The sequence below is a fragment of the Chenopodium quinoa genome, unplaced genomic scaffold, assembly GCF_001683475.1.
Source record: "Chenopodium quinoa cultivar QQ74 unplaced genomic scaffold, ASM168347v1, whole genome shotgun sequence".
Lineage (NCBI taxonomy): Eukaryota > Viridiplantae > Streptophyta > Magnoliopsida > Caryophyllales > Amaranthaceae > Chenopodium > Chenopodium quinoa.
Window position 1 is genome coordinate 342,658 of NW_018743691.1, and position 72,089 is coordinate 414,746.

A 72,089-nucleotide genomic window follows, 5' to 3' on the forward strand; every position below is an offset into this window, starting at 1 on the left:
CCCGAACCACGCCAACTCAAAGTAATGTTAATAATAATCAGTGGCTGAATCTTTCGGTATTAGGTTCGGGTTCAGGTTCGGGTTCAGGTGTAGGTTCGGAGCAACAGAATAATGCTAAACAACAGGTTAGGAGAAGTAGGAGGGGACCCAGGTCAAGGAGTTCTCAATATAGAGGTGTCACGTTTTACCGGAGAACCGGCAGATGGGAGTCACATATTTGGTAATAAAATTATTTTAGTTATTTTAAATTATTATTTTAATTATTTTTTGTAAGATTATTATATAATTTGAATTATTTTTGTGTATTTTAAAATGGGTTGTCTGACTTGTTTTTTTCTGGTGCGGTAATTATTTTTTTGTTACAGGGATTGTGGGAAACAAGTGTATTTGGGTAAGTTTAATGATCTATGATTATATAAATTTAATTTTTTTTTTAAGAATTATATAATTTTAATTGACATTAAATTTGTTTTGGTTAATGTTTTTCTAATTTATTTTCTTGGAATTTGCATGGCATTTTTCAGGTGGATTTGACACTGCTCATGCTGCTGCTAGGTACTTAATCTATGAATTTTAATCTAAGCCTTAAAGATTGCATATATCAAAACCGTTAAAATTTCGAATATTTAAGCCTTTAGGATTGGGTACATCAAAATCGTGGTATCCAGGCCTTTAGGATTGCATATATCAAAACCGTATGATACTTAACGTTTTTTTTATCGAATTTCAGGGCATATGATAGGGCAGCAATTAAATTCAGAGGAGTTGATGCTGATATAAATTTTACCATTGCTGATTATGAAGATGATATGAAACAGGTAAAGTTTCAAACCAAATTAATTAAACACAACCTTAATTATTAAATATAGCTGTTTAATTAGTGATAGTTTCATGATTGATCATCATTGATAATTAATACACCATATGATTATGGACTTGTGATTAACAGCAGATGAAAAACTTAAGCAAGGAAGAATTTGTGCACATCCTTCGGCGCCAAAGCACCGGCTTCTCCCGGGGAAGTTCGAGGTATAGAGGCGTGACACTTCACAAATGTGGCCGGTGGGAAGCTAGAATGGGACAATTCCTTGGCAAGAAGTAAGGCACATAAATTTTGGCATACAATATATGCTCCTAATTGTATTTTAACTCTTTGATTGTCATGTATTGCATTGGTTTAGATTAAAATTAGCGCGTTTTTTGCATGTTAATTCGTAGTTAGACAGCCCAAGGTAGTGGTACTACTAGTAGACTAGTGTTAATAGTAGTAAGAGGGTATAATTATCACAATAATAATGTGATAAGGGTATATAAGAGGAAGATAATTGAGGAACCTAGTGTTTATCAGTGGGCGCGGTTATGCTTGGTTGCAGGTATATATATCTTGGCTTATTCGACAGCGAAGTAGAAGCCGCGAGGTCCTTTTATGACCATAAATTTTACAAAACTCCTTGAAACTCTGATTTTTCGAGTTTTGTGTGTGTTTGATCGATTAACACGCAATGCCCTATGGTGGTGCAGGGCTTATGATAAGGCTGCTATACAATGTAATGGAAGGGAAGCGGTCACAAATTTTGATCCTAGCTCGTATGATGGCCAGATACCGATAATGCAAGCTAACAACGAGGGTATATATCTTTTTAAAGTTATTATGTTCGTTTAGTAATACATGATCAATTTGGTTTTGATTCCAAAGGGATCAAGATTTTGTTTACTTTTGGTGTTTGATCGAGTGGAATCAATGTTTGCTTTTGGCAGGTGATGGGCAAAATCTTGACCTGAATCTTGGAATATCGATCACCATAGACGGTCCTAAAGGAAACAACGATAAGGGTCCTGGAGAATCACATACTCATCATCCACCTCTTCACCTTGCCAACGGAAAATGGCCTGTGGTAAGAAATCGAATATCTAACTGATGTTTCAGAGGATTAGAAATATCCCTTTGAGACAATTCAGTTCTGGATTCTTTGAATACTCCACTATGTTTGAATTCAATGTTATTAATGGAATTAATCGCGTTATCTTGACAGAATGGGGGTTACTTTACTCCTGGTGCACCTCCGCTTTATGGTCAGCCATTGCCATCGAGACAATCTACTAATATGTTGTCTGGTTTACCACCAGGTCGGTCTGCAATCTATGAGGTACATCTAGTTTGTTTATTCATTGATTCGATTGTTAGCTTATACTTTATGTTTTGGCCTATATCGACTGTATGTACTATAAGAACATACATGCAAGAGAAGCTGTTATTGTTCAAATTTAATCAAACAAACATAAAATAAACTTGCACACAATAGGGGGAAGTTCAATTAAACTTTTGTTAATCTGCCTTAATTTGGAGTTCAGTGCTGGCCTAATAGGTAGTATGCAGATGTAACTCTGCAAAGGACGTGAAAATCTACCTTGTATTTGTATATAAAGTTTAGTATGACCTTTGAACACTTCAAATGTAGAGATAATTTCTATGCAATTGTTAATGCGCGTTGAGAATTTTACTTTTCACGAGGTTCATGCCTAAGATTTTGTTCATTGGCTTCCCATTTTAGAACTTTGATCACGACCTTTCTTGGACTTATTTTACAGTTTAAATTTCTTGGTAAACTTCAAGCTATTATCATCACTAACTTGAATTGAAAACAATTTTAGCAGGACCGCGTTGGTAATCAACAAAAGCTAGAGGCAATGGCAGCCTCGGCAAGATTACCAAACTGGGCATGGTACATGCAAAACCAAGGTCAAGGAGGAAGTGGAGGTGGAGTTGGTGGTACTGCAAACCAAGTCCAACAGTTTTCAACTGCAGCATCATCAGGATTCTCATCATTTTCTACCACCACCACCACTTCTTCGGCCAGTTATCCTTTTGCCAACTTACAGAACGACTTTCACAACAATAATAATAATCAGGGTCGCGGTAGATGACACAAGGCCACCGCCTTTGACAGGTTTTTTCCAATGCCACTTCATCAAAATTTCTCAGATGAAATGGCATGGGTAGCAAGGCTATGGAAGCTGAACATAATATATATAAATACGTATGAATACTTATATTGATAGTTACATATAGAAGTTCGATTTAAAAATTTTTCCAAGTGTATATCACAAGTTTGTGACGCGCATAATTTGTGCATATAAATTTGCTGCATGAGCAAGACTAATATGTATCTATGATACATTTGCAAATTGATGAATCATGAAATTACAATCAACTAAGAGCTTAATTGTTCAGCCCCTCTTTTCCCTTTTTTTCCTCCATATTTGTGATTCCATATTCTTTATAAAGTTGAAGGTGATTGAGCACAGAATTTGCATGATTCTTGTGAATTGCGATATTTCCAAAGTAGTAATTTTTGTGACAAAGTAACTTTGCTTCTGAATGTTGTCATCTAATATTGGTGGCTTAGGCTTTCAATGACATTGTATTGTCACGCAAGCTGCAAGATTTTGTTGTAAGAAGATTAGATTCTTTTTGCCAGTCACATAGAGATAGTATTTGAATTCATAAGACTTTGCATTCAAAAAGTGTACAGTTCAGGAATTATTACAGTCTAATGTAGATATTAAGAGCTTTTTGTTGTGTGTAAAGATTGAAGTGTTTAAAGTTTTTTATCTATACGAGATTTGATCGCAAGTTTTGGATGGACGGTTTGATTAAGGACACTACTAAGCAATAAAATCTTTGGCGTATACGTAGCTTATTCTGAAAATTGGTTTAGGTAAATTTAATCAATAAAATGGAATGGATTATGCGTAAACAATATTATTGAAATTAGTTTAACAATCTCTGTCCTAAAACTCAACCAACCTACCTTTTTCTATCCTTGATCCCTCCAGTTAGTTACTTTTGCAAATTCAAAATATATATATATATATGTGAAGTATAAGGTAACTATTTTTAGTTTTTTACCGAGTTGAAATATAATTACTTAACTACAATAGCCTTTTACTATTTTATCTTGATGGAGATGCAATCCATAAAATGGTAGTATTATTTGTTAATTATGCCTCAACTTACTAACTAAGGTTAGGGAATCTACAAAAGATACTCTTGTCAAGGCGGGGGAGCAATATACTTGAAATGGCAATGGTGTGTTGGGTTTAAGGGGGGTATAGGAATAGGGAGAGAAGGGAAATGAAGAAAGGAACAATTAATTAATAAGTTCAATTAAAGATAATGTTAATAAGAGCTAGTATACCAAAGATCAATTATAACTAATGAAGTAATAAAGTTGAGTTTAGATAACTAAAAATCGGATGAATATAACAACACATTATTATTAATACTTCGTATAAGATTATAAGAAGTACATTATTGTAAAAAATATTTTCCATATATTAACTAAGATAGTCAGATAGATCATATGATAGTATCTAGGGAAATTAATATTGGATGTATATGTCTAGTAAAAATTTAAGATAGAATTATATTAAGTGTTGATATTTGAATTGCCCTTAAAAAAAAGGGAAAAAAAAAAACCGATATTTGAATAGTATTGTATAAAAATACGAGTACGTTAAGGTGTTTTACTTAATTTCGAAAAAAAAATATTATTTTAAAGTGTTTAAGAAGGTTGTTTCTTACGCGATTCCATCTTGTATTGTATAAATAGTGTATTAATAATCAATAATATAATACGTAATAAAAAGTTAAGTCATTAAGCCCTTCCTCAAAACTTGTCACACTCCCTTATTATTCAAAACTTGTCACACTTCCCTTATTATTAAACATAAATTTAAATAGAATAAATGAAAGTAATTTAGAAAAAATAAGTTTTTTTGACGAGAGCTCACAATTGATTATCTATCATCTTGTTTGCTATAGTGAAGCAATGTGTGCCGACTTGACAAGTAGTCTTAAATGTACTTAACTGTACTTAACTAATGATAATAATAATACAGTATACACTTATTAGTTATTACACTAATATACTCACATAATGCAGCTATATGCCCAACCAACAATTTTCTGTGGTGTTAGATTTCTCTACAGTTGGCTCCTTGTCCACGCCCTCTGTGATGGAAAATGTTTTCATTATCACCACATGATTTATTATTGATGGAAAATGCTTTCATTATTTTTTTTAAAAAAATCCCAAGTGTGCTCCATCTTGCTCCAATAAATATCTTTTGTATTGTTCATGTAACCGTTGTTGAGAAAAAAAAAAACACATTTAAGTTTATTATCATTGATTAATTCTGAAAAAATAATTAATACAATATAGTTTAATTTACAGACGTTAAGTATGTACTATATGTTTTAGAAAATCCAAAATAAAAAGGTGATCCAAAACAATAATATACCAAAAGGAGTTCCTAAAAAAAATTATAAAAAAAAAAAAAAAAAGTAACAAACCATAAAAAAAAAAAGAAAAAGAAAAAAAAAAACCATGGACATAAGTGGAATTAAAATAAGATGATTATAGGATTCCACAATTTCTCTTCCTTGGTCAAATTAGAATTAAATAGGTTCCACCCTAGCTTCCAACCCAATTTTTCCTTAGTTACTTGAACAATTTTGGCTCAATACTCATTATAAATATAATTAATACAAGGTTTCTATATAATACACCTATAATAGACACATACAATAGTGTAATGGTACTAACAAGTTGTGATTTCAATCGACTTGTTGTCTAACCATGTGAATTTCAATTAACTTTGGATTCTACGTAAAAGATGAAATCTACTATCACCCTTGTAAAACTATTATATTTAATATCTCACTAGTGAAATGTTTATAATCCTCATTAAGGTCGGTCCATTCACAAACCAATTAAAACGTGTATATAATAAAAATAAAAAAAAATTCTTTCATGTATCAGATAATGAGAGTTCAGGTTCTGCACCAGCCACCGGCCATCGCTAGAGTAGATTATAGTGGTCATCATCATATATAAATTTAAGTGGCTACAAGCTAATGAGAAACATTTCCATTTCATAAACATTATGAAAATTTCCAAAAAGATCAATAAAAGGACAGATAATGACAAAATCAAATTCATGATGAAAAGGAGATGCATGAAACACATGCTAGTAGGATGTCACTCTCATGTTACTATTTTGAGAGCTTTTCTTGCATGTTACACAAATTATATTACTCTTTTGTGAGTTGTGAGTAGCACTGTCAAAAACCGAACCGAACCGGTGAAACCGAACCGATTCAAACTGATCCGAATGAGAACCGAACCGATTAAAAACCGATTTTTTGAAACCGAAAACCGACCCGAACCGCATTTTAGTAAACCCGAAACCGAACCGATCCGAGTAATGTTAAACCGTTTTAGAACCGAACCAAATCTAAACCGAACTGGAAAGGAAACCGAACCGAAAATAAACCGAACCGTTTCTAACCCGAAACCGTTTAAACTGGCATAAAAACCGTTATAAACCGAACCGTTTACAAACCGAACCGTTTACAAACCGAACCGTTTATAAACCGGACCGTTTATAAACCGAACTGTTTATGAACCGAATCCTTATAAATCGAACCGTTTACAAACTACTTACTACTAGGAGTGGTTATTGGGTGGGTCAGTGTGGGTCGATGCAGATCATTTACGAAGTGAGTCGGTTGCAGGTCAAGATGAATATTTAGCGGGACATAAATAATAACCAATAACTCGAGATAAAAAAAGGAACAACATATCAATATGTAATGTGACTAAAACTATTAATACTTGTTCTATGAGATTAAAACATTTTAGCAATGAAGCAACACAATATATATTAAGCATCACTAGTTCACTACAATACAACATCCATGTCTTCTTAATTAGATGCAAAACTTTCATCTATCACTTCTTTACCAATTTCAAGGACGTCTTCTTCAATATCACAATCATAACCACGTAACCAATTTTGTGTGGTCACCAACGCCTCAACATTCTTAGGCAAAAGCGCACTCCTATACTTGTTTAAAATACGACCACCCATGCTAAAAGAAGACTCTGAGGCTACCGATGTAATAGGAATGGCCAAAACATCCCTAGCCATAACAGCTAATATGGGGTACACACTACTTTGAGATTCCCAATACTTAAGAACATCGTACTTCTGCCCTTCATAAATTGGTTGTCGAGGAGTACACAAATAAGAATCAATCTCCATCGATGGCCGATTTGATGTGTCATCCTCCTCATCATCATCATTATCAACATACTAGAAAAGTTCAAACAAAATGCTTTTATTAAATAATAAAATTAAAACATAAAATTATTAATTTTGTAAACCACAATAATCAGAAATTGATTACCTTGAATATATCATCATCCAAGTGACTATTTGAATTTTCGATAACAGCTGGGATGGAGGGTGGAGCATTTGTACTTGATGTAAAACCGGAAGACAAAGAAGAATAAAAGTTATACAACTCCAAAAGAGCATCTTTAATCACCTTCGCCTTTTCAACACATGCCTCAACAACATAAAGCACTTTTAACATCTTCATCACTCGAACAAGCTTATAACGAGGATCAAGAACAATAGCAATTGATAGGATCAAACTATATTCATCCCAATAGCCCTCAAACTTTTCAAGCATAACTTTTGCCATGGGTGCAAGTTTAGGATCTATATGGGCTTTACTTATTGTGTGCTCAATTTTTAAAACACTAGCAAAATACAAATTTGCAGTAGGATATTCTGAACCAGAAAATAACACAGTGATTTCATGAAATGGCTTTAGGAAATTACATATTTTAGTAAGGGTATCCCATTCATCATTCGAAAGTTTGAATTCATAACCTATAAACCTATCAATAACCAATTTCAAGGCTTCCTTTGCTTCCAAAGCTTTTCGAATCATCGTATATGTGGCATTCCAACGAGTCACAACATCAAGACGTAACTTTCCATTAAACACACAGTTAACCTCATGAAGAGCATGCTCAAATTGAGTGAGTCTAGAATCTGAAGAATCAATATATTTACAAACCTCACGCAATTTTTGAACACTACTATCAACTTCTTTTAAACCTCTTTGAACAATAATGTTCAAGACATGAGCTGAACATCGAATATGAAAAAATTTACCATTACAAGGAAGAGGAGAAGTCAACATTAAATCTTTCTTCAAAAGGTTAACCATAACATCCATGGATCGAGCATTATCAACAGTCATTGCAAAAGCTTTACCCTGAAGGTTCCACTCCCCAATAAGTTTTAACACAAATTTTTCTACCTCAACACCAGTATGAGGAGGACCACAATATCTAAAATTCAGAATTTTAGACCTAAGACACCAATTTTTATCAACATAATGTGCCGTTAAAGTAAGATAACCTCGATTAGTACATGCTGTCCACAAGTCACAAGTGAAGCTAACTCTACCTTCAATTCCCGAAAAAGATTGCAACAACAAAGACTTAAACTTATCATGCTCATCAATACAATGTTTCAAAATAGTGTTTCTACACACATGATTCACGTTGGGGTTCAAATTCGTAAAAACTTCCCTAAGGCCATGATGCTCCACAATACTTAAAGGATAGGAATGCAAAATTATAGCTCTAGCAAGCAATTGTAAATGACGTGTTTGATTAAACAGGAGCTCAACACCACTTTCATGATTTCCAGGATGGTGTGGATTTTTATTCATGCATGTCTTAGTATGAGCTTTACAAGTTGAAGTACCAGCATTACCTGGAGTTTTATATTCATTACCGCAAACATTGCATCGAGCATATTTTATCGGAGCAAGACCAACCATCTTATCAAAAAAGGTGTAATACCTCCAAACATCTGATGTTCGTCCACGCTTACTACCACTAGTGGTACGTTGAGTAGAATCTTGATTCTGAACAGTAGAATCTTGATTCTTTACAGTAGAATCCTCATCAAAACCAATAAACTCTTGCTCCATTGCTGAAAAAACAAAAACACAACAGTATAAATCAAGTGAAAAAAAAAGGCAAATTAAGGGAAAATAAAAAAAAATAGGCAAATTAACACAGCAGCTCCGGACCTGCTTGCTTCAAGCAAAGCACACCAGCAACCTAGCCCAGCAACAGACAGACAACACAACCCAGCTAACACAAGACGACAGCAAAACCACAGCTGCAATACCCTAGAAAACCAGCAGCAACCAACCCCAGCACCCAGCCTGCAGCAAAGACATCAACTAGGACAGCACAAACCATGGCCAGAAAGACTCTGCTCTGAACAGGGCAGAAAACACCCAGCAGATCCTACAATCTAGCCTTGTACATCTAGCAGATCTGGCCAGACATTAGAACAGCAGCAGCACAGGACAGACCCTAGCTAGTACTACATGTTCTAAGCTGAGGTAGTCCATCTACAATTCAGTCCTAAAATATACTAAACACTATTAGACAACTCCTATCTGAATGCACTTGCACTTTTGCAACAAAACAAAACCCAAACTTAAATCAAAAAATCCTGCTAGCATTCAGCATTAACCCACATAAACAGAAACACTAATGAGAGAACAATGCAGCTGATAGAACAAAGGATAGCATTCAGTATATTTGAAGACTAATAGAGCATTATAGACAAAGCCATACATTTTAAATGCTCAACAAACAGCAAACAGTCACAAAGGCAGACCAGCAACAACACAGCAGCCTGAAAAAAACCAAGCACAATTAATAACACGAAAAGAAACCACGAGCATGAATAAGGTAACCAAATCAACTCAATTGTTGCTCATGGTACTACAACCACAACCCTGATCAGAACTGAGCATAGCCAAAGCTGGTAAGGCCAGAACACCTCACAAATAGATATAACAAAAAATGAACAACAAGAACAATAAAATTAAAAAATCAGAAATTAAATGAACAACAAGAACAATAAAATTAAAAATTACATGAACAACATCAAAAAATCAGAGATTATATGAACAAATCAGAAATTATATGAAATTATATGAACAAATCAGAAGTAAAAATCAAAAAATAAAGACATGCAAATCCTGCAAACAACGAATCAGCAACATAAAACCGAAATGAAAACAAAAAAATTAACATAAAATTACCTTTGAGCAGTGACGGCTTGAAGGAGAGGAAGATTTGAAGATGGAGAACTGGAGAATGAAAAAAAAAAACGAGAATGGATAGATCGAAAAAAAAATCGAAAAAAACGAAACGAAAACAAAAACAATTAACTAAAATTTACCTTTGAGCTATTGAAGGCTAAGAGTTCAGAGCTTGAGAGTTGAGAACTTGAGAGTGAGTGAGGATTCAACGCTTCGATTTGAGGATGAAGAAGAAGAACGGTGAATGCTGTGGAATGAAGAGGATGAATGAAGAGGATGAATGAAGAACCTAATTGCCTTTCAGTCTTTCACAGTTTCACGTTTCACTTTTTTTTTTTTTTTTTCTCTTTTGCATAATATATGAACCACATGTTTATTTAATTATTAAAGAATCAAAATATCTAAATTCTAAATCTAAAATGTGTTTTTCCTTTTGGTTTTTGGAGGGAAATTTCCCACCATATTTTGTTGAAATTGTCAACCAAAATAATGAAATTAATTTTCCACTTTGTAAAAATCAAAATTTTTAATTTTATTTTAATAACATAAACAAACTTTTATACAATTAATTAATTACATGACTTAAAAAAAAAAACTAATTACATTTCTCGGATCCCGATAAAACGATATTCACCTTCATAATATCAGCTTTTAGTAATTTTTTTTAACACACACATTAAAATATTAAGTTCTTTAAATTATAAAATGTGAATCGGTTAGCGTGTAATTTCTAGGCGTTGCGATTAATAAAAAATCGAAAATTGTTCAATAAATAATGATGTCATATCTTAGAGAGTTAGAAGTACTACGGATTTGTTATATGGTTATATTTATATCAGTTTAGCTGTACCTATAAGCAATACACTTGTAATCGTGTAAACTTATAAATGATATAGTTGACTAGTAGATTAGTACATAAATACAAATTACTTAATTAGATATGAGTTATGTCTACATGAGTGATTGACTAATATGACTATATGAGCAATTGTCAATTTAGCATAGCTGCATAACAGATTAGCAGCGTACTAGACTATCATACTCGGTAATATACTAATACCATTTCAGTATTTGATCTACTAGACTCAAGTTAAAAGTTACTCTTTCTGATTAACTTGTTAGTCTAATTAAGTAATTACTAATTACTAATTAGTGACTTAAGCCTTAAGGGTAAACCAGTAAAGGATATACAAAAATATAATAATCTTATGTTTCTCATCCCTTTATACTAATAATATCTAACTATGAGAATATGAGATGGTTATATGTTATGTATCTGTATAATCGATTGAAGGAATCAACATTACCTTCTTCTTCATTAATGTTTTCTTTCATTATACAAATCAAACTACTCTGTAATATCTTCATGTATAACTTTATGCAAATATATAATGATAAACGAGTCTTTTATCAGTCTTGTTGACTAATTAAGTATCGAATACCAAATTGCAAATTTCGATGTCACAACAACTCATCAAATCATGATTATGACACTATTAACTAAATGATCAAATCAGAAGCAGATAATAATCTGATAGTAAAACAATAATACATTAATGCACTAAACTTTTATAATCTACTTCATAATAAACTAGTAAGATCAGTATAGCTAAACTTAAATCATAACATGATATGTATTTATAAAATTAATGAGAATTTGCATATAATATGATGCCTCAATATGAAGTGATGAAGTCTCGGCTTGATATAAAACTTGTTAACTAGCAAAAAGTTAGAAAGTAGTACAAAATTTTTTGAAATCAAAAACAGACTCGAACCGTAATTTAGTAAATCTGAAATAAAACCGATCTAAATAATGTTAAATCGTAGAAGAACCAAACCCGTGAACGAACCGAACCAGTTATAACCGAACTAAAATAAAACTAAACCAAAAAACAACCGAACCGTTTCCAACCTGAAACTGTTTGAACCGGGATAATAACCATTTACACCGAACCGTTAACAAACCGCAACCCGTCTGCACCGAACCGTTTACTACCTGGAATTTTTATAACCCGCACCGTTTACAAACCGAACCGAATTTAAACCGGGTTAAAAACCATTTACACCGAACCGTTAACAAACCGCAACCCGTCTGCACCGAACCGTTTACAACCCGAACCAAATTTAAACCGGGTTAAAAACCGTTTACACCGAACCGTTAACAAACCGCAACCCGTTTGCACCGAACCGTTTACTACCCGGACCGTTTACAACCCGGACTGTTTACAACCCGAACCGAATTTAAACCGGGTTAAAAACCGTTTACACCGAACCGTTAACAAACCGCAACCCGTTTGCACCGAATCGTTTACTAACCGAACCGTTTATAACCCGAACCGAATTTAAACCGTTCAAGAATAAACCGAAACCGAACCGAACCGATAATTATTTAAACCGAACCGAAACCGACCCGTAAGACATTTGAACCGATTTCAAACCGACCCGATTTCAAACCGAACCGATTTCAAACCGAACCGATTTCAAACCGAACCGAAACCGAACTGTCAAACCGTTTTGACAGTGCTAGTTGTGAGTCTTGTCTTCTTAATTTAACCTAAAAGGGGCCAAGCTTGTAATAAAGGAATTTGAGAATTAATATGAGATTGGGCCATCCAACAAAGGAGAGCCCACCCCTACTCATTTACGAAGCCCAAGAGTTAAGCATAAGATAGTGCTATTAAACGCAAGATTTAAAAATTTTATGGCACACAATTAAAGTGAACCCTACAATTTTTTTTTTCAAGCTGTAATTCATTTGAGAAATAGTTTGTCTACCTTGTGGAGTTGTGGTTGGCCGCACACAAAATGACTGGTGTGATTGTGTGCCATGTCACCACTTATAAAATAATGAAATTATTATACTATAGAAAAATAAGGAAAAAAAAATCCAATATACATCATTTAATGTTAGTTGTCACTTTTAATGTGACATTTTCCTACTGAACCCATATATATGCTTAAAAATGTTTTTGGAAATGTTTATGAATCTCAAGAATCAATATGAATGGAAGAAACTATAGATATACTAATGAATATGAAAACTAGAATCTTTATTGAAACTTGACTTAATGAAACTATTCATCTTACATAAATACGGAAAAACCAATCAAGGTGATATTAGTTCGGACCCGTTCTTTTGAACTTCAGAGCCTAGTAGAATAACTGTTCGTTTTTGAAATTATTATTTTTTGTTTCAAAAAAGAACAGTTATTATTATTATTTACTTATTTATTTATTTTTTGACGGTAAGCAAGGCAATATTATTAATTAAAGCATGATTAAAATAGACACTAGAATTTCCCTCAAAAAAAAAAAAAAAAACACTAGAACATACTTTATGATTTATATAGCATTTTGGGCCAAATTGTTAAGGAGTGGGCTTAACAATCACGGAGAAGGACTAAAATCAAAACGGACTAAGATAAAACAATTTAACAAATTGGGCTAAGAATATGCTATAAATATGGGCCAGTCTATCCTAAAGGGAATAAGGCTATCCTAAAGGAAATAAGACTAGGATATTGAACTAAAAGATCTTTAAAGATCTTTCTTCAACTTGATCTCTAGCTCGGAATAATTAAGCACCACGTATATTTCAATTTGGAATATTTGTCAAAAAGACCCTTTTAAAAGCATCTTTTTATGAAAAAAACACTTTAAATTTTTTTTGAATAAAAAAAATTTATCACCATGTTCATTTTTTTGGCGAGAGGAAACCAATTTCCCTAATTACCCTCTAATTAATCCCTCCCCCTCCGGACCCGTTGTCCAGATTTGGTGGGTGAAGGGATCTGGGCGGCGGGTCCGGTGGGTGAGGGGGTTGCTTCCAAGGGAGGTGGAAAAGGAGGAAGAAAGGGAAGGGCCAAAAGGGTGGTTGGGGTGTTTTTTTTTTTAAATGTATAAATTAAATCTAATTATTAAGTAATTGGGTAGGTTAGAGGTTAATTAGAAGAAATGAGAGAAAATTAGAGTCTAATTTAAGTTAATTAGAGGATAATTATAGAAATGGGTTTCCTCATGCAAAAAAAATGAACGTGCTGGTTTTTTTTAAAACCAAAAAGCTTTTAAAAGGGTGTTTTTTTTTTTCGCAAAATGGTATTTTTAAAAGTTTTTTTAAAAAAAAAAAATTTCCTTTCAATATTGGATTTTTTTTTTGAAGCCAAGTGAAGGTTAGTCTATAGAATCTTCACTTTAATCTAGGCTTTAGAAAAGATAAGCGTAAAGTACTAACTCAAGACAAAGAAAAAAACTTTAATGTGTACAATGAGGGAGGCATACCTTTGTTTAGTCACAATAGAGGTGATAAAAAATCGGGCCCAAGCTGGGCCTTAACACAATTTCTCGTGTCCAAACCCGTAAAAAGGTAGCGGGTTTATCGGGCTAAAGAGGACTTACAAACCGGGTTCGAGCTTTTTTAATTTAAAAGTGTTTTTATGCTTGTCCAAACCTAATTATTTATGGCTAGATTCTAGTCTAGGCATCTTACCCTACACCCCTTCCCCCAAATACTCAATTTCACTACATAAACAATAAATAAATAAATAAATAAATAAATAAAATAAAAAATAAATCAAACCATTATTCTCATTTCACTTTCTTTCTCCTTATCCATTTTTCGTATTTTCTCTCTCTACACCCATTTTTTGCATTGTCAAATCCGAATATTTCTACGAAGTTGTGACAAATTATCAAATTTTTTTTTCAATTACTACAGAATTCAACAAATCAAGGTCAATATTCAAAGGAGTAAGTTATTTTGTTCATATTTAGTTCGAAAAGGAGTATAAACCCTAGTTTTAATAAATTTTTGTTGCAATTGTGTTACAGGAACAACATCGAAGTATAAAACATGGAAAAGAGTATTAATTATTGCATATTAATAATTTTTACTAATTTTCGTTTAAATATTAGTAAGCTGAACAAATACATTTTGATTTTTGGGTATGAAGAGTGTTTTTTTTTTTTTTTTTTTTTTTTTTTTTTTTTTTTTTTTTTTTTGCAGTACGAGGGAAATAGTTTTAGAGAAGAACATCAAAGGATCTGGAGAAAAGTAAGCACTAATTAAATTAGTTCGTAGTTTTTTTTTTTTTTTTTTTTTTGTTTTTTTTAATGAATGTTCATTTTCGTTTTGAAAATGTTCATTTATAAATAAGTATACAGTCATTCACATGTTAATTGATGATTAATATAATTGTTCATTTGTGTATTACTACATAGTCATTTGTATTAATGTTCGGAAAATTATTTTGATGAGTGTTCATTTGTATTTTGGCAGATGTATGTTCAATCAAATAAAAGTATATGATTTTCACATATATTAATATACGATTATTAGAATATTGATAAATATTTATATTTTGGCCATCCTCTTCAAACATTTCATGCTCGGTTCAATTTTGAGTTTCAATATATGTCTTTTTCATATGGATATATGGTAAATCACATATTGATAGCTTTGATAGTTATACACATATATATTTCATGTTCATTGATTGATATCTTTCATAGGCATTTATAAACCTACTGTGGGGAATATTTCAAGCCATCCCACACTTGAGCCCCACTGTGATCATACACTTAAGCATGGTGGCGTCCAAAGAGAGGGAAGGTAGAGTAAAAGAGTCGCCAACAAGTTTTAAGAACTTGTAAACCGTTCACAGGGTGAAGGTTACACCCCTTAACGATCCAGGAGATCGTTAACTCCAATAGGTCTGGAACCAAGACTGGAAGTTTGGGGATGAAGGTACAAATCCAACCTAAAAGAGACTGAACTTGCCCTAATAATAGGCATCTACTTTATTCTTCTCCTATTCATGTGCGCTTTCTGACTAACATACAATCAGTAGGTTAACCCTAAACCTGTTTATCTATGTTGGTTGGATATTAATGCAAAAATAAAACTATTATTGGCGATCACTTGAATTATAATCATATTATCCCTAAACAAGATTATTAATTATCTTATTAAGCGTGATTACAAGTACAAATTCCCTTTAAACATGCATAAAAGGCGTGATCAAGCATTAACAAGAATGAATCATCAAGCAACATAATAACAATAATCATAATAATAATCATAATCATGTTAAAGCATAATAATAGCAAGATCCTAGGCATGATATTAACAAGATTAATAACAAACCCTAGCATGTCACTAAACAATAAAGAATCAAACCTTTAGCCTTAACATGATACTAACATGATATTAGGAAAGACATAGGAAGCATTCTTTGAATCATACATGATATTAGAAATATTAATTATTACCCTAAACATGATACTAGGAAGCAATAAAACATCCTAACATGATACTAGGAATCAAAATAACAATCTAAGCATGATTTCTATATCATAATATCAATTAAACAATTAAATCACTTACTTCGATGCCTCGTATATCTTTCTAATAACAAAATACACACGTCGTAGTAACTTCAAGGAAAAGTAATAAAAATCAAACAATTAAATTAAATAATTGAAATAGAGATTAGGGACCAAACCCTCATAAATTATCAAACCTTTCACGTCTAGGGTGAAGGCAACTTTGATTTGGCTAGGTGTAATGTATGAGGAATTTTGTGAAAGGGAAGGTTTAGAAAAAGAAAAGAGAGATAGAGAAAGCTTCTAGCTTTTTAGAGAGAGAAAGAGAAAGAAGATTGATTGTGAATGTAGATGCCTTGAAAACAGGGAGATACGACCCCTATTTATAAGAAAAATAGCACGGGATCGAAGAAAATCATATTTGGAATAAAACTTCTCCTGTCGCATACGACAAGAGTCAGCACCAAACGACGAACTCGTCGCCAGGCGACGAAGGTCAGCGCGTGGCGACGACTATGTCGTCTTGCGCTGGTCCAAAAGTCAACACGCTTTTTCACGCGTAATTACCTTCAGCACCGGTTGCATGTGATTATGCGTCCGAGCAGTTTTTGAAATCAGATTTAATATTTTTATTCTAAATAAAACATTCTTTTAAAATAATAGGATTAATAGGCCCTCCTCTAGATCATCGGGCCACCTTTGAAAATCGTTGGGCCTAATCCAATTTAATCCACAACTTCCTCATAAGTCATCGGAATTGGGCCTATAATATATCATTGGAAAGCTGTTTTCGAGTCCAATCCAACTACACTATTATTGGACTTTTATTATGGACCAAACCAAATTAGACTGGCTATTTTCATAAACAGGAGTAAGAAAAAAAATATTTTATAGAAAACAGAATGAGAAATATTTTAATAAAAACATCCTCATCATTAGACTTTCCACACTTTCACCTCATTCGATAATCAAATGACGCGAAAGGTATTCATCACCGGGTTTGGTTTTGGGGAGACACATTTGGGTGCCTATACCTACCAATACATGTTCATTTATATATTAATAGATGTTCATTTTCATATTGAATTAAAGATGTCCATTAGTTATTAATAGCTATGCATTTCCATATCAATGGATGATCATTTGTACACTATTTTATGTTCATTTATATATTAAAATATGTTCATTTTCGTATTGATCATTTCAATTATTATACTATTCATATTATATGAAAATTGATTCATTTCAACACTTATTCATGCTCAAATCTAACTAAAAATTCATTTATTTTTGTCTATTAGTTTAACAAAGAATCGTGGATGTAGTGAGTTACACCACACAATAGCAAGAAAAAAAATAAGGAAGACGACAAAAATAAGGAAATCAAGAAGGCATGGATTTACGCAACACGGACCAATAACACGAGCTTGAATTTTTCGATTTTGGATTGAGAATTCATTGTGTATAATAATATGTGTGGAATTGTGTTGTATATTTATACATTCAATAAATTAATTTTTGGTGATATACAATTTCTATTTGATTTTAATAAGAAGGAAATAATTTTTTCCCCCCAAAGTACTATTACAAACCACATCCTTCAAAAGCAAAATATATATATATATATATATATATATATATATATATATATATATATATATATATATGTATGTATGTATATGTTATGAAAATATTGTGTGGATATCCATTATCCTCTTTGTATGTTTCCGGATTATTCTAGATCTAGGGTTTATTGTTATCTAAGCAAACCCTACTTATTATATTTTGTGTATATATACCCCTAATATATGGAATAATATAGACAGATCAATTCTCTCTCAATCTCTCATCTTTCCCCCTTATTTCACAACACGTTATCAGCATCAAAGCTCTAAATGATTAATAGTTCTTTTGATTCATATACATATACATAATTGCTTTTTGATTTGATTGACAGTTCATCGTATGCAAGAAAGTTATTTGGGTTTAGCAATATATTGTACTTCCTTCTTGATCTTTGTCTCGTCGATTGAGTGTCGTCTCAAGCAAAAATATATGATAAAACAAAATCAACCCTACCCGGCTAAGGAGACGAGTTTAATAGCAACTTTACGGGTATCCTTATATTATTTTCTCCATATTTTATTGAATTTGTCAGATTATTGTCTTTCTTAAAATAAACTAATTATAGGGTATTAAACTAGTCATGTGATTGATTAATTAATTTATATGCTCTGTTTTTTATGAATGAAATATGAAGCTCATTAGATATGGGATATTGCTATTGATTTGTTTCAGCTAAGTTGTCATATTTGAATATGTCTAATATTGTTTTGTTTCGGCTAATTTGTCTTATTTGAATATCTATAATTTTTTAGAATGATATTAGCTGATGGTTTCATCATCAATCTCCGTCAAATTACGTGATGATCTAATGTATACATGTTGCTTTCAATTGTATCTGGTTTACCACCATCATAGAGTGTTCAAGTGTATTAGTTATGAACTGTTTTAATAGTTTTAGATTATATTTTTTTGGATTTAGATAAGTTTCAATAAAATACATAAGATGTTAATTAAATCCTTCTTAAAGTTTGAACATTAGATATATGTTATAGGATTTAATGAAGACTCAAATACTTTTATACTATCATAAACCTGCGAGTTTTTCCCTCATCACTTCTTTAGTTCCCTTTGAAGTCGAGTGAGTATCAAGAAAGTGTGATTTTGAGAAAATAATGATTGTTAATCCATGTGATAAACTATGTTACAAAGTATTAGAATTGCATTTGGTTGAATGAATTATTCCATTGGTTTAGGTTGACTACAAGAATAATCTTAGTTTTACCTTGTATAAGTTTCGTTACTTCTAATTGTTTACTTTGTATTTGGTTTTGTATAAAGTATAGCAAACAAATTATGCTATTATTATTGTTTTTATTTCGTGATTATGCCTACTCATTGGCTCATTGCTATCAAACTTAATTAGCTTTATCACACGATTTTGTTATGTTTATGTGATATGTTTATTATTAATAATCTAAGATTATCTATTATTCATCATCATGATAATCTATTATAAATATATTTATCTAAACTAGATCCTAAGTCTTTATTTATAATATTTTTCTCATGGTATGTTTATATCTTATACTACGTATTGTAGATGACATGTGTATTTACATAGGTTTAAATGTTTAATGCTAAAGAAATTTAAAATATTTTTGATTTATTATGGAGTATTGTTACGATATAATTTCCTAAATTATATCTCAAAATTAGAGGATATACTTCACCCTATTAGGAGATATTGATAAATATTGTGTACGTAATCCCAAGTGATAATTAGATGGAATATATGTAAACTAGGAGTAGATTGATTATGCACACGTAATCCTTGGCTTGAATCAAGGACACGGTTATGGAGTATTGTTATCACTTGTATATTTAGACAGTGAAGTGGAATAAAAGAAAAAAGGCAGAGAAAATATTGTGGAAAATTTCTTAACTGGTATACATAATATTTAGTTATATAATATGCCTAAGCTAACTGCTCAAGAAGTCTTAATTTGATCAAATTATGTGATTATGATGAGTATGGATTAAACATCATGGATAAAAATCATGGATTATTTTTATAGTAATGTATTGAAGTCTTTAACGATGATTGTAATATTATTTGTGCTTTTACGGGTGATATTACTTACACTTGAATGACGCTATATTATAATTTATTGACCTCATGAATAATAGGTTCTACAAATATTTACAGTCATAATCAAGAACTAATAGATATGATGAGTATGATTTGGTTTGTTTTTATGATATGTAGCATTATATTGTTACTAATTACCCTTATGAGTGAGATTGCTAATATTTATTACATGATGTTTGATGAGTAATGTGTGATCAATATCAATAGTATTTGATTGTATATGTCTACATAAAATTAGATTATTGGAATGATGAATTTATTTGAACATGTAATTTTTGTATATACAATGGATCTGAAGTAACCTAAATTTATGAAAGCAAGGGTCAAAGACCTTCAAGAATATTATGAAAACATAAATGGCTAATATAGTTTCTAAAGTATGTTGACTAGATTATCCATCATGTTAAAATATATAATTAAGGAGTAGATGAATCTTTCTTTTGGTTGAATATTTTAATAGCAAACTCTATGTGAGATCAAATTGATGAATGATAGCTAACTAAACTCACTAGCTCATTCCCAGAAGTGAATGAGAAATTGCATGATTGAAAGAAAACTAATAAGCATGTTTGCGTAATGTTTATTTAATTCATTATATTATTCGTGAAAAAAATTCATAAGAATATCTATTGGAACAAGAAATAGTGTTATGAGTTCAAGAAATTAATCATGACAGTATAAGCAACTTACTTACAAAATTTATTATGCCCATATATACTTATAAGAGATTAATATAATTGGGCAAGAGTTACGGGTTGACTTTATAAGAGTAATTATGCTTAATACATGCATTGATAAAAGAATTTATGCCTTAAAATTTGGATGAGATTTATTGTTGGATTCACTTTATTCCCCATATACAAGGATTAGGGGAGATTGTATTCATTCCATTATTTTATGTAATCCTTGCACGTAAATAATAAAATATATTGATGGTCAGTTTGATATATACATTAACTTTAAAAAAAAAAATCAAAGATTTATTAAATAGAAGTGGCCACATGTTAATTAAATATTTTGTAATGATACCATCCTGAAGATGGATATGAATATATGTCATTGACTATATACCAGCTATTAATGCTCCAATGAACCTAAAGAACGCCAGAAGCATGATAGCCCAATGGGTTCCAAAGATAAGAAACTTCAAATAGGAAAAGGAGCAATTATTGACAATAATTTGACGAGGTGATGCATTTAATTTGAATAGATCTCTAGAAGAGATTATATTTATTAATGATATGTACCATAATTATATAAAATACTCCAGAAAAGTATGAAATGTCCAACAAGGTTAGCATGTATCAAGATTATACTCCAGCGTATGAGTAATTATTGGATTATGATTGTCTTGCCTATCGTATAAAGAAACACATGTTGGTGTTATAATATCACATCATATTCATGGCCATGCATAATGTAAGTTTAACAAAGTGATCACTAGTGTTGGAAAACTGACCAGAGTTCAAATTTAGAGAAGTGATTGGATGTGATAATTAAATTAGGCCATCCGGGTTTAATAATTACCCGTTATGGAAACCTGAAGTTTCATTTGATATTGTGCTGACACGCTCTCTCAATGTTAGATATATGAAATGAATTGAATGGCAAGACATAACATTGAGATTGAGCTATATTTGGATTGTGATTCATAATAATTTCTATTGATGAAAATTTAAAGATTTAATAGGTTTTGATTTCTTATAAAATAATAATAATAATAATATTAAAAATAAATAAATAAATAAATAAAAAAGAGTAATGGGTGACCAGAAGTTTACCAAAATAACTTATATATTGCTGTAAACTATCAGGGGACCAGAAGCTCACTAAATACATTATTTAAAGCTTTAAAGATCCAGAAGATCACCACCTAGTTGAATTACAAGCAAGTGATCTATGCTTGTATAACAATTCTTTTGATTGGCGCTATTATATGTCAGCACATAAGAAATTAGAAAAGAATGAAAAACGTACAACTGCATAACACATGTCTCCCCATAGACATTGTTTTCAGAAGATATTATGAAAAGGGTAATATATAATAAATACACATGCAATGTAAAATTAATGAAGAAATGATTCTTCATTGAAGTTGTTCTCCAGAAGAGATGAAACTTGTTTAACACAATTCTTTTGAGAAATTAATATTGATTGTGATCTTCCTAATGAAGTGAATTTTATTAATGCAAATTTTTCTACTAAGTTGGTATATAATAAGACGCCCCTATAAATGAGATATTTTACCAACTTAGGGGGAGAAGAAGAATTAGCAAAAGTTGGAAAAATTAATTAAAAAAATATAATCCCTATAATGGTAGTTTGAAAAGTTATATGCCAACTTTTGTATATATATATATTATCAAGATATGTTGCACATCTATGATTTGATTTGTATTCAGTTATGACTCATGTTGCATAGCGTTGAAGATACATTTTGGTCATATTAATTATGTGTATACATTGAGATAGAATCTTGTCAATTATACTTGAATCACTACACCTGAAGTGTAGATTGTATGATCGGTTCCAAAAAAAAAATAATGATATGTCTAATAAATATGATATTTGGCAAGATAGTGCAGTTGACACTAATAGTGTAATAGTATATAAATACCATAGTGTATGAAATACCCTAAAAGTGGTATAAATATCTGAATTATTATAATAGATGGCCTATGATGTAAGAAAAGTTATGATGGTACCAATGAGAAATGTATTCAGATATCATAGTAAAATAGCATGCCGAATGTAAGTTAAAGGAATTTTATGATACCGGTACACAATGGAACCGATGAATCATATGCATATGCATAATGGAATGGACTAGTGAATAAAGGATCTGAAATATATGTACATTTTGATGTCGACATAATGAAATGATCATAAGTTTATCATGGACCCGAAGTCCAATGAAATATGGATTTTTAAATCCACACTGTACAGTGTCTTGCGTCATTTTGAGTCTTATATTCATGTACATGTGAGTCATAAGTTAATGGTTTATTGCATATGTATGAAGTTGTTAGATGTATTACTCACTGTATATTTTGTTTAATATGTTAATATGTTATCATGTTTTCTATATCTCATATTGTATGCATCAGTTTCTTACCATGACTGTCGTTTATGTGAATGTTCATTCAAAGTATAGTAAGACATATTTACAACTTTAATGAAAATTAGAAAGAGATATTTATATTCCAATGGGCTTATAATTGTAATGAAATTATTGATGACACTGATTTAATTGCATGTTATGAATCATGTAAGATGAGTTCCTGAAGAACTTATATTCTTGAATATTGCAATTACTAACAAACTCTTGAAAATCCAATGTAACTACATCATTGACATCTCAACCTGAAGTTGAGCATATGAGAGTTAATGAGATTTACTATTTGTATTTGTAAGAGAGCTATCGTGTCAATTATGAAACATCTAAAGAGTATCAATGGAATACTTATGCGTGAGAATGTTTTCTTATGGTCCAGAAGAACCATGATTAACGTATATAATTACATGTGTTATATTATAATTCATATGAGATTGAAAAATGACATTAATAATATCAAGTTTTTCATCAAATTATTATTAATGAATGTTTGATCAAATAATGATCATCAATAACGACTTTCAGAAGAAGTCATAACCGCATAAGTTTAACCTTTAAATCAACTGTTAAACAGAGATTTGAAATATTGATATTAGAGATAAACACATGTATGGTGAAATGAAGACACTTCACATGTTAACGTGAAGACTTGAAGATGCAATTTCAATTTAGGAGGATCGAAGATCATATCAATGAGTGATATTTTACTGCATATGAGAAGATATACAACATATTGGATTCATTGTTGCGGCACTAGAAGATCTCAAGTTATGTATTCATCAGGGAGAGAAAATACGCGCTGCACTCTTTTTCCCTTGACCATGGTTTTGTCCCACATTGGGTTTTCTTGGTAAGGTTTTTAATGAGGCAGCATCTCGAGCGTATTACGAAGAATGTTGTACTCTTTTTCCTTAATTAAGTTTCTAACCCATTGGGTTTTTCCTATTAAGGTTTTAACGAGGCACAATCTTCGATAATGGACATCCAAAGGGGAGTGTTATGAAAATATTGTGTGGATATCCATTATCCTCTTTGTATGTTTCCGGATTATTCTAGATCTAGGGTTTATTGTTATCTAAGCAAACCCTACTTATTATATTCTGTGTATATATACCCCTAGTATATGGAATAATATAGACAGATCAATTCTCTCTCAATCTCTCATCTTTCCCCTTTATTTCACAACAATATATATATATATATATATATATATATATATATATATATAATAGAAAAACAACATGTTCATAACACAAAAAACTAAATATTCATAAAAACTTGTATTTGTGGTTGAGCTTTTACAATTGTTGGCTTTGAACCATCATTCGCTAACTATATTAGAATATACATGTTCATAATCACACTTGAATGATCAATAGAAAACTGTACAAATTAAAAGCTAAGGGCTTGTTTGGCATCATTTTTGGTTTTCAGTATTTTTTTTTTAAAACTAAAAACAGAAAACAAGAAAAAGACGTTTCCATTTTTCTGTTGTCAGTTTTTAAAATTATTATGATTTTAATAAGTTTAAATACCTTTTAATCCATTATGTGACATATATCACATACTTTCATACAACAAAATCCAAAAAACAGAAAAGCACAACAATACCAAACAAACCCTAAACATTCAGTTCTTGTATCAAGTCTCTCATAGGACCTAATATTTCTACATTTATTATCTTTATAACCCTCATCAGAACAAATAAATCCTTTCATAGAAAATGAATCATCTCTTCGCCTCTTACTCCTCCAAACTCTCATTCCAAAACCTTTTATAAAAAAATACTCCTTATACATTTCATAAGCATCATCTTTGGAAGGAAATTGTTTCCCCAAAAAATCAAACTGATTTGTTTCTTAAAAAATAATAGCATCCTCTTTTCCCACTGCAATAAATAAACATGTAACAAATGAACACTATATAGTAGCAGTAATTGTCAATTACAATAATGCATTCGATCACTTATAGTTAAATTACTATATGTAAAAATATAAGTGATCATCTATATAGTTACATAATTGAACATTATTTATGAAACTATAAAACATTAATAATCATTAAAAATCACATGTACAACTTATAATTCCATAAACACAAGTATATATATAAATGAACATTTATAATTGCATAATTGAACATTATTACAACAATACAGAATAACAAATATTAAGATATTTTATTAGGGAACAAATATTAAAATACGTTCACTAGTTAAAAATAGATATGAGTATCTTTAAAAGAATGAAAATCATTGAAATTCACATGTACAACATATATATTCAAATACAACTAAAATAAACCTATAGTTTACTATAAAAAAAAAACATACATTAAACATAAATGAACATTTACTATTACGCAAGTGATCAATTTTTTTAACTAAGATTATTTTTATACGACACAACAAGCTGATAAAAACAATCGGTTAGCAATATTATTATAACAACTATAGATGTTCATAGAAGACACACAAAACTGGAAAAGCATCAATCAAATAATAAGATTACAATCAAAATTACAAAATAAAAACAATAACGCAAATAAGAATCAAATTAGAAGAATATTACAACCAAAACTATATATGAATCAATTAATAACAACAATAACAATAATAAAACCAGAGCATTATCAAAATTAAAATCAATACAACAAAAACTATGAAATCAAAGCATTATAATCAAAATTACTCACATTAATTGAATCACAAATTACTCACATTAATTGTTAAACGAGTCTAGTAAACCAAGGAGGAAAAATAGAGTCACAATCATGATCAAATGCAATTTTTTTTTTTTTTTGAAAAGACATGATCAAATGCAATTGAGATAGAAATCTCCATGGAAGAAGAGAAAAATTTGAAAAATAAAATAAAATAAAAAAACGTAGGAGAGAGCAAGTGAAACTAGTTAAAAGAGGAGAGAGAAATTAAAATTGGTGAAATGAGGAGAGAGAAAAAGAAGGAAATTTGGTCTGAAAAGAACATTTATACTTGCTTGAATGGAAAGTAAAGAGCAAAACAAAAAAAAATGAAAAAAAAATAAATAAAACTTACGGGGGAAGGGGGATAAAACGATGTAATTAGTTGGGGGGTGTAGGGGAAGCTGCTTAGCCTAGAGTGTTGGGAAATTTTTGTAGTCCAAACCCGCCCTATTTTCGGGCTAGGGGGCTGGGCCAATGTTGATCACCTCTAGTCATGTATTACTCCATTTGATTTTTGTAGGCTTGTGTAAGAAGAGGGAGGTGCGTCCATTTTGTTTATCGAGATGATGGTTTGATATTGCATGACTAGGTTGTTCAGAGCGTGATCTAAGTCAAACATCAAACTGTTTTTTTTTCGTGATTTGTAGTTTTAAATTGTAGTGTAGTTAGAACTTTGACCAAATTGCTATTTGCGGTTTAGGTACGGTTTCAAAATAATTTTAACCAAACCTCATCACGACTATAAACCACTTTTATAATTTAGTTGTATTAAATTAAAAAACATATAAAGGTTTAAAACTAACCTAGCATTACTATATCATTATACGGAGTACAAATGTTTTATGCTTCGTAATTATAAAATTATTTATTATGTTATAAATTCATAACTATCATAAAACTGTTGGTCATGTTTGGTGAATAGTTTAAAGTTAAAAACTATAGTTGATCGTGTAAATAGATTTGGACTAGTTGATTATATTAACTTATTCGACTAACAAATTTGGTAAACAAATAGTTGTTTAAAGATGTTTGAGTATGCAAAATGACCGATAGGACATATTATCATTTCACCTTAAATTATATTTATATTAGTTAATCTGCAGAAAATTATCAAATCAAACATTTTTACCCTAATAAAAGCTCACCAACCGACGCTCTAATTGTGTTTTGTGCGGTTTCTTAATAAAATTGTGGGATTACATCTAGGGTAAATAGCTTGCCAAAAGCTTTAGAATATGGATACGACCTAATCAACAATTGTCAATAGGCCATCCAATACATCCACTGACCGGCTCCTAATATAGCCATTAGTTCATATATATAGATATAGGCCGTAGGTACACATATACTAGATGTGTTCAAAAGATGACCCTTGAGGCCTTGAATGATTAAGTTTGCAATTGAACTACTAAGAGTATGTCCATTGGATGACCAAAACTTTGGTCATACTTTGGTCATGAAGAGAGAGAATCATAAAATAGTATTAAAATAATAGAAATAAATAAAAAATGGGGTATTTGACTGATGACCCAGGCTTCCCCATGACCAAAACATGATTTTTGGGCAAAGCATGGGAGAAGGCCACGTGGAATTGCATGTCCCAAATTACTTTGCAAAAGACAAAAAAACGGTAACTTCCATGAAGAAAAGTCACTGCATCTTTTTTTACTCATTTAATCCAATGGTTAGCATGCATCAATTGTAGATACATCTAACGGTCCAAAATCATTGTTATTAATAACGTTATAATTCTTATAACGGTAATAATTTTTAAAATATGAAGTTTAATAATAAAAAAAAATTGTTCCAGCGACTATATTTTTTTCCCTATAAAATAAGTCTAATATTGAAGTATTTTCATACAATTATTCATCTCCCTAAATTACACACTTTCAAATAGAAACATCTTCTTATCTACTAAACTCAAAAATACGATATTGGATATGGATAAATCCAATAGAAAAAAAAAATCCCTCCAAATAAAAAAAAAATCCTTCTCAACAACTAAATAATCCGAATAATCAACCTTCATTTTCTAATAGTCAAATTGATCTCAATGCTCAACTACAACCAAGCTCTCAATTTTTCCCACAATTTCCAAATTATGGAATGTATAATATGAATTTTGCACGTTCAGTGTCCAACACAGAAGCCCCTTTACGACCACCACAAAATCCATATACCTCTCATTCTCATAATGCTTTATTCATCTGAAGGAAATGTATACATGAAACAACATTTCCTATGTCACAACACTTTTCAATGGGTGAAGGCGAAGGTGCATTTTCAAATTTTAATTGGGCTTATAGATTTACCGCTACTTCAGATGATGAAAATGACGACGAGGTTGAAGAAATTGAGGAAAATAATGAAGGTGACGATACAGGAGGTGGAAGAAATTTTTGGTCACACCCCGAAGATGAGGTTCTTGTAAGATCTTGGCTTGAGGTTAGTAAAAACAAAAAAACTAACACTAACCAAAAAGGGGCTGAATTTTGGGGAAAAATTGAGCAAATATTTAATAATGTTAGACTATATAGAGAGAGGTGTTTTGAACAAGGTACTGATGGCATTACGAAGGGTGATTTATTAAGAGTGAGGGGTTTGGAGCAGCTTAGATGTCGTTGGAGAAGGTTGAATGTCAATTGCTCAAAATTTGCTGGTGCTTACGCACACGCTGAGGAAAAAAGAGGGAGTGGGCAATCAGACGATGATGTTATTAAGGTAGCCCGTAAAATTTACAGAGACGACAAATCAAAAAAGAATACCAGTACAGTACAAGCATGCTTTGGATATTTTAAAAAACGAAGAAGCATGGGCCAAAAATGAAAATTTTGTTGAGACGTGTAAGCAGAAGACTTCAACCCAATCAAATGTCTCTAAGAGATCACGGATCAATGAAGCTGGTAACTATTCATCTTCAACAAACCTAGAAACACCAACCAGCGGTGACATGGATTGTTCCGGCTTCCCCTATAGTGCTGACTCCAACAAAAGTAAAGGTAAGAGCAAAGTGATGAATGCTCCTTCTGAGTCATTTCAACAATGGTTGGATACTCTTCAACACATGAATCTAGCTAGACAAACTGAAAATGAGGTTGAAATGGAAAAGATTAAGTACCGTAGAGAAAAAGAAGCTGGACTAGCTCAACTAGAAAAGGATAGGGAAGCACGAAAGCAGCGAAAAATCAATCTCGAATTGTTCAAGATACTTGAAGAAAAACCATACTTATCAGAGGAAGATCAAGAAAGAAGGAACAATTTAGTGAAAGTATTATTTCCTTGAAGTTAATAATTTAGTTTTCACTTAATGTCGTAGGGTTAGTTAATGAGTGTTTAAGCTGTAGTTTTAACTTTTTAATGAATGGTTATTGTAATGTATGATCTTTTCATTATTAATTAATGTGTTGTCATTTTATCATTCATGAATAACTACGTTTGAAAGTACTAGATGGCAAAAATCTATGGACACTATACACTTGTGACAAATGTGTTGGAAATAAAGAAAGGAAATTCAAAGGGTCAGATATGGGCGCCCGATTAGGCGCTCGATCGGGCTCCCGACCGGGAGCCCGAACGAGCGAGACCCGCCCGATCGGGCGCCTGATCGGGCGAGCCCCGACCGACCAGGCGCGAGAAGACGTCTGGAAAAAGGGATCGGAGTGTCCGCCCGATCGGGCGAGCTCCGCCCGATCGGGCGCGTGTTTGTCTGTTGGACTCCAACGGTTCCCTTGGATTCCTTTTCTTGTTTGATTTCTTGTAACCCCCCATTTAAGAGGTTGATTATGGTGTTTTAATCACCATAATATTTTTGATTTCTTTTCTTTGTTCACAGAAGATTCCTCCATGATCTTTCATCTTCTTCTATCATTCATCTCTATAAATTGGAGGATGTTTTTCTGATTTTTACATACACAAGAAATACATATCAAACACAAGCTTGCTTAAACACATACTCTATATTGGGCATAAGTTACTTGGCTCCAACCTTCCACCCAAAAGTGCCTTTGTGTGGAAGTGGTGTGTTAACCTTTTGGAACGTGCCGGCGAATACAATAGTGCACCCCGGTTGCGTCGGAATTTTGTTTTCAAGTCAGTGATTTGCATCACGACACACCGTACTCTTTCATTATCTCAAGATCATCTTTTCGATCTTCTTATTTTAGAAATATAGCCTTGAAAATACTTCTTATATTACAAAAATTTGAAAACGAAATTACATATTTTCATTGGCTACTAATTGGTATTGGTTGAAAGATTGGATGATGTCAAGGAAAAAACAATTTTTTGGGAAATGCTGTTCACGTTTTTCTGGGAGCAGTCCCGGAAATGGACCCCGATCGAAGGTCAATCGTTATCGGTTTGAGCTGAAATTTTGGGAGCTTGTTTGGGACATATGAAGCTTCATTTTTAACGGTTGGATCGTTGATAGCTGCTCACGTTTGGGAGTTGTGGCTTCAATGTTAAGCTGCATTCTTGGAGAGGAAATTTGGGCGTACTACGGAGAATGCTCATCTTTGTTAATTGAATTAATTCAAGGGAGGTCATCTCTAAACTAATTTTATTTTGATTATTCTAAGCACGTGATTTTAATTCTAATAATCTTCTTGGAAAATATATGAGTTGTGATTTTTGGCATTATAATATTAGATGATTATTTTGTCCATAATGTAGTATTTGTTACATGATTATTAGTTTATAGGCTAAAGTATAATCCATGTTATATATGTTTGATGTTACATGGCATGATTATTTCTATGTCTTTGTTCTATGCTTATGGTTTGAACTTAGCACTTAGATATACGTTAGTTGGTTTTATTTACCAATTTGTTGATTTTTGAACATATGTGTTGTTTTGTTCATTGAGAAAGTAAATATTAGGTTATTTCTGTAGATTAATTTTCTTTTAGCAAAATGTTGTGTTCCTAATATTTACATGCCTATTTTAATAAATAGTTCATGGTTGTTTAAGACTTGTTAAATTGTAAGTTTTACCATAAATTTTGTGATTATGCGGAGTGTGATGCAATGTCAAAGTCTATTACTTTTGGTACATATGTGTTGATATACATATATATATTCATGTTTCTTGTGGTTTGTTCATGCTCATGATAACGCTCTTTTTGCATACTTCTTCTCAAAAACTTGTATTAATTCTTTCAATTTATTAAGTATGAGAAGTTTTTGAATGAGAATTATGTAATTATTTTGTGAAGTTAAGAGCCATATGTGTATCATTTTCATGGAGAACATGCTTAGTGGTTGTTGTATTTGTGACTCTTAGTGGTGTCATAGTTCTTGTTGAGAATGGATGACTACTTTAATTAATTTTTAATACTCTTGAAATACTTTTGGTGACTATTTTTGATATGTAGTGTGTCAACCTTATGATGAATTTTTGGAAGTATGATAATGTTTGAATTATTATTTAATTCAATGGTTAGGTTATTTTACTTCTTTGTTTATCCACCTTAAGAGAGAGTTTTTAAGAGTGATTAATACTTATTACGTGTTTTGTTCATATTTGTTCTTACTTGGTTCAATTTGGTTGGGTATTGACATTTCTTTAAGGAATATTTATCGATTTCTTTGTGTGTGGGAAGTGATTCTTAAGAATTTTATTTCTTTTGATGCTATGTCTAGTAAATCTCCACATGATGTCAATATGATTCAAGTAAAGAACATGGACCCAAATGTGTCTTAAATAGCTCAAATCACTTAGTGGATGCAAAATCATTACAAGTGGTGGTCATTGGGTTGTTCGTCATTGATCGCTAAGGTAAATTATTAGAGGCACTATGGAGGTATGTTAACATATTCCTTTTCTCCATTATCAACTATGTTTTGATTTTAGACTTAACTTTGGCGTGTGGGGGTTATGATTCTATGAGTGTAGAATTTTGTAGTAGGAATTTAGTCCTTATATACCCCATATGAAAGGAATAGAGTTTACCATTTCTAATTTCAATACTTAAGTTGAAGACTTATATCGTCCAATGTGGGGGAAAAATATATGAGAATAAATGTTGGTCTCAAAGTCTTGGTTTATTTGATATTTTGGATTTGCTTTTTAAGCAAATGATACTATGCTCCATGACTTTGTTTGTGAATGTTGGATTGTCTCCATACACCACAATGTTGGATTATCTCCATGTACTATAATATTTGGCAATCTCCATTCATCACAATTAAATTATCTCCTTTACTTTAATAATTTGTTTTTAGCAATTCTATGCATTATGTCATGTTTGAGTGATTGGCTATGGATATGAAATTCTCATGTCTCTTGATTGCTATATTCCCATATATGCATTTATTTTGTTTATTGAGTAAACAAGTTAACTATAAGAGGAATAAGAGACATCATTATTTATTTGATGCAAAGCATGAAAGTGACTAGTTATGCTAAAGACTATTATTTATTTGTCTTGATTTGGTTTCTCTATGCAATGTGTGAAGAGTGTTTCCTTAACTTAATGAATTGATGACGTGAGTGATTGGTTATTTCTCACTGTCATATGATGTGATTTCTCACTGTCATATGATGTGATTTCTCACTGTCATAAATGAATCGACTCTTCAATAAAAGCAATATAGTAATGACACTGATGATATATAACACTGATCACATAAGCCAATTGCAATTTTTCAGAGTGATGAGATGTAACCCTGATGAAGTGTGTATGCATTTTCTCAGAAAAAGTGTCAACCATTATTGTTCAATTAATTGCTGATCAATTATTATTCTATATATTGGTGTACATATCAACTTCACTACACCAAAGCCTACAAGCCATTTCTTACCTCTTACAGCAAATAATTTTTCTCTTTAAACATGTCCAATGAAAGTACTAACTCTTCTAACTCATCTTCTAATTCTTCCAATTCATCTACCAATCACAACCTCCAAAATTCTTCGGATGATGAATCTGACCATCGTTATGAGAGACGTAGACAAGTGAATCGTTTGGTTGATAGAATGATGGATGAATTCATAATGTCCAACCCAATTGAATTCTTCCAAATGATTCATCAAGTTCCGAGGGCGCCAAGGACCTTGGTCGAAAGGGATCGTGAAGATGGACATAACCGTTTATGGAATGACTACTTTTCTGACCAACCGGTCTACCCTCCAAATTTGTTCCGTCACATATTTCGCATGAGAAATCATGTCTTTCTTCGTATAATGCAAACTTTAGAAGAACGCCATCAGTTCTTTCAACAAAGACCAGATGCTACTGGTAGATTAGGTGCAACAACTTTGCAGAAATGTACTGCCGCTATTAGATTGCTAGCATACTGTGGTGCAGATGATTCTGTTGATGACTACCTACGTATTAGTGCTTCTTTGGCGAGAGACTGTTTACAACATTTTGTTGAAGGAGTTGTCTCTTACTTTAACGATGAATACTTAAGAAGACCCAACGAAGAGGATTTGGTCAGATTGCTACGAGATGGGGAGCGCTGAGGTTTTCCAGGGATGATGGGATCCATTGATTGCATGCACTGGCGATGGAAGAATTATCCTCTTAGATTGAAGGGCATGTTTTCTGGAAGAGATAATAAGCCCACTTTGATTTTGGAAGTAGTGGCCTCACAAGACCTTTGGATTTGACATGCTTTCTTCGGGACCCCAGGAAGGTGTAATGATATAAATGTTCTAGACAGATCTCCATTATTTAATGATGTTTTTGAAGGTCGAGCACCTCCTGTTCAGTATGTTGTTAATGGCCACCAATACAATATGGGGTATCATCTCACCGATGGTATTTACCCTTTGTGGGCAACATTCATTCCCACAATATAATATCTCTCCCCCAAAATGAAAAAGAGGGTCTTTTTGCCAAAAAGCAAGAGAGTAGGCGAAAGGACGTGGAACCTGATTTTGGAGTACTACAAGCTCGTTTTGCAATAGTTCGTTATCCTGCTCTAGCTCGGGATGTTAGTATGTTGGGAAAAATTATGATAGCTTGCATATCATGCATAACATGATCGTTGAAGATGAGCGAGATACGTATTCAACATATTATGATCCAAATGAATATGATCAAGCTGCTCCTTCGTCCTCACGTAGGAGAAACATGGAGGAACCTTTTCAATTCAGCAACAGTCGCGACCGACCAGCAAGTTTAAGGACTTACTGTCTAATAGAGCTCGTGTTCGTGATGAACTTATGCATACGGCCCTCAAGTCAGATTTAGTAGAGCATTTATGAGTAAGTATGGGGGTTATAGGCAGTAATGGATGTATTATCGTTAGTTTAAGATTTTTTTCTTTGATTAAGTATTCTTAGTTTTTATTATAAATAATATTTTGGTTAGACAATGTATTATCGTATATTTTTTTAATATAATAATGTATTTTGTTGTCTTTTATATGTATGTATATTTTTTTAATTTTCATGCTTAGAAAATGTGTTCTTGTATTATTACAATTACGTATTATAATTATTATGTATTAAGGTTCTAATTTAAGTTTTTCTTAATTGCTTATTAATAATTATATCACAAAGTATAATTCTTTTTAAATTAAGAGTACAAATTAAGGTACTTAGGGCCTGTTCTCTTACGTTGAAATTCAGTTCAGTTCAGTTCAGTTCAGCTCGGTTCAGTTCAGTCCAGTTCAATTCAGTTCAGTTCAGTTCAGTCAATGAGAATAGGCCCTTATACTATTTATATTAATAATAATTTTCATCATAGTGAGATTGAAGAGAGAGAATGTATGGTGGGGTATGGTAAAAGTAGGAGAGAGAAAGTTCATGACCAAACTTTCTTGGGCAACCATTGGGGTATAAAATTGTGAATGCTCATAAAATTTGGTCATTGATGAAGTGGAATAGAAAATACTAATAAACAATTTTATGACCAAATTTTTTGGGTCATCCAATGGCCTTGCTCTAACCGCACCACATGGCACCAAATTGTATTTGGCTGCGCGGTTTAGGTTTCATGTGATGCGTTTTGGTTTAGATGCCAAATCGGCCCGTGAACACCCCTACCGTGTACCGCATGCCTAGTCGCACTCTTGCTTTACCAAGTCACCATCAAGTCATCAACGGAGTATCAGATACTATCTACAGTTCTACACTTAGCGCCACCATCTCTCAACCATCATCACCACCATAATATTCTCTCTCTTTCTCTTTCTCTCTCCTCCATTCCTTCTTCTTCTTCCTCAACGATGGATAAAGTATGGCGACCTGCCCTCAAATCCATCTTTCTCTCTCCTCCTAAACCCTCTCCTTCCACCATCATCACCACCTTCTCCTCCTCCTCTCGTCGCACTCTCACCACCCTCTCTTCATTGTCCCTCTTTCTCTCTCCTGCTTCGAATTTCTCACCCTCCAAAACCCTAATTCCCTCAAAACCCTCTTCCTCTTTGCTCCTATTTTCGTGGGATTTTCGCTGTTTTTCCTCTGTTTCACCTTTAGATACGAATAAGTTTGAGTGGAATGGCCCAATTTCGTGTTCTGAGGTTGTTGATGCTGTTTCTTTTGATGATACTGATGAAAATGGTGATGTTGATACTCGCCCTGCTATTCCTGTTCGCGCCTTTTTCTTCTCTACCAGGTTATTTTTCCTCTAATTCAATGTTGGATTTCTTCTTATCTTGTATAATTTGATTTCGTTTCAATGTCAATTGTTCGGGGTATATTGATATATTTCAATTTGCTTTTGATTTTGTAAATTGGTGATATCAGTTGTTAGAATTGCTGCCAGAATGAGTAGAGTGGTTTGTAGATTGTTCTTTCTTTGATTATTCTTTTGATTAATTGTAATTCTCTGAATATGAAACTTAATATTTGATAATTCAATTGGAAATGTGGACATGGCGAGGAAATTGGTTGTAAGAGTTGTTGCCAGTATGAGTAGAGTGGTTTAGATTGTTCTTTCTTAGACTGATCATTCGAATCTTTGTAATTCTTTGACTCTGAAACTCGTACAGTGTTACATGATTGTTAAGTGCATTTCCTTACGTTATTGATGATTCAATTGGTAATGTGGACAAGGCGAGGAAATTGGTTGTAAGAATTGTTGCCAGTATGAGTAGAGTAGGGGCGATTATTTATTTCCTGGAATTTTTACCTCCTCTATAACCAAATGATAGATGATATTCTATTTGGGACCATCTTAATAAAAGACTAATTTGAGTTTGAGATTCTTATTTAGGATGGCTATGGTGTCCCAAGATTAATGTTCAAAAGAATAATATATTGGCATAGTGGAGGTATAAATTTCACATTGTAAATGATACAGTCTATTGAGTAGCTGTGGAAATTACATGAGAATTATCTTTAAAAAACGACTTCCAATCAAATGTGGTTTATTAGCTAGGGACAAAGTCTTTCTGTTTTATTTTATTTTTAATTTTTCTGTTATTGTAGCAACAAAAGCAAAGAAGGTTAGTGAAATATAAGTAAGAGAGTGTTTAGATTAGAAAAAAAAGTAGAAGTGTTAACCTGAAAAAAGAAATGGATATAAACAGAAAGTGCAACAAAAAAAGGTTAGGGAGTTGTTGGTCTAAGTTTTTCTTTTTGATCCTCACAATGTGTCTAAATTGGCACTGGATATTGGCATACTGCTGTTATTAATATTGCTATATTTGGTATTTTCTTGGAATTTGTTGAGGTTTGATATAATCTGATATCAATTTAAACTTGTTTACAACTGTTTGGGCTCATATATAATTTATTTCGTTCATTCTTTTATCTTACTGCCTCATTGTTTATTGGAGTTTTTAAAATAATGCTAGTTGCTTGATCTTTAGTTGAAATTTGGTGCTTTTTTTATTCCTTGCAGTGTGGACTTGAAGAGCTTGGTGGAACTGAACAAGCATAATTTCATCCCGCCTTCGTCGAGGATGACTAACTATGTTGTTTTGAAGTTTGGAAACCTTAAGCCTGAACCAAATGTGAGTTTAATTTTGTTCAAGTGCATTTTGTTTGTTTCATTGTTTCAGTGAGACTAATGTCTGTTTGGGTTCCTACACTCAATTTCTGCTTGCATATTTAAAATGGCAGAAGTTTGGGCCCCTCTAGTGAATTGAGTTCCTCTTTTATAGTGCTTATGGTTTTTAGGAATTATTCATCACCAATCATTTTGGTATGTGATTTATATTTGTATTCTTGATTCTGTGCTTGAATATGGATCTTGCGGGATATTTTGTATGTTTAGAAAATCAACTGGAAGGAGTGAGGGTGTGTTTGGTTAGTAGAGTGGCTTGGGTTTGGAGTCAAGTATGAAGCCTGGTGGTATGAAGTTGGGTTTTAATCTATGATACCATTTGTTTGTTATTGTTCTAGAATAAACATTAAACCCTTGATTTATTACCTAGATGTATGTAATGGTTCAATGCCACCACCCCTAATAGTTTCTAAACCCCATAAAGACCTTATGTTATGGGTTTGGGGAATTGGTTTAAAGCTATTTTATAAAAACACATGGTATGGGTTTTACCCACTTAAATCCCATACCTCAGGCAGTCAGGCTAGATATCAGAGAACTAAACACCGAAGGACTTGAGCACACGACACTATCCACATGTTATTTGTATGTGTGAATGACATGGTTCCACCTTTGCTTGAGATTATAATGCTGCATTGCTGATGTTACCTGCTGGGTTGATATGATGCTATAAACTTATTTCTGCAGTGGGGTTGAGAGTAACATTTCAGTGAAGTATTTTCTGTTTCTGGGCATTCTAAACTTTTGGACATGTAATTTTTTTCCCATTCACACCCTGTGCTTCTTTATACTCAGGTATGTTTCTGATGAGCATATATTGGCTCAAGAAATTGTTTTGGCAATGGAAATTAATTTCTTGTGGGTGAGTGTAATATAAAGTAGGAGAGAGAGTTAAAATTCGTACTTGTTTTGGTGTAAGAGGGGTATGATGGTAGAGATCATATGCCAAAATGGAATAAAGTAAAAGTGAGTTGAAAAAAAAAAGAAAAACAACCATAAATGGAAAGTGAGTAGAACAAAAAATAAAATGGAGGTAGTGTTTGTTTAGGGTGATAATAATCTAGCTTAACAGATGGAAGCGGTCCCAGATCTTGTCTCTGGGTGTTTTAGACTAATCCAACAACAATTTCGCAATAACATATTCGCCCATATATATATGGTCAAAGTATTTGAGTAGTGTAGAAATCAACTTGTTGCATCTTTAAGGAATTTATCCAAGTAATTAAGGTACTTGAAAGTCTTGTGCATCCTATGCCATGACAACTTGAGCTATTTAGGAATTTGTGATAGCTATTTACCACTCTAGAGATATGTTATAATGTTCTAGCTCAATTCATTTGAAATGTCATGTCTACTTGCCTAACCTAGTAAACTTTTACGGAACTTAATTCCTTGTTATAATGATCTGATTCTTCGTATAGGATTAAGGGGCCTAAGAAATAATTGATGGACCATAGTGGGTCTTGAATGCGTGCTTCTTATATAACCTGCCATAAAGCTCTTTTTTTTTTGCAAAGTTTCCCTTGGAGACCCCTTTAGGATTTTTCTATATTAAATACTATTCGTATTAAATTAAGTGCCGGCATTTATTGAGCTATTTCAATTGAGTCATTATCATCATTTCAAAAACAGTGAATTATTTACTTTTGTTATTAAAACTCTTGAAGCAGGTAAAATGGTAGAAGTAATTATGTCATAAACAAGCACCTTTCTTGGTCTTTTAGAAGTACACACTCACAGAGAGGAGCCATTAATTTTCTTAATTTTTCTTTCTGTACGGGTAACTGTGCCATCCGTGCTCAACTGGTGAATAATTACCTGTGGCTAGTGATATGAATGTCTTTATTTTGATTTGTTAACCAACTGTTCATACTTCATATTCTAGTTATGATGTTGTGAGGTAAAACAAATTAATCATATTCTCTGTATTCTAGGGTGTGGGTGCTACCTTAAGTGGAAGTGATTGTGGCTACATGGTGGTTTTCCAGTATGGCTCAATTGTCTTGTTCAATGTTCGTGATCACGAAGTTGACGGCTACTTGAAAATTGTGGAAAGACATGCCTCTGGCTTGCTTCCTGAAATGAGAAAGGATGGTTAATATTGCTAACTTAATTTTGATCTTTTGAGTATTTGGCCTGTATCTTGTTATAGTTTTGCACTTTTATTTTTATCCACTGTTGATAGCACAGTTTTTGCCCTAGTATGCATATGTTCAGAACCCTTTGATGCATTACTTTGACCTCCATTTTTTAATATGTATATGTGTGTGTGTGTTAAACTTCTTGATGATTAGTTAAACCTTCTAGTTTTCTGAAGGTAAATACCATAGGGCTGTTTTAGAGGGATATTTTGTTCTCTAAACAATCAACGATCCCAACTCCTAAGTAATATTGGTTTAAATTTTTTTAAAGCATGTATCTGAACTTATCATTGACCCTTAATTGAACTTATTTAAAAATTATATGACTTGGGTAGCCCCTATTGGCCATTAATCTATAGTAATATATAAAGTGAAAGGGGGTTTTGGGTGATAAATTTCACTTTCCCAAAATACCCCTTTCATCTTTTATAATTTTCAAAAGAAAACTACCATAATTTAAAAAATATAACTACCATTTAAAAAAAAAAAAAAAAAAACAAAAAAACTACCACCCTTTAATTTTTTATTTTTTTTTTATTTTTTTTGAGGGAAATCATATTTTCCATGAACATTATAATGTACTCATATCTTATCTTTTAACCTCTATGATTTTATCAATTTATAAACCCACTAATATATATATATATATATATATATATATATATATATATATTTTATTATTAGAATAAGGTAGATAATATTTTAGGAAAAAAAAAAAAGAATCAAGCCATGTATATTAATTTCTTATATTGCACACGCAATTTGTGTGTGTCTCACAGCTTGTGTGACTAATTTGAACTTATATTTCCTAACATAAGAGAAATTATGGCAAGTCTCTCTCTCTCTCCTTTAATCATATATCATTGTTTTAGTGGTAATTGGGACAAAACCTTAGAGCTTTTTTATTAGAGAGATAAATCCTATCGTAGCCTCTATCTAGGTTACGGTGGTGTGGGGAGTAATATTGGCTTGCTGACTCCTTTTCCTTTTACTATCTAGAATATGAAGTAAGAGAGAAGCCAACTCTAAGTACATGGATGCAAGCTGGTCTTGATCGCATAATGCTGCAGTACTTGAATATTGATGGTATTCGTACCATAGGTAGTGTGCTTGGTCAAAGTATTGCGCTTGATTACTATGTTCGTCAGGTTTGTGTCATCCTTGATTATCATATTTAATTCTGAAAGTATTTGATTCATCTGGCCTGTTCTTAAATCCTTATACTCCTGCTAGGTTGATGGAATGGTTGCAGAGTTCACTGACATAAACCGTGCAATGGAAAAAACTGGGACTTTTACTATGGAAAGAAAGAAGCTCTTTCAGTTAGTTGGGAAAGCAAATTCTAATCTGGCAGATGTGATTCTTAAACTTGGTCTTTTTGAAAGGTGATATTCATGTGTTAAGCCACAACCAATGTTTTCATATTCCGTGTGTGATTATTTTCTTTCTGACTTGACTGTTGATTCATTTGATGGAATGTATGCTGATAGAATGAGCTGCCAAATGGAACATTTGGTAGTTATGACTTGTGAGTGTGGTGAATTGTAGCTGGTAGCTTGTGTGATTTCTCTGGAATTGTGCAACAAATCAATACTATTTTCTGATCACTTGTATATGCATATAGATGATGCTTTGAATTGAATTTTTTAGCTTCATAATGTTGAGAGCAATTAGAATATTATAATGGTAAGTATGTGGACGCGGTCTTGATATAGTAATAGAGGGCTTCAAGAATGTTTGTAGGAGAATCTACATAGTATTGGCGTATTGCATGTCTCTTTTCAACTCATAATTGAACGTGATTTATGCTGGTCCAATGGCTGCTGGTTTGGTTTTGATTTCTAGGATGCATTTTAAATGTATTTTTTGTTAGATGAAAGTCATATTTAATTATTATGTGGTACGAAGTATATTAAATGGAACAGAAGTTGTAGAATAAGTCTGGACCAGAAGTTATAGAGGGACTTCTGATGTTAATTGAAAAATGTCTATAAAATTAGTTTTGTTTATAAATTTGCAAATGAAATGATGAAAGCATTTGGATAACTTAAAAACAGATAGCAGTTATTATTGGCTCTGGGCTGAAGTGAGGCTTCTTTGATGGGAGTAATTCCTTGCACACCGCTTAAGCTTGAGCTTGACCTCTATTTTTCTAGTTTTTCTGAATTCTACTTGTGGAATTTGTATAATATCTGAATGGCTGATTGTGCTGCTATTCCCTTAAATGACAGTCAAGTGTGTATGCCAAATCCTTGTTGAATTTTATTGTTTCAATTTCTATTAAGTAAATAAACAGAACTGTTTAAGCTCCTTCAGTGGAAGGAAGGAGCACAAGTGGCTATTGTTCTATTTGTGAACAATAGGTTTCAAACTATTTGACTTTTTTTTAATTTTTTTTAATGGTTTTTTTTTATCTAATCCTGAACACTATGTTTCCAAACTATTTGTCTCTATTGAAGCACTGCCCTCTCCCACTCCCCTTTCTTCCCGTCCATCTACCTACCTAGAATTGTATTTGTAGATAAGAAGAGAGTAAACCTCCATAAGGAGAGACTTAGATCTGGAGAGAGTATGAAAATGGTAATAGCAGGGGTTTCCATCTTGATTATTGATGCCAAACTGTTGTACACCGAACAATTACAGTACAGAATCTGGATTTATTCTGAATTGAGTTGCATATAAACGATGAAAAGAAGAGAGGAGCAGATTATATGATAGGCATATAGCTCATCAGGATGTTGCTTTTTTTATTCAAGTCTCTCCCTTCACCCTTATACCTATAAGTGTCTAGATTTTGCACTCACTGGTTCATATGTTCTGTCTTCTGAGAAATTAAGCTCTTACAAATATTTTTTAGATGCAATTGACCATCCCGGTTGCTTGTTCATGTCTTCATGATTGTCATTCCTAATGGTTGGTAGATGTATCTGTACAAAGTGGTTTTAGAACTGAAACTCCAACCTTCTGTGTATTTGAAGCATGGTATCTGCTATAAGTACCAAATACTCTATTGGGATGTTTTTAACTATTGAGACAGCTGTCTTGTGCAAAACATTGAGATTCAAAGTCACTTGAAACTTACATGCTATCCAAGCTGTTCCTCAAAACAATACATGTTCAGTTTTGTAATGTGGTTTTCTGTTAATGGTTTAGCAATTGATGGCCTTTTGCATGAATGGAAATACTTTTAGATTTTAGCCTCTGTTTATATGTAGTGTTTATTGATACAATTTGGGACTGAATAGCAACCTGCTGAAAGAGAATTTGTTCCTCATATATTCAGCTCTGTATTTCTGTCTTTTGTTTACTTCTTTGTTCCTGTGTTTTAAAGTAAGATTGTCTTCTTGCCTTGCAGATCGGATATTGCTTGGAAAGATGCCAAATATGCCCAAATTTGGGAATATCTCCGAGATGAATTCGAGTTGACACAGAGATTTGCCAGTCTTGACTTCAAATTGAAGTTTGTGGAGGTATGATATTTCCCTTCTGTATCTCCAAATCCATATGTTGATTGTCTTGGTGGCAATTTATGACTACTGTTGCTACTCCGTGTTATTTACTAATTACGTCATATTTGTTTTTTTTTTTTAACAGCATAATATTAGATTCCTACAAGAAATTTTGCAGAACAGGAAGTCAGATTTCCTTGAATGGCTCATCATCATATTGATTGGTGCTGAAATTCTCATATCTGTATATGACATTGCTCATAAGTCACTTTAGCCCTTGCTCGACATCCATACACTAGGGTGGTGGCACAGGCTTTCTTTTATAGACGGTTAGTGCCATAAAATTTTTGCTCTCAACTGTACATCTGCTGCTAGGTTGTTAATCAGACAACGATTTTCCTATAGCTGTTTGTAAATTGATAAGAGATGTTTTACTTCTGTAAATCCTACAATTCAGTGAATTCACTGTCATAGTCTGCTAGGTCATAAAAATTTTGGCTTATTTTCCATCTTCCACTGCTAGGTTGGGATAATCATAAAGGAAATTTGATTTTCGAGGTTATATTCAATACAGTATATTCTTTATATCTAGTATAATTTCTACATGGTGTGTTCCATAGCTGTGAAGTATTCCGTAATTATTTGTTTTTACATTTATTTAGTTTGACAGTTTGATCCACTTACAAGTTCAACTCAAAGGTTCTATGGTAAAATTAATTGGTCATAGTTGGAGTAATTACCCTAATGTTTAGCCTAGTCTTTTCTTCTTTCTTTCTTGAACGTGGGACAACTCTCATGTGAATAACTGATGGATTTTAACAGAGGTTTCACCTTACTACGTATTTTAACAGAGGTTAACTGTTTAGGAACTTTCTTACTACGTATTTTCCACTCAATTCTAAAGGGCTTAGCTTAAAAACTAAATTAAATCAACACGAAAGAGCTTTCGGTACAAAATACAAAAGGATTTTCTCCTTACAATCACCACATTAAGAAAAAAAACATTAAAATATGGCATGTTAGCCCTCTGAAGAAAATGACACTCTTTGGAAGGATTTAAAATCATACTTCCTCTGTTCTTTTTTACTTGACCTGTTTCTTTTATCACGCTTGCCAATGCAAAACTTTCACGATCAATAACTTAAATTCTTCATAATTAAAAATTATAAAAGTTATATATTATGATAGTACTTATTGAGACGAATTCAAAAAGATCATACATGAAAATATTTTTTATTACATATTATTCACAAAAGACGGTCAAAGAAGGGGTGGTGAATAGTGTAAAAGTCAAAGCGGGTCAAGTAATAAAGAACGGAGGAAATATAACATAATTTGGTTTTTATAACAATATAGACAAGCAACTCATAATTCAGTCTGTAAAATCTAGGTGGAAAACCATTAACATGAATAAGCAACGTCCACACTCTACGGACTAGGTAGCCATATACGGATATACCTTTTGCAAATCCATACTAGAATTGTTTATCCTAGTTTAGCCATTAATTAGCTTTTGCACAATTTGATATTATTATAAAGTACGTTAATTATGTCCAAAATATCGAAAGGATATCATATTTCTTAAAATAATGGTGTGATATATAGCTTTTAGGGAAGGCTCTATCTAGGATCTACCACAGGCTCCCTCGTGTGAAAGCGTGTGTTGGTAGAGTATAAAAATCAATTTTTTACTTTAAACATCAGTTAAATTTTTGATTTGGTTGATTATTTGTCCTGGTATTAAGAGCTAATGTCATTTACAAGTTTAAATCTCATCCATCCCTTTTTTGTTAAAGTGAAATATTTAGCGTTGGATACGAAGAAGTGTGATTATGTACAAATACAATTCTATGCTTCAATTATCTACTAAATTAAACCTTTTGGTTGAACTAGTTCTTTGACATGTACCATGGCGTATTCCTAGGAGTGGATGAACCCGTATTACTACCCTTCAATCATCTTTTAGACGCACTCAATTGAGTGATTGTAGAATGTAAAGTTAGTATCTTCTGCTTAATTAGCTGTTAGTCGTTAAAAATTATATAGCAGACTGTAACATAATCATCTTAGATTCTATCCTCTCTTAAATTACACCCTAATTATATTAAATATTGCCTTGATTACCTTATGCTATGGATCTTGATTTTATTCTATGACTAAGCTTTTCTATAGAGAGACACAAATACTTTCTAAAAAATACAATCACATATTCTCCTTGGCTTTGGGATACTTTTATCACACCACGACAATAATATTGTTCTAAATTCCATACCAATTAGCTAGTCTTATTTCATACACCAAAACAATAACTTGATAAACTAATAAGAGTAATGCTATATGTAACCTTTAGGACTAAGAGTAAAATTTAATTCTTCTCTAATTTATATGTGGCCGCTCTAATTTAATACGAAGTATTAATTTAGAAATGCATGACAAATATCACATTTTTTTTTTTTTTTTTTGAACGGGAAGTATAATAACATTAAATAAAAGCCATACAACATCTATAATAATAAGGATCTGTAAACCACAGCTTTAGAGAAAATATCATAACTTTTACAATCAAAATCATAACTAATAATTTGCATATTTGGCATAGCTCATACTCCACCGCTTCAAGCTTGACGCGAGCAATGATTTTCGATGTCTTTGCATCTTTCCAAGTTGAGACCTCCGCAATCTGCGCTGATGTTTTGATCGACTGGTTGATGACAAATCCCAGACCCATCGGAATCCAAATCACCTTCCCAATTATTATAAGAACCCTAAAAATAAAATTCTCATTCATAGATGAGAATCAAAATCTCAGAAAATTGGAAAAAACCCAGAAAATTGGGACAGACTCTCACAGATGGAGAGAACAAAACAAAACAAATAAAACCAAAACGTAAAACAAAACAAAAAAAAATCGAATTAAAGAAAAAGGGTCGGAAATAGTCTAATTTCCGAATAAATTAGACTATTTCCGGCCTAAACGGCTAAGAAAATTAAAACCCTAGAAGAGAGAGGAGAGAGAAGAGAGAAAAAGGGGCGACACACTAGGATATTTGCACAAAAATCACATGTAAATAAGTGTAATTAATGTTATATTTCCGTTTGTTTGTTTTTTTTTTTCTATTTTTTGCTCTTTATATATAACTCTAAGAATTATGTACGGAATATATCATTTAAATACTACCTCCGTTTCATTTTTTTTTTTTTGCAATTTTAAAATATTTTATGTCTTACAAATAATATGTAAAAGTTGTTAAAAATATAAAACGGAGATAGGATATAAAAAAATTATGGCGCCACCACAAATGCGCACACAAAGAAAATGAATTTGTTTTTGTGTAATGGAAGATGAGGATAGAGATCTAGCTTTAGACTTGGACCTATTTAGGTCTTCTCTAGTTAATCCTAATCCACACTTTATGGGTCAACTGTTGTTGGACAGCTCAAACAAATTTGTCAAATATTTTCATTTGATAGAGAATCTCTATGATTTCATCAAGTAGCAATTGTTTCCTATTTTAAAATTTGCTTAACCTAATTAATATTAGCCTGCACAATTTGTTTAAGATAATAATTAATCTTCACAATCTTCCTTGTATAGTTGTATACTTTGTCTCTTTTATGGAGGCATGTAGCACATCCTCTTTCATTTTATTAATCAATCTTAGGTTTCAAATATCGACAATTCTAGGAGTCAACTATACCATTTCATATCCATATAGTTTACTCAGATCTAATTACATAGTATATTTTATGGATGATTAGTTAATTTAGTTGGAGTATTATAGGAAACTAATATTCGTGACTCGTAAATTATGATCAAATTCCGGCCCGTACATATCATTACGATTGTAGTTATTTATCAATATCATTGCACTTGTAACATCTCATCTTTAAAAATAATCCGTGCACAAAAAATTGCTATTGCTTGCAACACAATATATTAAGGGGCCGTTTGGTTGGGGGTATTCATCAAAAGGAAAGGGAATCAACCACCCTGATTCCCTTTGTTGCTGTTTGTTAGCCCTTTTTTTTCATTCCCTTTCCCCCATCCATTCCCCCAAGTCCTTCTAAGCCCATTCCCCACCCCCCTAGGTATTTTCATTCCCATTCCCTACCACCACCACACCACCACATCACCACCTTCATACCTACCCAACCACCGGAAAACCCAACCACCATCCCACCTGACGCTCGCCGCCCCTCCCCGACCCTCGCCGCCCCTCGCCGACTCTCCCCTGCACCGGAATCGAATCTGTTCGCTGCCCCTTTTCGCACCGGAATCGCACGTCGCTACCCCTTTTCGCACCTCCCTCAACCCTTTTCGCACCTCCCCCAACCCTCGTCGGAGGTTGTCGCATCTCAAACGGCGAGGGAGAATAGTTTCTAGGGTTTATTCGGGGCTGATGGTGGTTTTTCGGGGTTGAGGGAGGGTTTGCGAGGGGCGGGGAGAGCTGTGCGAGGGGCGGGGATGACCGGCGAAGGGAGGCGAAGGGGGAGGGAGGTGCGACGAGTGGTTTGGTGGCTGGAAACGCTGGAGAATGAAGGTTTGAGGTGGATGTGTGGTGGTGGTGTGGTGGTGGGACTGGTGGCCCTCATTCCCTTTGTTTTTAAGACCAAACAACATAGAAAATTTTAGGTATTTTCATTCCATTCCTTGTCTTTCCCTTTGTTCATTCCATTCCGATTACCCCTTGTGAACCAAACGGCCCCTAATTAGTATTAGACCAGTAATTAATAACTAAATAACTTGGGCCAGCTTAATTATTCCATCAAATTCAACTTAAAATAAGGAAGATGAAGGCCAATAATCATCATACTTGCTTAAATATTCAAATGGTTTGCGACTAAAAGCATATAATTGTACGGATCCATGTTAATTAACTGATAACACAAATAATTTTAAGGTATATGATAGTAATTTATGCAACTAAGTACATATAGTGGCCACATGGCACTCATTCATATGTTTGGTCTAATATTCCAAAATACCGTGTTGAAATTTCTAACAATATTATTATTATTACTAGGTAAATTAAATATACTCTTATAATATAAAAATAAAAAAGGATTTTTAAAGTTAAATAATTTAAAGTAGTGGAATTATTTTATTTTATTATTATGATTTTCTTTATATAAAGTAGTGGGTGATTATGCTAGTTAACATTATCATTCAAACGTTTAAAAAAAGAAAACATAGTATTCCAAATTAAATTCTTAGGTTTGAACATGGAACACTCTTATCCTCAAAATGAGAAAGCTGAAGACGAAGCATCTCTTCAAGATGTACAAATATGCGTCAACGACAACAAAGGAGGATGGGTCACCTTTCCTTTCATAATAGGTCCTTTCTCTTTATTTTCTCTTCTCTTCTTTAACGCAAATTATTACATGCACGACCTAGACACTGTACGTACCTTGATAAAATGGTAATTGTTGGTATGACATATCTGTTTCGCACAAATAAAGTCAATATATATGTATTCTCAAAGTCTCACATAGTCACATACTCCTAGGATTACTATTTTTGGTATTTTTAAAACGTGTAAACTTTGTTTCTTTATATGTAAATATCTCACTATACGTTACATATGATATTGATTGTATAAATTTCAGTTTATCTGAATCTTCCATCATTTGATGGACACTCATCTCCATCTTAATCATGCTGAAAGTATAGTGAGTCTAATAGTTTGTCGTACAATGACTTATGCAACTAATAATCGAAACTCTAATTAGCTAGTTTGAAGAGCAATAACCTCATATTTTTTTTTTAAAAAAAGCACATGTATGTAAGTTAGCTACAAATTAAAGAAGCATAAAATAAAAATAAAACCTATTATAGTGGTATCTAATACCATATATCCAAATTCCATCTTTATTTCTAAACTCTAACATATATATATGTATTAATCTACGTGTCATGTTATTCTGTTTATTTAGAAGCATTTCCTCGATCTTTAATTTATATTGTGTATAAGTGGGGTGTCCATATATCTTATAACTTTCATGACCTATGAATAATTTTATAACCTCGTAATTTCCTCCCATTTTACTTTGCGTATGATGAGCATAATGGAATGTGAAAGGGTGTAAATTTACACATGGATGTTGGTATATATTATATTTGAAAATTATGAGATTAAGATATGTATTTTGCTCAATTAGCAATTATATCACTCACTATATAATACAATGCAATATAAAGTAAAACTCTTTCAATATACAGAAATTTATATTATTTTGGTGATGATGTTCTATATATATTCAATAAAGGAACAAGAACTGTAATGGTGCTTTAACTAAAATTTATAAGCAATATCTAAATATAATCGGCAATGATGACTATTTAACCAAGCCAAAAAAAAAAAAAGTTAGAAATACAAAATTACTAAATAAATTCAATACATGAATGTGGTGAGGTCTAAAACTTTCAAGAACCCTAGTGGGACATGTTCTCATAATCTCATGTAATATACTACATCCGGTTCTTATTACTTGCAACAAATAAATATTTTAGGTCTCATAAATAATAATCATTTGTTGCGAGTAATATAAACCAGAGGTAGTATATGAAAAATCTTCTATTCGTTCTTGGTTTTATGTTTGGTGTTGCTCTTTAACTAGCTAATCTCATAAGGTGGGGTAACATAGTAATTATATGATAATTATTTATATGCTTCCACTTTTCATTCTTTTCATCAACAAATTAGGGTTGTTGCTTTTCTTCCATTTTATTATTGGTAGAGTACATACACTCAACTAAAGGAGAAAAAATGTGCACCAATTGAAATTATTGATTGAAAAGATATATTGTTCAAAACACGTTGTTATTTAAATTAATGAATCAAACATACATCTATACTTATCAATATTAATAATACTCTTTATGTTCTGTACATTAAAGCCGGAGGTGATATATACTAACAGTAGAATCGATCTAGATACCATAAACATACATATTGATTGTATGTTAGTATGTTACAATTTGCTTCTAAACATTACTATTGATACACTTCTGTAAGTTGTTTTTGTACATTGTTGCCATTTCAATAGGCTTGAGGATCTGCACTACTTACAACATGTTGTAGCTAATTGTACAATCAAATATAATTTCTTTCCTGTCTGCTGACAAGGAACAAGCACATGGAAAAACAAATCACCTTAGATGTACAATAGACTTTATGCAACGAGTTGTACATAAAAAATTTGATAGGCTTCATTTCCACCTTTATTGCTCTCTTTAATCTTTTTGCAATCTTTTTACTTTATTTTTATGTGTTCTATTGTAACCGTTACCTAAAAAAAAAGGAAAAAGGAAACTCTCTCTTCCATGGGTCCGATCCATTTATACTACTATACTTGATTCAACTCATTTATCTAAACAATTTTATCTTTTTGATTTCACATCCAAGCCACAAGGGATGCAGCTAGAGGCCTGACACCCGCGGCCCAACTCCCAGTCCTTTTGTTTTCTGAAAAAGGCCCCAGAATTATATCACAGTAATAATTGTAAAACTTGTAGGCAATTAGAGGTGTCAATTCTGGTGTTGGGATTTAGTCTAATTTTAAATTTGAGTTATGCTAAATTATTATGTCCCTGTGAATCGGAATCTGAACCAGATAATTTTCCAAGATCAGATTGGTTAGGCCATGTTCTGACACTTCTGATTTACAATTGGTAACGTTTACGTATGCTATATAGCATGTATGTCGTAGCTTTGTTAGGCGCTAACATACATGTATATTGTACACTAGTATGTACATTTTTCTCAAAGCTAATAAACAAATTACGTGCATTTATGTTGCAGGAAGTATGATGGGATTAACACTAGCAGCAACATCTTGGTATGCAAACATAGTAGTTTATGCAATGAAGAAGTACAATATCAAGGACATTGCTGCTGCTCAATTCCACAATGTTGTTGGTGGTGGTGTCAATTTCTTCCCTATATTAGCTGCTATTCTCGCCGATTCTCTCTTTGGTTCCTACTCCGTCGTTCTTGTCTCATCTTTCATTTCATTACTGGTAAATTAAGCTAAATAACGTTGATCCTCACTCTAAATTTTGTTTATGATTTTAACATAAATTAAACTAGTTATTGACCTGGACGATGTATTGTCTTTGAATTCAATACAAGATTGTAATAAAGTTAGTTTAATTGATATTATAATAATTAAATTGGTACAATGTTATGTTATGTAGGGTGCAATAATGTTCACCCTTTCATCTGCAATACCATCTTTAAGGCCTCCACCATGCACAAACATAACCTCATGCAACCCTCCATCAAGCCTCCAATACGCCTTCCTCTACGCCACCTTAGCGATTTCGATGATTGGATTCGGGGGTACTCGTTTCGTGATAGGAGCATTGGGAGCAGACCAATTCAAAAAACCCGAACAACAACGAGTTTTCTTTAATTGGTTCATCTTCGCCATTGAGGCTAGCTCCGTTATAGGCTTCACCGCCGTAATTTACCTTCAAGACAAGGGTAAATGGACCTTAAGTTTTGGCATAAGTGGTGCTGTTAATGCAATTGCCATTGCCCTTTTCTTGTTTGGATCGCGGTTTTATAGGCTGGTTTTGCCTCAGGGGAGTCCTTTTATTAGCATTGCTCGTGTTCTTGTTACCTCATTTCGAAAGAGTGTTAGAGTGACCGGAGAAAAAGATGAAGATGATTACTTCAATGGCTCCTCAAAATCAAAGATGAATATTGGATCTCCTACTTCTAGCCTAAGGTAATTGAGTTGCTTCTTAATTTTAACATTTCATTTAGATTCTAGAGTTATATATGATGAGTGAAAGAAGTTAAACCTATGTAAAACTAACATCAATATCTCTCAAAGTTATTCATGTTCGGATTATAACCATCTCTCAAAAAAAGTCAAAACTGGAAAAACTTTAAGAGACAGAAAATACTATATTGTCTTTAAATTACTGCAAAAGATGAAATTATAATATCCTTCTTAGTGCAAAGCTTGTTTATGCATATAATGTTAATGTTGATTTGTAGCTTCTTCAATCGAGCTGCCTTGATAAAAGGAGGAGATCATCAACCACATTCGAAACCCTTCACAAAATCGTGGAATTTGTGTACCGTTGAAGAAGTAGAGGACCTAAAGAAATTGATCAAAGCACTACCAATTTGGTCAGGAGGGATATTACTCAACACAGTATCCGGAGTTGCTGCAAGCCTAGTTATTCTTCAAGCATTGTCCATGGACCGAAGACTAGGCCACCATTTCAAACTACCGGCTGCAAGCATTCTAGTCTTCCCTCTACTATGTGGATCCATCGCGCTATGCCTTCTTGATCGAGTACTATACCCCTTATGGAAAAACATTGTTGGTCGACCATTAGACCCTCTTAAGCGCGTTGGAGTTGGCTACTTTCTCACTTTCCTTAGCATGATCTCGTTTGCTCTCATTGAGAAAAAACGACTTAATCTAATGGCTTCCAATAACCATGTTATTTCAGTGTTATGGTTAATTTTGCCTTTGGGTTTGTTGGGTGTATCGAGTTCTTTTTACTTCCCGGCAGAGTTGGCATTCTTCTATCAAGAACTACCAAAATCGCTAAGGAGTACAGCCGCTTCCTGTGCTTCGTTGCATATGGCTGTCGGATACTATCTAAGTACCGCCTTTATAAGCTTGGTTCAACGAACTACTTCATGGTTACCGGATAATATTAATCACGGAAGAATGGATAAAGTGTATTGGACATTAGCTATTGTTGGAACCATCAACTTTGGTTATTATCTTGCATGTGCTAAATTATACAAGTACACTAATAATGATGAATCTACTGATGAATAGGAAATGCATGGAACCAAAAATGTAGGGTACATAGTTTTCTTCTAAATGTGTGATATGCATGTATGTTGGTCTATGCATGCTAGCTTAATTTGGATGTCAAAATACTTGTGTGTAAGTTTCTTTCTTTCTTATTTTTTTTTTTTTTTTTTTTAAGGAAGTGTGTGTGTTTCATTTTAATTAAGCAAATATTTAAATTTCCTTTATTTCTTGGCTCATGGTTGATTGTAATTGTAATTGATTTCATTATTGATGTAATTTTGGTGATGGTTGATCTCCCTATAGGCAAGCGTACTAAATAATTTTTTGAGGGGAGTTGGTGGGGGTGTGTAAGAACTATGTCACAAATCGTGGTGCAACGTTTCAAATAATATATAAGAACCCATTATTATACAAGAACTAATGTTAAAACTTTATTAGTTTTTCTCCTAAACTTTAGCCTCCATTGTCAATTTTGAAGGGGCTTCCATCGGATTTCACCGGTGGAAAGCCCCAAATTTTATTTTCTTTCAAGTTTTTTAATTTGTTCTAGGTTACAATAATGTCTCCCTCGAAAGAAAGGGTTTATCTCCTTCGAAAAACAAGGTTTTTTCGATCTCCTTCGAAAGACAAGATTTTTCGGACTCCTTCGAAAGACAAGGTTTTATTTGTGTTTAATTTGGTCTCTGGTTGTGCGGGGCTACTATTGATTATAGCTCGGATTCGGGTTACGGAATCAACACAAGAATTTTCTTTCTCACAAAATTGCGAAGCGGCGACGGATCCACTCAAAAAGTTGTATGAGACAACGAACCGAGAATGTGCCAAATTGTTATATTTATGTATTTGGATTCTTAGTCCTTCCCCGATTAATTCTTGTTTGATTTTGCTAAATTCGTTTTCATTATCGTTAATTGTCAATTGTAGATGCCGTATGGCTATTATTAATGAAATTTAATGTCCTTTAGGACTTCTTTCAAAAAAAAAAAAAAACTTTATTAGTTTTGATCTAATCATAAAAAATGGTCCTATAGTAACGACATTTCTATAATTTTGAGGAGTTCATATTTAGAACATAGAAAAAAATTTAGAACCTAACAAAAATTTAGAACATAGGAAAAATTTAGAACATAAGCAGAAAAAATTTATAACATAGAAAAAAAAGTAGAAGATAGCAAAAATTTAGAACATAAATAGACATCTAGGGTTATGTTCCCTACTAATACATACAATATACTCTCAATTATATCCCATCAATAGAGAGAAAACCTAGAGTTAAATAAAGACATTTCTTAAATAGTGTGAACCAGATCTATTTAAGAAATATCGTTACTATAGGTTCATTATTGACATTTCTATAATTTTGAGGAGTTTATATTTAGAACATAGATAAAAATTTAGAACATAACAAAAATTTAGAACATAGGAAAAATTTAGAACATAAGCCAAAGGAATTTAGAACATAGAAAAAAAATGTAGAAGATAGCAAAAATTTAGAACATAAGCATAGGAGATGTCGAGCCGAGTAAAAGTAAGATATTGCAATGCATCGGCCAGACTACGATACTTAGTGGGATCCTCATATGGGGAGTCATCAGAGGCACTAAGCTTCGGTTTAGTGTCAACAGGCGTATGGCATGGGCTACAGTTAGACATCCCGACCCTATCAATGATCTCTATAGCATATTGTTTCTGGGATAAAAACATACCAGTAGCACTGTGAGTGACTGCAATCCCTAGAAAGAAACTCAGAGACCTAGATCCTTCATAGAAATTTCATTGCCCAAAAGAGTCATAAAATGCTTTGAGATGATCAAAAGATGATGTCTGAATAATATATATCAACAAATAACAGAATATAAGCCATCTCTGAACCCTGTATGTAGATGAACAAAGAAGTATCAGATTTACTGTTAGAAAATCCAATTGTGGTGACAAAATCTGCAAAACGCCGATACCAGGCCCGTGGAATATGTTTGAGACCATAAAGAGATTTTTTGAGTAAGCAAACATGATCAGGATGACTCTTGTCACAAAACCCCATGGGTTGGTGCATATAGACTGTTTCACTGAGATATCCATGCAAGAAATCATTATTGATATTTAATTGATGAATATGCCATGATTTTGAAAGAGCAATGCTTAGGACAATGCGAATGGTTGCCGGTTTTACAACCGGACTAAAAGTATCATCACAATCAATACCTTGCCTTTGATTTTACCCATCACCTACAAGCTTTGCTTTATGCCTCTCAAATGAACCATCAGATTTTTTTTGTAAGATGAAAAATCCATATTGACCTGATAATATTAACATCCGGCGGCCTTAGAACAAATTCCCATGTATCATTATCAAAAAGAGCATTATATTCATCTAACATTGCAATTTTCCAATTTGGGTCACGAATAGCACTAACAGGGTCCTTGGGTATTGTAGACACCCATTTGTGTCTCCACAAAACAAAACCCAATGATTAATACCTTTCGCGTCGAATCATAACCGAATGAAGTGAAAGTGTGGAAAGTCTAATGTTGCGATTAGTTTTTATTAAAATTCTCTCTTTCTGTTTTCGAAAACCTACTCTATTTTATGAAAATATCCAATTCAATTTAGTTTGGTCCATAGAAAGGGTCCAATAATAGTGTAGTTCAATTAGGCTCGAAAAGAGCTTTCCAACGATATATTGTAAGCCCAATTCCGATGAATATTGAGGAAGTTATGGCCAAATTACGAAACTGGGCCCGGTTTGGTTCTTATATGCGGCCCAATGATCTAGAGGAGGGCCTATTATGAATTATCATTTCTAATGCAATTAGGATTGATTATAGTCTTCTAGAATCTTCTAAAAGGTTCTTTTGAATCCTAATGGGATTAGGATTGATAATTATGTTTTACGAGTTTTATTTGGAATAAAAGAAGTGTTTTATGTGAAATTACGATTTTACCCTTCTTACGGACTTTTACGACTTGATTTTATCAAAAAATAGAAAACGTGTGGAAAACCTTCTGTGTCGCCAAACGACAGGCTGTCGTCGCCTGGCGACAGACCCTATCGCGCGGCAACAGGTGGTGTTGTTGGCGACAGAGGCGTGTTTTATTTCTTTACAAACTCTAATTCGTATTATCAATTTCGAACTATTTCATGATAAATAGCGTCTTTAGACCTCCGTTTTTAATCACCAATTCTCATCAACTCTCATTAAGAATTTCTTGATTCTCTCTCTCTTTCTAAACCAGCCCTTTTTAAACAAAATTCCGCATTCACAAGATCTAGACACACCTAGCCAAATTTGAAGTTACCTTCGCCCTAGACGTGAAAGGTTTGATATTTCTGAGGGTTTGGTCCCAAATCTCTATTTCAATTATTTAATTTAATTCCTTAATTTTATATTTTCCTTGAAGTTACTAACGTGTGTATTTTGTTATTAGAAAAAGGTACGAGGCATCCAAGTAAGTGCTTTAATTGTTTTATTGATATTATGATATAGAAATCATGTTTAGGTTGTTATGTTGATTCTTAGTATCACGTTAGGATGCTTTTCTTAGTATCATGTTAGGATGCTTTTCTTAGTAAGATGTTTCGGGTAAAGAATAAATTTCTAGTATCAAGTATGATTAAAAGAATGCTTCCTATTTCTTTCCTAATATCATGTATCATGTTAGGGCTAAAGCTTTGATCTTTAATTTTTAGTGACATGCTATAGGGTTTTTTTTATTAATCCTGTTAGTATCATGCGTGCCTAGGATATTGCAATTATTATTATGCTTTAATATGATTATTTTTACAATTATTATAATTATTATTATTATGATTATTATCATATTGCTTGATATTATTATTGTTATTGCTTGATCACGCCTTTTATGCATGTTTAAAGGGAATTTGTACTTGTAATCAGGCTTAATAAGATTATTAATAATCTTGTTTAGGGTTAATATGATTATAATTCAAGTGATCGCCAATAATAGATTTATTTGTGCATTAATATTCAACCAACATAGATTAAACAGGTTTAGGGTTAACCTATTGATTTCATGTTAGTTAGAAAGCGTACATGAATACGAGAAGAATAAAGTAGAAGCCTATTATTTGGGCAGACCTATTGGAGTTAACGATCTTTTGGATCGTTAAGGGGTGTAACTTTCACCCTGTGAACGGTTTACAAGTTCCTAAAACTTGTTGGCGACTCTTTTGCTCTAGATTCCTTCCCTTTGGAAGCCACCATGCTTAAGTGTATGATCACAATGGGGTTCAAGTTTGGGGTAATGCTTGAAATATTCCCTACAGGTATACAAGAGATGTTAGGTATAGTCATGGTGTTTAAATTGTTAAAATATTTAGAATTAGGCTTGGTAATATAATTTCTAGCTCTTGTAATCACGCTATGGGAGATAGGAATAGGCTTGGGGCATTTTTTTGGTTTAGTCAAGAGGTGATGGAGTGTGAGAGGGAGAAGTGGCAGGCTGCCCGAGCTACATTATGGAAGTGTGAGTGCTTGGGTCAGGTTGTAAGGAAGAGGGAGAGGTGAGAGTGACAATGTGAGAGGAGGAGGGGATGCCAGTGCTAGTGGCTGGAGTGGTAACCCAGCGAGCGATGGAAAATCGGCGGCTGGAGCAAAAGCCGAGGCTGGGGTGGCTTGCCTCGATCTAGCGCCCGAAGGGTGAGCGACGGGTAGGTGTGGCTGCCCCTACTTCGTTAGGTGTGTGGGGGGGAGGGGGGTTTGGGGAGTGCTTTGCGATTTCAAATGGGAATAGAACGGATTATAATCTAAAAAATTATAATCCTCTTTTTGAGGTGAGTGAATTTTGGAGAAAGGGAACTCGACAAATTTCACATGAAGAAAAATAAGAATTTTTCCATTGGACATATCATAGCACTTTGAACCACGATGGTTGGAAACGAGACCTAGATAGACGCAAGGAGTGGACCATTCTTGCAGCTTATGTATAGAAGTGGTAGGGAAGAGGGGAAAACAAAGACAACCAATAACACGCAATTCCGAATAAATTGGATCGCATTGATATAGAACTTGAGTGGGTGACTGAAATCCTAGAACTTTGGTTGGTAAGATGTTTAAGAGATAAGTAGCCATTTCTAAAACATGGTGCTAAAAAGGGAGAGGTAATGAGGAATGAGCAAGTAAGGTCCGAATGATGTTGTTTATATGGATTTAATGTGTTGCTCGACTTTTCCATTTTGTGGTGAAGCGTAATGACAAGAGAGTCAGATTAACATACCATGGTGATCAAAGAATTATTTAAAAGTCCCATTAATATATTCGGTGCCATTGTCACATTTAAAAGTTTTTATGTTACGTTCGAATTGTGTTTGAACAATTGAATAAAAAGATTTGAATAAGTGTTTTACTTAGGATTTTTTGCAATAGAAAAAGTCCATTTGTAATCATCAAGAAACAAAACATAATAACAATGGGCAGCAGAACTAATAACAAAAGTTGTTTAAAGATCACTATGAATCCCCTCAAAAAAAAAAAATAATCACTATGAATGTTGTCAAAAGGAAGAACAGTGTGCGACACAAAATCATAAAATGAAATTTAGATAGTTTTCCTTAAGGACAAGATGAACAAAAAGAGTTCCAGCCATATTACAACCAATAAATTATTTACTACTTAGAGATCTAAGAACACCAGCACTAGGATGACCCAAACGATTATGCCAGATATCGGAAGAGATAGGAGTAAGGGCAAAGTGATTTTCATGATAATTGGCTTGTGAATAGGAGAAGAGAGTATAAAGGTCCCCCGCACTGTCACATCTTGAAAGTTTGGTTCCTGTCTGTAAGTTATTCAAAGAAAACTTAAAAGAATCAAATTCAATTGAAACCATATTACCAGTATTGAATTTACGAACAGAATTCAAATTTTTGATTAGTTTAGGAGCATGTCAGACATTGTTTAGGAAAAAAGGTGGATAGGGAGTGGGAAAAGTAGTAATACCGTGACCAACTATTGGAATTAAATCACCACTAACAACAACAACGTTTTTATTATGAATGCTCGAATTGACATAGGAGGAAAGAATACCTTGATCCGCAGTCATTTGAGAAGTGGCGTCGGTATCCATGTAATAATAACCGTCCAGTTGAAGAAACGAGAGAGGTGCATAGTTGCTTCTATATCCGTAGGAGCAAAGGAAGGCTAACTCATAGCATTGTAGGCTTGTGGCCTCGAGCCCAAAGTACCAAGCCTAGGTGGGATTGCTCCTGCATTGTGGGCTAGTCTCGGAGCCCAAGATGAGGCAGGATATGAACAAGCTAAGGGGGGTAGGTTGGGCCATTGAGCCAGCCACGGAGCCTAGGGAGCCCATGGCTGTTGCTCCCAAATGAAGGGTACAGTATTTGGCCCAAGTGGAGGTTGGGTTGTGGTGCAATCTGCGGATTGGTGTTGTTGTTGTGGCCTTTCCCAGAAGATTTAGAGCTTGATTTTTTTTGCTTGTTCCCTTTGGAGTTGGAACGAGAAGAAGAGGATACTAAGTTGCTCTCTGATCCGTGGTGGCCAGAGGTGCTGGCGACAAGAGCACTAGGTGATCGGTTGTTGGATCCTCCCTCCTTAGCGAAGCAATTTTTAATCGTCCTCTCTGCAAGTTTGAGACGAGAGCAACAACTCTCGAAGGAGGGCAATGGCTCTTGGTTCTGAATTATGTCAACTACACCAGCATAAGATTCAGGTAAACCAGCTGTGAGCTTGAGCACAAGGCATCGTCTGAAAGGGATTTGATGTGGTTGCAATAGCTATCAATTGACAAAAAATATCAAAATCTAGGTCTGTGAGCTATTCCTCTAGGTGAGTAGGCCGTAGAATTTGTTGTCCTGAAACATGGACTCGAGACGTGCCCATGCCCCTTGAGAGATATCTTCCTTAAGCAAGATAGATTTGAGAAGATCGGTAGATATATTCCCGTATATCCAATTGAGGACCGCTACATGAAGACGTTTCCATAGGGATGGACCGTTGGATCGTTGACCTTAGATGCTGCATACAGGGTGATCAACTTTTCCTCCGTGGAAGGAATAATATGATTATTGATGAGTCACATTTAAATAGGATTTATAGGCACATTTATGCTAAGTTTATAGTAGTCTTTTAGGTCTTTTTGTTGCTTTTTTAGGTTGTGTAGGGAATATTTCAAGCATTATCCCAAGCTTGAACCCCACTGTGATCATACACTAAAGTATGATGGCGTTCAAAGGGAAAGAAGATAGAGCAAAAGAGTCGCCAACAAGTTTTAGGAACTTGTAAATCGTTCACGAGGTGAAGGTTACACCCCTTAACGATCCAGGAGATCGTTAACTCCAATAGGTCTGGAACCATGACTAGTAGTTCAGAGATGAAGGTACAAATCCAACCTAAAAGAGATTGAACCTGCCCTAATAATAGGCCTATACTTTATTCTGATCGTATTCATGTGCGCTTTCTGACTAACATGCAATTAATAGGATTACCCTAAACCTGTTTATCTATGTTGGTTGAATATTAATGCACAAACAAAACTATTACTAGCGATCACTTGAATTATAATCAAATTAACCCTAAACAAGATTATTAATTATCTTATTAAGCGTGATTACAAGTACCAATTCCCTTAAACATGCATAAAAAGCGTGATCAAGCAATAACAAAAAAATATTAAGCAACATAATAATAATCATAACAAATATTCATGTTAAAGCATAATAATAATAGCAAGATCCTAGGCATGATACTAACAAGATTAATAACAAACCCTAGCATGTCACTAAACAATAAAAATCAAAGCTTTAGCCTTAACATGATACTAGCATGAATATTAGGAAGAGAATAGGAAGCATCACAAGAATCACAATTGTCATATTTGATATTATAACCTTTTCCCTAAACATAATACTAGGAATCACTGTTGTCATTCAAAATATCAAGCATCCTAACATGATACTAGGAATCAAAATAACAACCTAAACATGATTTCTATATCATAATATCAATAAAAACAAATAAAGCACTTACTTGGATGCCTCGTATCTCTTTCTAATAACAAAATACACGCGTTATTAGTAACTTCAAGGAAAATAATAAACAAAACAATTAAATTAAATAATAATTGAAGGAGAGATTTAAGAAAGTTTAGACTAGATTTGGAACCAAACCCTCAGAAATCAAACCTTTCACGTCTAGGGCGAAGGCAACTTTGAACTATGCTAGGTGCTTCTAGGTCTTGTGAATGCGGAATTTTGTATGCAAAAGGGCTGGTTTAGAAAAGAGAGAAAATAAGCTTTAGCTTAGAGAGAGAAGAGAATTAGAAAACTAGAGAGTTGATGATTGAAAACGGAGGTTTTAGGAGGCTATTTATAGAGAAAATCAGCCAAACGTATAGAAAAGCAAATCATAGTTTCGACGAGAATAAAACAGGTTAGCGCCAGGCGCTAAGGCTAGCGCTAGGTGCCAAGCATTAGCGCCAGGTGACAGGGTAAAGTCGTATCCCCTAATCAAAAATAATTACCTAATCACTAATTAAGGTAGATAGGGAAGTAGGGTCGAACTCCACAGGGAAACAGGTCTTTTTAATTCTAATTAATTAATATAATCTAAATTATCTACGTAACCAATGTTTTTAGTGTGAATTCTATACTACGAAGAATAAGTTTAAGGAGAAAATAATCAATAATAAGGAAACCTAGGGTCACAGGTTCACCAATAATTAATATTCCGGGATAGAACGAAGTAATTAATAATTAACAATGCATAGATAACATGATTAACAGGCTCTCGCAATTTATCAATCAACATAGATCTAACAGGCTCTCGCAATTTATTAGACCTAAGTTCCTATTAAAAATAGCCTTTAATATTAAATCAACATCTGCTCGATTCATCAATTCAATATTGCTAAACATCCACAATCAAATTACATCTGCTCGATTCATAATCTAATTGCAAAGAATTAAAACAATTCAATAGGAAATTATCATGCAATATCAACAATCAATAATAATAAACTATCCCTTCATATTAATTATGGATCCCCATAAACCCTAGAATTAAACTACTCACTAATCATCATAACTAAACCAATCAAATAAATAATTAAAAGCATAATCAAGAAAACAATTAAAATAGCAGAAATTAAAAAGGGAAGAAATTGTACCAAAATAAATCTGGAATTAAAGAAGGAATTAAGAACAAAAGTTTAGAGAGAACTTAAGAGAGAGAAAAATACTAAGTAGAGAGAGAAAGTCTAAGAGAAAGAGGTAAGTAATTATTCCGTACAAAAACGTATATAAACTTTCCCTAAAACAAGAATTAAACTAAACTTAATCAGACTCTAGGAAAAACACGCGCCCGATCGGGCCCGCCTTTTTTACTATGCTCCTACTGATGTGCCGTGCCCGATCGAGCCTAGCTCACCCGATCGAGCGCGCCTTTTCCTTGAGGGCACTAATGCACGCAGCCGCCCGATCGGGCGTATGCTTGCCCGATCGGGCGCATGCTTGCCCGATCGGGCCCGGTCTTCATTTTCGAGGCTTGGACTTCGATTGGGCTAGATTTCTCGGCCCAATCCATATTTCCTCTCGGGTCTCTAATACATGGTCCAAATGCCTCGTGATCCAAATTACCGAGCCCTTAGTCGTATCCTTCTAGCTTCCGTAGTCGATCCAATAAGGCTCGGGAAAATGCTCCAAGAGTGCAATTTCCTGTAAAATACAACTAAAACTACGAAAACACTAGAACACACAAATTAGTAATAAAAGTGGCCCGAAAGAGCCAAAAACACTACTAATAATGACCACGGGACGGGGGTAAAACATTATATAAAATAGACATATCAAACTCCCCCAAGCCAAACCTTTGCTTGTCCCTAAGCAAAGAGCTCATCAATGAACATATAAAACATATTTCACCCCAATAAACAAATCAAAAGCCAACGACTCAAGGTAAAATTAAATGAACATGCTTCAACATCAATCAATCTTATTCATCTAATCACCCTTCCTCCCAACAATTGTCAAATAAAGCAAACCACAAGAGCATATAGAATTCACGACTAGTGCTCACACACTCAACTCTCATTTGTGTGGCGAGTAAAAAATGTACTCGATCGCACTCCACCCAACCCCTTTAATGTGAACAATGCCCTCCCAACTCACACTCTCGTGTGTATAAAAAACATTGAACGCTCATCCTACTAGTCGACTCGAAATATGCCAAGTCATAACTTGCATTGAAAAACAACACTTTCACATTTACATAACTTCTATGCACAAGTTCGGAAGGTCTTTTAAGCTTGTAATGTAAGGCTAGGGTAAACGTAGGATAAATTTGGGATTATGTGAGAGAAAAGCTATCTAAAAGGGAGCCAAATCCTAATAAACCCATGATCAAAAATAATGATCATACACATCTCCAACATAACCAACTCCAACAACAATCCACCAAATATACTCCAAACAATAAAAACAATCCCAACACTGACAATTTCACTCATAAAAATATGACAATATGGAACAAGAGTGAGTAACAAACCTTGAACTCATAACTTGAAATATTTACATTGAAACTCAACTTTTTTTTTTCTTTCTTTTCTTTTGATTAGCCTTCACTTAGAACATTTGAACATCAAACATTTTTTTTTCCTTTTTTTTCTTAGAAGTTCACTTTCTTTTATTCAAATTTCTCATTTTTTTTGAACTTCTTTTTTTCCATCACACTTTTTTTTTTCTCAAATATATACAACTTTCAAACTCATAAAAACAAAAATATGATCAAGAACAAATTACTTCTCAAAACCCACCCAAATTGTGCAAATAATGTGCACACTACAAACTCCCTCACCTCACTCACTAATAGCTCCCCCAAGCCAAGCTTGGGACTAGTAACCAATGGGGCAATTAAGGCTTGTAATGTGGCTATAAACAATAAAAGGGCACAAGCAACAACATGGGTGATAAGAAGGGAACAAATGTATCTAAATACTCTGAAGGCTACCTAAAAGAATGAACGCCTTCGTCCTCCTCATGTGCATAATAAAAAGTCATGAAACACTACTCATAGTTGCAAATCAATACTCAAATTCATTGACATACCAGGAATTATGGAACTATCACACATTTCCTAACCAAATCAACTAGTCAAGCACTATATTCACAAGTAGTTGGGCAGAATTGACACATGTTTAGGAGTCCAAACAATTAGACTTCAAATCATGACCAACAAATCCACAATATTCATCATCAAATACCAAGAATCAAAACAAATTTTCTCAAGTATAGGGCATAGGGAAGCATGATTTACAATTCATTGGAACGTATTTTTGAATTTTTTTATTTTTGAATTTTTTTTGTATTTTTCATATATAAGAAAGCAATAAAAACTACACTAGGAAAGCAAATAAAAACTATACTAGAAAGCAAATAAAGAGAGAAAAGGAAGAGAATTTCCAAGTGAAAGAACACCCCCCCAAGCCAAATCAAGCAATGCCCTCATTGACTTGGGAGAGTAGCCTACTCCTCATCCTCATCCATCCTAGAATAGCCCCCGCCGTGGCTAGAACTGGCTCCTCCATGGCTAGAGCCACCACTACCATACCCCGAACCACCAGCATAGTAGTTAGGGTCTACATTCCCACCCATAACCCCATATCCGTGGACCGAAGAGTAGTCCACATAAGTACCATAAGCACCGGGGTGAGAATACCCTCCTTGGGGGTATTGGAACCAATCGGGAGTAAGTGAATTGGGAGGAATAGCCCCCCGACGGGCATAATCATCATACATGGGGTAAAGGCCCCTCCCTAGGTTCCTCTCTATAAGACCAACCCGCCCATCTAGGGTGCTTAACCTAGAGTCTAGGTTTTGCATCATACCCTCAACCCTCCCTTGCCCCGTCTCAATGCAGTCTAATTGGCTCCTAAAAGCCGAAAAGTCATATGGGGCATTGGGGTCGACATTGTAATCGACCGAGGAAGTGGGCATGCCATAGGTGAAAGGTGGGGGTGGTTGGTAGTGTGGTGAGTGGTGAATGGGGGATTGGTGGGGTTGTGGTGAGGGGTGAGGTGGTTGAACCTCACCTTGACCATTTATCTCGAAAGTATAAGAGGGCTTCCCCCTCTCAAATTTGGTCAAGGCGGGGTTGGGTAAGGTAAAGGCTTGGTCCCTCCTACCCGATTGTCGGTGGACAATCCACCAAGTATCACTCCCCACCGGTTGTACCCAGTTCAAACTCCCTAAATAGGGTAGGTCCATTAGGTTCGATCCCACAACTTTCCTATGGCCATCGGGGTTCCAACGTAAGTGTTTCCTAGCAATATGGGTCACTAACCCCCCAAAGTAAATAGGTGCTCTAGACCTACTAGCCTCAGCCGCATTGGCCGCCCTTTGGAAATGATTGGCTATCCTATGGGGTATGTTCAATTTTTCAGCATTAGGAATTATGTAGGATGCCCATAGTTCCAATTCATCTCTCCGAACATTTGCCGGTTCATGCCTCCCAAAAATAGTGAGGCCGACAAATCTTTGCCAAAGCTTTGGGACGGGATGTTGAATCCACGTCCCTTTGGCATGTTGGAGGTTCACTAAATCCTCCCCAGTTAACCTCTTATAGACCACGACGGTGTGGTCTTGAGAGGGCTCAATAGGTTTATCCGATTTTAAATCAAACAACTTTCCAAATTCTTTTAGAGTTAGTCTCACATCGTTGTTTAATAATCGGAATTGTACATGAGTGATTAGTGCATTCATTTTAATAACATTAAAACTTGAGATAAATTCCAATGTTAAATAATCATGAGTATCATGGAACATTTGAAAAAAACCACTCATGCCTATGCCCTTGAACAATTTTTCCATATACTTATCAAGACCTAACCTAACTAATGTAGGATGATGAATGAAACGGGTAGAAATTACCTGACGATCAATGAGGTTGACCATCCTAACCCGTTGCTCCTCCGAGGTGGTTACAACCTCCTCCCATCCCGAAATTTAAAGGTCCGGGTTGATTGTTGGTTGTAGTGCACTTGAGCTCTCACCCCTTTGATTCCTTGAACGCTTTGAGGCCATTGCTTTGTAAAATAGTGGAAAATTTGAGGTTTCTCTCTCTTAGGGTTTAAGAAAATTTGAGAGAAAGTGGGGGAAAATTAGTGTAGATGGTAGAGGAGGATGAGGGGAGATGGAATATGTAAGAATTTTTGAATTTGGATGGAAGAATTGGAGGAGATCTTGGATTGAAGTGTAAGTTGAAGGTTTGAAAATGGAGGTTTTAGAGAGAGAAAGTGAAATGAAGAAGATGAAATAAGGAGAAAGTGAGGAAAGAAAGAAGAGAAAAGAAAATAAAGGGGGGACGGGCTGTAGGCGCGCCCGATCGGGCGAAGGTTTGAAATTCCAGAACTCAAGTTGCGCGCCCGATCGGGCGAGCTCCGCCCGATCGGGCGCGAACGCGAATAAAATTTTCGCCCCTTGCTCGCCCGATCGGGCGAGCTTCGCCCGACATATCTTTTCCTTTCACTCGATTTTCCAAAAAAAGCGCCAGATCGGTCGAAAATAATCTCTGAATTCAACATAGCTTGCGCGCCCGATCGGGCAAAAATGGTTCCGATTTCTAGCTCGCTTACGCGCCCGATCGGGCTGTTTTGCCCGATCGGGCGAAAATGTTGCTGAATTCTGGGTAGCTTGCGCGCCCGATCGGGCGAGCCTCGCCCTATCGGGCCTGAGAGGCCTTTTTTCTCCGATTTCTTTTTTTCTTCAAATTTTTTCTAAGTCTTTTTACCTGTCAAATTCATACCTGTACAATAACACTTAAAACTGGTGAAATATCACTCTCCTCGCCTCTCTAAAAAAACAAAATTAAGGAAAAAGGAAAAACTAGTCTAGAAAGCATGAAATACGGGTTGCCTCCCGCAAAGCGCTGGTTTATCTAGGTCCCGCACGACCTTCTTACCTCCTTGAAGCTCATGTTGGAAGTGGAGTTAGGAGAGTCTCCTCCACATCTCTAATGGTGGCACCTTCATGATACACTTTCAACCTTTGGCCATTTACCTTGAACTCTTCACCTTTGTCATTCACCAACTCCACCGAACCGAATTTGTTCACCTTTGTGACAGTGAAGGGACTGGACCACCTAGACTTTAACTTTCCTGGGAAAATCTTCAATCTAGAATTAAAGAGAAGAACCTTATCACCCGGTGAAAACTCTCTTGGTAAGATCCTCTTGTCATGCCACTTCTTGGTCTTCTCCTTGTAGATCCACGCACTATCATATGCTGACAATCTAAACTCATCCAACTCATTGAGTTGAAGAAGTCTCTTCTTGCCCGCGGCCTTAGAATCCATATTAAGCTCTTTGATCGCCCAAAAGGCTTTGTACTCTAATTCTACGGGAAGATGACATGCCTTACCATAAACCAATCTATAAGGTGAAGTACCAATCGGTGTCTTAAATGCTGTTCGGTATGCCCAAAGTGTGTCATCAAGCTTCATGCTCCCATCTTTCCTTGACTTGGCTACTACCTTTTCTAGGATCGCCTTGATTTCTCTATTAGAAACCTCAACTTGACCACTAGTTTGAGGGTGGTAGCTAAGCCCTGTTCTATGATATACGCCATACTTCTTGAGGAGGTTATCCAATTGTTTTTCATGGAAGTGGGTACCCCCATCACTAATAATAGCTCGTGGAACACCAAACCTGGGAAATATGATCTTCTTGAAGAGCTTGATGACTACCTTAGAGTCGTTTGTTGGTGAAGCGATGGCTTCTACCCACTTGGACACATAATCAATGGCTAAAAGTATGTAACAATTCCCATTGGAAGATGGGAACAGCCCCATATAATCGATACCCCAAACATCAAATATTTCAACTTCGAGAATTCCAGTTTGGGGCATCTCATGCCTCCGCGAAATGTTGCCAGTCCTCTGGCAAGAGTCACAAGCTTGCACAAAAGTGTTAGCATCTTTAAACATAGTAGGCCAAAAGAAGCCTGACTCATTAATCTTAGCCACCGTTTTAGTGGGGCCATGATGTCCAACATAGGGTGAAGTATGACAACTGGTAAGGACGCCGTGAACCTCCCATTCGGGAACACACCTGCGAAATAATCCATCTGCACACTCACGAAACAAAAAAGGATCATCCCAAAAATAATGTTTAACATCATAAAGGAATTTCTTTTTCTGTTGGTAGGGCATGTCAGGAGGCAGAGTACCACCCACTATATAATTAGCAAAATCAGCATACCAAGGGTGATGCTTTACAACTGCATACAGGTTGTCATCAGGGAAAGAATTATCTATAGGTAAAGAATCCTTACCCTCATCATACCTGATACGTGATAAGTGATCTGCCACCACGTTCTCTGCTCCCTTTTTATCTTTTATTTCTATGTTGAAATCTTGGAGCAAGAGAACCCACTGGAGTAGCCTTGGATTTGATTCCGCCTTGGCTATCAAGTATTTCAGTGCTGCATGATCAGTAAAAACAATAACTTTAGAACCAACTAGATATGATCTAAATTTTTCTAAAGCATAAATAATAGCAAGAAACTCCTTTTCTGTGGTGGCATAGTTGACTTGGGCTTCATCTAAGGTTTTGCTAGCATAATAAATAGCATGCAAAACCTTGTCCTTCCTCTGTCCGAGCACGGCTCCTAGTGCAAAGTCACTTGCATCACACATGATTTCGAAAGGAAGGTTCCAATCGGGAGCACATATGATGGGTGCCGATATAAAAGCCTGCTTAATCCTGTTAAAAGCCTCAAGACACTCGTCAGTAAAGATAAATGGGGCATCCTTGAGCAAAAGCTGTGTCAGTGGTTTGGCAATTTTAGAAAAATCTTTGATAAAGCGGCGATAAAACCCTGCATGACCCAAGAAGCTTCTAACTCCCTTAACATTGACTGGGGGAGGTAATTGCTCAATCACTGATATTTTAGCCTTGTCTACTTGTATGCCCTTATCATATATAATATGGCCAAGGACTACTCCCTCTGTCACCATACAGTGACATTTTTCCCAATTAAGTACTAAGTTGCACTCTTCACATCTTTTCAAAATTTTAGCGAGATTAATTAGACATGAATCAAATGAAGAACCATATACGCTAAAATCATCCATAAAGACCTCCATGATAGACTCTATGAAATCAGAAAAAATGCTCATCATGCAACGTTGAAAGGTAGCAGGTGCATTACATAAACCAAAGGGCATTCTACGGTATGCAAAAGTGCCATAAGGGCATGTAAAGGTGGTCTTTTCCTGATCTTCAGGGTGAATCAGAATTTTGAAAAATCCCGAATACCCGTCCAAATAGCAAAAGAATTTGTGATTAGCTAACCTCTCAAGCATTTGATCAATAAAGGGAAGAGGGAAGTGATCCTTTTTAGTGGCGATATTTAATCTACGATAGTCTATGCACATACGCCACCCTGTTACAGTTCTAGTGGGAATTAATTCATTTTTATCATTAGTTATCACAGTCATCCCACCCTTCTTCGGTACTACCTGCACATGACTTACCCACTTGGAGTCAGAAATAGGATAGATGATACCTGCGTCAAGTAATTTCATCACCTCTTTCTTGACTACCTCCTGCATGTTGGGATTTAATCTTCGTTAGGGTTGAATGCAGGGCTTGTAATTTTCCTCTAGATGAATCCTGTGCATGCAAAAATCAGGGCTAATACCCTTGAGATCATCAATACTGTACCCTATAGCCTTCTTATGGGTTTTGAGGACCCCTAGAAGTTGGGAAGATTGTAGGTCAGTGAGTGCAGTACTGATGATCACGGGGTGTAGTTCCTGTTCATCTAGAAAAACATATTTCAAATGAGAAGGGAGAGGTTTTAGCTCAGGTTTCTTGACCTTTGCAGGTTTTGATTCCTGAACTAAATTTACTACCTTCATTATCTCCTTGGGGCTTAACTCTTCTAAGGAAAGAGCCTTTTCAATATCCTGTACCTCATTACCCCAAACGCTTGCATTGTCGCTGAGTAAGTTCCCGCAGAGAACTTCCTGTAAGGGATCCTTCGCAAGAACTTGTGGCAAGCTATCAACACAAATATCGTCCATTATATCAATTGTATCAATATAGCAACAATTTTCCTCTAACATAGGCCCTTTTAAAACCTTCCCTAAATTAAAAGTAACATTATCGTCACCTACAGAAAGGGTTAGTTTACCATTTTTCACATCAATAATAGCTCCTGCAGTGTGGAGGAAAGGCCTACCTAATATAATGGGTATTTGTGTGTCCTCTGCCATATCAAAAACAACAAAATCAACAGGAATAAAAAATTTACCAACTCTGTCAGGGACGTCCTCTAAAATACCTAGGGGATATTTTACCGAACGATCTGCCATTTGCAAAGTTATATTAGTAATTTTTAATTCTCCCATATGTAATTTAGCGCAGATAGATGATGGCATGACACTGACACTAGCACCCAAATCACATAAAGCTTTATCAATAAAAACATTCCCAATGTGACAAGGGATAGAAAAACTACCGGGATCCTTTAATTTAGGAGGGGATTTATTTTGCAAATAAGCGCTACACTCCTCTGTGAAAGCTAAAGTTTCTACTTCATTAAAGGCCCTTTTCCTAGTTAGAATGTCTTTCATGAATTTAGCATAAGCAGGTACTTGAGTGATTAAATCAGTGAAAGGAACTGTTACCTGCAGGTTTTTCACAACCTCTAAAAACTTACCGAATTGTTTATCAAGCTTACTCTTCAGTTGTCGATTAGGGAATGGAAGCTTGATAACTGGGCTCTGCACATCTCCTCCCTTATCTTGCAATTTACCCTGCATAGAAACAGTAGTAGGGTTAGTATCTATTTGTAGCCCTGCAGGGCTAGCAGGATTACCGTTTGGTATAGAGGAATATAGATCAGGAACTGGTCCATCTTCCTTTGTCATAGGAGATCCATCATAATGTGAACCACTCCTTAGAGTGATTGCATTAGCATGATCTGTAGGATGGATAGGTTGTGATGGTAGAGCTCCCTGCTGACGGGATTGTAGGGTAGATGAAAGTTGTGCAATTTGATTGTCCATGATTTTATTATGGGCTAGAATAGAATCAATTTGCGCATCCCTACTCTCCATATGCTTTTGCATATTGGCAAGCGTTGCTCTAATTTCTGTCATGGCAGGGTCGGAAGATGATGAGGGTGATGTTTGGCTTTTCTGGCCGGCATTAGGATGATAATATTTTTGCTGTGGTGGTGTTTGCTGTTGTGATTGTTGTGGAGGTGGAGGGTTTTGTACATTGGTACTCCGGTATGAAAGATAAGGATGGTTTTTATAACCGGCATTGTAGGAATTGGAATAGGGGTTATTTTGCCTATAAGTTTGAAAGGCATTAACTTGTTCCATAGAGCTCCTACAATCTTGCTCCCAATGACCTACAATTCCACAATTTTCACAAAAAGCTTCATGGTTAGCAACAGCAGAAACATTAGCTACAGAGTTAGGAGCAGCAGTAAGATTATCTAATTTTTGACAAATAGATGTTAATTGAGCTTGCAAAAAGGATACGAAATCGACATTATGTTTTCCCTTATTTGCAAACCCCCTCGGATTCCCATATTGGGAATTGTTTATTTCCATGTCTTCGATACCTGTCCTGCATCATCCACATTTAAATTCATAAACCTCCCACTAGCTTCCGAATCTAGTACTGATCTAGAAGAATTTCCAAGTCCATTATAAAATGCTTGGATCAATTGCCATTGTGCTAGATTGTGGTGGGGGCACTCTCTCTGTAGATTCTTGAACCTCTCCCAAGCCTCATATAATGTTTCGTCGGCCTCTTGAGCAAAGTTCTGAATAGCACTCTTTAGCACCGCTGTTCTCTCTGCAGGATAATATTTATTATAGAAATTCAAAGCAAGAGTTTCCCAGTCAGTAATACCAAGTGCAATTCTATTCAAACCATTAAACCATAATTTTTCTTTTCCACATAATGAAAAGGGAAAAAGAATCTCCCTGATTTGGTCCTGCGTGACCCCGGCTTGTCTAATGGTGTAACAATATTGGCAGAAATCTGCGATGTGAAGATTAGGATCTTCACCCTTAGCTCCGCTGAACTGCTTCCTCTCTATCATAGTGATAAATTGGGGCTTGATCTCAAATTGAACTCCATCTAGAGCCGGAGTAGGAGTAAGGTGCGGGAAATCTGTGAGCTTCGGTTGCGAATAATCACTGAGTTTCTTCTGGGCCGTCATCTCTGATTCTGAATCTGAAGGAATATCTGTATCACTAGAATAAGGGGGAGGATCTCTTCGATCGTTTTCCTCCTCTGAACCCGCCAGAATTTGTCAATAGAGTCTCCTTTGCCTATGAAAAGAACGCTTGATCTCAGGATAAAAAGGGATGTCACCTGATCTAGAACACCTGGGCATAAACAAAGAACTAAAGACAAATATGAGATTTGCCTTAAAGAACTAATGTTCTCTGAGGAAAAAGGGGGAATAATCTAGACTACAAAAATATAATCAGAAAATAAAAATAAAATTGTTTCCCCGGCAACGGCGCCAAATTTTGACAGGGTAAAGTCGTATCCCCTAATCAAAAATAATTACCTAAATCACTAACTAAGGTAGATAGGGAAGTAGGGTCGAACTCCACAGGGAAACAGGTCTTTTTAATTCTAATTAATTAATATAATCTAAATTATCTACGTAACCAATGTTTTTAGTGTGAATTCTATACTACGAAGAATAAGTTTAAGGAGAAAAGAATCAATAATAAGGAAACCTATGGTCACAGGTTCACCAATAATTAATATTCCGGGATAGAACGAAGTAATTAATAATTAAAAATGCATAGATAACATGATTAACAGGCTCTCGCAATTTATCAATCAACATAGATCTGACAGGCTCTCGCAATTTATTAGAC

The 72,089-nt window shown here is 34.2% G+C and overlaps 5 protein-coding genes across 10 annotated transcripts in view; all 5 read left to right on the forward strand.

Annotated features, from left to right (window-relative positions):
• The window catches only part of LOC110683698 (AP2-like ethylene-responsive transcription factor TOE3), a 3,993-nt gene extending 777 nt beyond the window's left edge, over positions 1-3,216 (forward strand). Inside the window, exons 1-10 of one of the 6 annotated variants that reach the window (XM_021860087.1) lie at positions 1-220; positions 366-391; positions 525-555; positions 731-818; positions 950-1,098; positions 1,374-1,418; positions 1,522-1,628; positions 1,759-1,895; positions 2,034-2,147; positions 2,656-3,216. The exon at positions 1-220 is cut by the window's left edge and continues 777 nt beyond it. In XM_021860087.1, the coding sequence (XP_021715779.1) occupies positions 1-220; positions 366-391; positions 525-555; positions 731-818; positions 950-1,098; positions 1,374-1,418; positions 1,522-1,628; positions 1,759-1,895; positions 2,034-2,147; positions 2,656-2,925 (1,187 nt within the window). In that variant the 3' untranslated portion in view covers positions 2,926-3,216. Of the gene's footprint in view, positions 221-365; positions 392-524; positions 556-730; positions 819-949; positions 1,099-1,373; positions 1,419-1,521; positions 1,629-1,758; positions 1,896-2,033; positions 2,148-2,652 lie in introns of all 6 variants that reach the window. The other 5 variants (XM_021860090.1, XM_021860091.1, XM_021860088.1 and 2 more) reach the window with 5 other exon arrangements.
• A 24,900-nt stretch (positions 3,217-28,116) lies between these two features.
• Positions 28,117-29,140, forward strand: LOC110683845 (glutathione S-transferase T2-like). Its single transcript, XM_021860255.1, has 2 exons — positions 28,117-28,578; positions 28,709-29,140. The coding sequence occupies exons 1-2, from the start codon at positions 28,117-28,119 to the stop codon at positions 29,138-29,140; spliced, it is 894 nt and encodes a 297-aa protein (XP_021715947.1).
• Positions 29,141-32,689: 3,549 nt separating this feature from the next.
• Positions 32,690-33,322, forward strand: LOC110683846. Its single transcript, XM_021860256.1, has one exon. It carries the CDS (start codon positions 32,690-32,692, stop codon positions 33,320-33,322), a length of 633 nt encoding a protein of 210 aa, XP_021715948.1.
• Positions 33,323-34,769: 1,447 nt separating this feature from the next.
• Positions 34,770-42,999, forward strand: LOC110683699 (sporulation protein RMD1-like). The gene is made up of 7 exons (XM_021860092.1): positions 34,770-35,423; positions 36,654-36,765; positions 38,753-38,912; positions 39,959-40,107; positions 40,193-40,344; positions 42,315-42,429; positions 42,554-42,999. Exons 1-7 carry the CDS (start codon positions 35,035-35,037, stop codon positions 42,680-42,682), a joined length of 1,206 nt encoding a protein of 401 aa, XP_021715784.1. The 5' UTR covers positions 34,770-35,034; the 3' UTR covers positions 42,683-42,999.
• Positions 43,000-47,576: 4,577 nt separating this feature from the next.
• On the forward strand, positions 47,577-52,742 carry LOC110683700 (protein NRT1/ PTR FAMILY 2.4-like). The gene is made up of 4 exons (XM_021860093.1): positions 47,577-47,746; positions 50,214-50,431; positions 50,609-51,144; positions 51,420-52,742. The coding sequence occupies exons 1-4, from the start codon at positions 47,632-47,634 to the stop codon at positions 52,219-52,221; spliced, it is 1,671 nt and encodes a 556-aa protein (XP_021715785.1). The 5' UTR covers positions 47,577-47,631; the 3' UTR covers positions 52,222-52,742.
• The last annotated feature ends 19,347 nt before the right edge of the window (positions 52,743-72,089 follow it).

Excerpts from the sequence above, each read along its gene's own strand:
- LOC110683845 (XM_021860255.1), top strand. The coding sequence starts at position 28,117 with ATGGGTGAAGGCGAAGGTGCATTTTCAAATTTTAATTGGGCTTATAGA. Across the intron at positions 28,579-28,708 it reads CAGACGATGATGTTATTAAG|AAGACTTCAACCCAATCAAA; the intron begins GTAGCCCGTAAA and ends ACGTGTAAGCAG.
- LOC110683846 (XM_021860256.1), top strand. The coding sequence starts at position 32,690 with ATGTCCAATGAAAGTACTAACTCTTCTAACTCATCTTCTAATTCTTCC.
- LOC110683699 (XM_021860092.1), top strand. The coding sequence starts at position 35,035 with ATGGATAAAGTATGGCGACCTGCCCTCAAATCCATCTTTCTCTCTCCT. Across the intron at positions 35,424-36,653 it reads GCCTTTTTCTTCTCTACCAG|TGTGGACTTGAAGAGCTTGG; the intron begins GTTATTTTTCCT and ends TATTCCTTGCAG. Across the intron at positions 38,913-39,958 it reads TCCTGAAATGAGAAAGGATG|AATATGAAGTAAGAGAGAAG; the intron begins GTTAATATTGCT and ends TTTACTATCTAG.
- LOC110683700 (XM_021860093.1), top strand. The coding sequence starts at position 47,632 with ATGGAACACTCTTATCCTCAAAATGAGAAAGCTGAAGACGAAGCATCT. Across the intron at positions 50,432-50,608 it reads CATCTTTCATTTCATTACTG|GGTGCAATAATGTTCACCCT; the intron begins GTAAATTAAGCT and ends TATGTTATGTAG. Across the intron at positions 51,145-51,419 it reads TCTCCTACTTCTAGCCTAAG|CTTCTTCAATCGAGCTGCCT; the intron begins GTAATTGAGTTG and ends GTTGATTTGTAG.